Source organism: Periplaneta americana, chromosome 10 (assembly GCF_040183065.1).
Source record: "Periplaneta americana isolate PAMFEO1 chromosome 10, P.americana_PAMFEO1_priV1, whole genome shotgun sequence".
NCBI classification, from domain to species: Eukaryota; Metazoa; Arthropoda; class Insecta; order Blattodea; family Blattidae; genus Periplaneta; species Periplaneta americana.
The window spans coordinates 1550925-1623013 of NC_091126.1; the positions used below are offsets into that span (position 1 = coordinate 1550925).

A 72089-nucleotide genomic window follows, 5' to 3' on the forward strand; every position below is an offset into this window, starting at 1 on the left:
CTATTTGGTACATTTATTTCTACTTTTTGTTTTCTATTTGATAAGTACGATGTAAACCAACCCAACATCTCATCTTTAATACCATAAAACTTCAATTTTTTTTACTAATATACTATGGTCTACACAATCAAATGCTTTAGCCAAGTCACAAAAAATCCCACCTACATGTAGTTTCGAATTTAATGAATTTAGTATTTCATCCACCAAACTAAAAGCAGCATTCTCTGTCGATTTTTGTTTTCTAAATCCAAACTGTTCTAAAACTAATATATTGTTGGACTCCAGGTAATGATATAATCTATTATACATAACTTTCTCAAACACTTTTGAAAATGTTCTTAATAATGATATGGGTCTGTAATTAGCAATAGTACATTTATCTCCCTTTTTGTATATTGGTTTTACTATTGAATATTTGAGTCTTTCTGGAAAAATACCACATTGCATTGACAGATTGCATAGATAGCTTAACGGAGGGGATAATATTTCAGAACAAGCTTTCAGAACTTTACTTGGAATTTCATCATATCCAGAGGAATATTTTGTTTTTAGTTGTTTTATCACATGCATGATTTCTGCTGCGGTAGTGGGAATAAATCTGAGACCTAAAAACTCAGTGTTAAATGCATCAGTTAGGTAACCAAGTGCAGCATCTTCTGCACAATCTTGAATGTATAAGTTCTGAATAATATTTATATAGAAGTCGTTAAAATGATTTGCAATTGATTTTGGGTTATCTATTTTACTATCATTGATTTTAATGCATTTAATATTTTCACTCTTTGAATATCGATTAGTTTCATTTTTAATAATATCCCAAATAGTTTTAGTCTTATTATCTGAATTTTGTATTTTTTCATTCAGATACATTTTCTTTGCAGCTTTTATAACTTTTGTCAAAGTTTTACAGTAATTCTTGTAGTAATTAAGAACATGAGGATCATCACTATTCCTACTCATTAAATATAGATTCCTTTTTCTAGCACATGATATTTTAATTCCCTGAGTTATCCACATGTTTTAACTTTTACATTTTTTCACCACCTTGACTAGAAAACATTCATTGAAATAATTCGTAAATGTAGTGAAAAATGCATTAAATTTAGTATTAATATCAATGGTATCGGTACTATATACATTTTCCCAAGATTCATTTTGTAGACATGTATTTAAATGATGAAGAAATATAGCATTTATAATCCTTTTTTTATTTTTAGATTAACACTTTGGAATTTTTCACTCATATTGAAAACACTTAGAATTTGTGCATCGTGATCAGACAGGCCATTGACTAATGGTACTGTTGAATAGGAATTCAATCTACTTTTATCTATAAATATATTATCAATGGCAGTACTACTTCCAGCTTGTGTTCTGGTTGGAAAACTTACTGTGTGACTAAGATTATAAGTTTCAAGAAGTGAGTTTAATTTTCTTTTACGTGAGCTTTCTGATAGATAATCTATGTTTATGTCACCACAGATTACAAATTCGGTATGTGGTTTATAAAGACTTTTCAATAATGAATCTAAGTTAGTTGTAAATTTCTTATAATCTCCCATTGGCGCCCTATAAACACATAAGATAATTAAATTTGATATCTCATGACCAATTTGTATTCCACAGATTTCAATATCTTGTTCAAGACAAAAATCAGATATATCAATTTTACTAAATAATAGATCCTCTCTGATAAAAATACAGGCACCCCCTTTTTGGAAGACATGTCTACAGAAATGAGAACCTAATACATATCCATGTAAGGACAGTTGTAGTATTTCCTGTTGCTTCATATGATGTTCAGTTATACATAATATCTGAGGTTTATGCTTTTGAGTTGCTAAAGAAGTGATCAATTCATCAGTTTTTTTGTTTTAATCCCCTAATATTTTGATGAAAAATAGTGAAGTTACTGTGTTCATTACTAGAAACATCAGAGCACTTACAATTTAGTTGAACTTGTTTCAAACACCTTACTGGTGGGAGGTTTAGCCTAAAAAAGGAGAAGCCCTAGCATTAACTAACACAGGAATATTACAACTCTGCTTTTTAACATGGCTGCCTCTGATGCTGTTAGCAATAAGAACCGAAAGGTGCCTCTACCATTCAGATGCAGGCCATGTGACGTATATATCATACCTTCTTATAGGGCTTACATCTATCAAACCAATGTGTGATGCCCCAGGTCTCATCAGAGCCCGCTCAAGCCGCATATTCACACTCCGCACCCTCCTGCGAAGATACGGCTTGTCGTACCTGCTGAAAAGACTGAGAAATCCCACATTGGTATGGCAGCTCATCTCAATTATGTTGTTGACATCTTTCTCAATAGAATAGTTACAATCGTTATCAATACTATTACCTGGCCCACCCACTATAACTACATGATCCCTCTTAGAAATTCTGAACTCAATTTCATCATATCCTCAACAACATTCTTGAGAGGAGCATTAGGCTTACATACACTAGATACTTCAAACTCATCGCCCAGTTTCGACTTCAAAAGTGAGGAAATACCTCTTGCATGGCTGCTTCCTAAAATCAATACTTTACTCCTACAATCATTAACCTTATCCGTTTTCTGACTTACCTTTACTAGTGTCGATACAGGGTCTGAGTTCTCCTGATCAACATTCATTGCTTGAAGAGCACTGAATTTGTTGGTGAGTTTGATTGATGCAGCATCATCCGCAGAGAAACGTCTACTCCTAGATTTGGAATTCTTCGGTTTCATCCAAGTGTGAGATCTCTCTTTATTCGAAACACTAATGCTATCCTTCAAAGCTCTCAATTTATTAATATCACACTTTGCCTCATCTAATTCCAATTCTAGGGCTCTGATTCTCTCCAGTTGATCGCGCATCTTTCTATCATATATACAATCACTACATTCCCAACTACCTTTGTCAACAAAATTATCAGGATCTATATCTATACATTTCCAATGAAAACAGAAATTACAATTATTACATACCAATCCTTTCACTACAATCCTTCTACAACTACGACAGTTTCCAGACAGAGCAGCCATAGCACACATTATGTATATACTGTACCTTATTTACAAATTCAATTTCACTCACTTTTCAATTTAATGTACTTACGTATATTAGTTTTAGGTTATTTCTACCCTTTAGTATCACCACACTATAATATTTCAATAGGCCAACACTACACTTTATCACTTCACTATACCACACTTTTCGACGTTGAAACTACACGACACGTCACTGCACTTATATTTCGGTCTAGATGAAACTTCACTATTTATGTTTTAAATTATTTCTACTGTGAAGTATCACCACACTACAATATTTCAATGGACCAACACTACACTTTATCACTTCACTATCCGGTACAACACTTGTCGACGTTAATCTACACGATACGTCACTTCACTGCACTTATATTTCAGTCTTGATGCAACTTCTATCTCGTTGGGTTAGAGTTATCCTTCTTCCGAAAGATCCAGGAAGGTGAGTTTATAGAATTTAATATATATTTTATGAAAATAATATATATACCTTATGTATTTCATATTTCAATAGTGGAAGGAAGGTGTAAATTTTTTCAAAAGAACACGATATCGAAACTAGAATACATTTTATCGTCTGCTAGGGAAAGTCTCTGTGATGAGGCGATAGTAGCGATCCTGGTGGTGAGCAACTATCTATGGATGCATATTTCAACTCTCTATGTTTGCATATTTAATAAGTATTAAGCTTCGTGACTGTATATAGTAGACTTTTTTATGTTTAATATTGGTCGACCAGCAAACTTGCTATACAGACCACTGGTATGGAATATCACATGCAGAATATCATGCTGAGGTTGGCTCTAAAAGCTCCTCTAATTAATTTTGTGAATTATGTGAATAAAAATATGATGATTTTCTGTGTTAAATTTATGAAGAGTCGTCAGTATCTCTAAGAAGGGTGTCTTGAGGGAGTTCCCTTTTAAGTCGAGATGGCTGACAAGATCTTGCTCCAATGTTGTATGTCAGAGCTCCAGGAACACTAGGAAGTTTGTTGAAGAAAGATTTTGACATTGAATGGATATACAGTAGCGTGCAAATTAATCCGAACAACGTAATTACTTATGCAAAAGCACTCAAACGGGATAAAAAAAGGATCTAAGACATACCTCAGTATAATCTTTGTGGCCTCCCTTGTTCCTAATAACAGCTCTGAGACGATTTGGCATGGATTCCACTAATTTCCCACAAATATTCTTCATTTCTTCGCGAAACCATACACCAATGAGGGCAGAAATCATCTTCTCCTTTGTAGAACAATTCATTTTTTGCATTCTTCTTTTACAAATTTACCACAAGTTCTCAATGGGGTTGATGTCGGGTGAGTTGCCTGGCCAGGGGAGTACCTGAACATTCTTCTTGTTGAAGAATTCTGTAGTTTTTCGAGACGTATGGCTTGGTGCCAAGTCTTGTTGGAACACACCTCTGCCATCCGGAAATGATTTTTGCAGCTGGGGTACGATTCTGGTTTCCAATAAGTGAATATATTTGTCAGAATTCATCATTCCCTTGATAGGTATTAATGCTCCAGGCCCTTCATGTGTAAAACAACCCCAAAACATTACTTTAGGGGGGTATTTGGGTGCTTGTTGGAGATGAGCTGCTGTAACTTTTCCGGATCCTTTCCGTACGTAAGAAACACGGTGGCCGTGGACCTCGAAATGAGACTCATCGGAAAAAAGTACATTCTTCCAGTCATTCACTGTCCAGTGTTGATGTAATTTTGCCCACATTAAGCGTTTTTTGCACCTAACAGGGGTTAGCAGTTGCTTCTTAATAGGCTTACGATCCATTCGTCCAGCTTCCAAAAGCCTACGCCGCACTGTTGTGACGTGAATATTCGCCCCAGTGGTAGCCATTAAATCGCGGGTTAAGTCGACAGCAGTTAGTCTAGGATTTAATTTACTTTTCCTGACAATTAAACGATCATCTGCAGGTGAAGTCTTCCTTTTCCGGCCACAGTTTCCTTTTTTCTGGGGTGTGATGGATCCAGTCTCCCTGTATCGTTTTATGATCGAATTAACAGTAGCCAAACCGATGTGACATTCTGCAGCAATTTGCCTCTGTGTCATAGAAGAATGCTCTGCTAATGTTGTAATTTTAGACTGTTTTCGTGGAGTTGTATCCATTTGTGAAGACGACAGATTGCAGTATTAAGTCTTCAACACAACTGAAATGCTTATAAGTACAAAACGACAGGCAAAATGTCACATATTATTAAAACAAATAATGACAGACCTTCAACAATGGAATTACACGTACTACAGATGTCAATTAGAGCGGTATGAGCAGCTGTGAGGCCAACAATGACAGAAAATGTAAAAATATGTCGTGTTGGGATTAATTTGCACGCTACTGTACTGTTCTAGTGGAAGAATTCCCAATTCTTGATGCAGTTGTTGATTTCTTACAAACCAGGGGGCATGTGTTGCAGTATGCAGGAACTTGTTCTGGAGAACTTGTAGGCGATGCATGTGAGTCTTATTTGCAGTCCCCCACACTGGCGCTGCATAAGTTAAAAGAGGTCGTACAAGCGAGGGTATATAGTAGTCTGGTACAGACTCAGAAATAAGTTTGTTGCACAGATATTTTATAAGTCCCAGAAAAGAGGCGTCTATTAACAAATGACTGAAGGACGCCAAAATCCTCGGTTGCTCAAAGAGGATTTGACATCCATAAAGAAGACTAAGAAGAAGTCATCGATGTTTGTCCAGCAGAGTTGTATTTATCTATCGATATTCTGCTTACTAAACTTCAAGATGGCGTCATAACTTAGGGCTTGTTTACGTTGCAATGTACATTCGCTTTCAGTTACGCCCATTTCTATGCTAAATGTTTGTTATATTTCTTTTATTTAGAAACAGATTATATTGCTTTCAATCGCATTAATTTTTATTAATGGGTAATTTGCAATGTCTAAAGTAAGTGATAAGGAATTTGATACGCAATGTCGGTTGTGCACATCAACGGAAGAAGGTCACATACAAATATTTGGTCCGGAGGGAGAATGCCGAAATTTGGCTAGTAAAATTAAAGAATGTCTTCCAGTCTCAGTGAGTATGCATATAAGTTTAATTGCATTTTTACTTTTCTGTAACATTTGAAACATGAACACAATGTTTTGACTTAGGGGACACTTAGTTATGCTTGCCATACTTTGGGCGCCAGGACTACTGAATGAAAACTCTTGAAATTCCGTAACGGCATTCCTTTCTGAAAATTAATACATAATATAGGTAGTTTATCGTTTTTTTTGTTTTACTTTTGAAGTTTACATTGAAGCGTGGTACAGGCTTTCACGGCGAATGCGTTAGAAGTTGTATTTTGAGTAATTATTCGACCGTGTTGTGGAACCTAACATCTCCAACGTTTCGTAACTGGATAGAAGTTCCACTATGAGGGCAAATAGGTACTAAAAGAGGAAAACTGGTCGAGATTCTTGAAATGTCAGTTCTTCAGAGGTTATATATAGGCTATTATTAGATTTATAATTGGAAAGTTCCATATGTCCCGAAAGTTTACTGCTGTTTTGGTTATGTAGGCTAATGAGTTTGTACTTGTATATTTTAATTTATTACGTGAAATTGTAACACGTATCATAGTTAAATGTTAACATTTGTTTAAGGTTAGAATTTTCGTGTTTATGAACGTCAACCATACACAATAGTTAGTCGATTGTTTGAGGCTTTTAAAACGTTCGGAGTTTTTAAATAATAAACATACACATGTTTTAATATGTGATAGAACAAGACATGGGGGAATACTTCTGTAAAATCTTATACGATAGGCTAATTGAATAGCCGCTTAGAACAAGGTTGTAACCAGCATATACGAAATTCTTAAAAAAAAAAATGAAAAAAAAAACACATTGTACAGTACATTGATTTTATTTTAAGAGTAAACAATCAGACATACGAGTACAAGCATTACACATAGCGCATCATTAACAACTATTATTCACGAAAAAGCCAACTTATGACGAATGAGTGTTACAACCTTGTTCTGGGCGGCTATTCAATTGTAGACCTATTTTCATGATAATAAATAAAATATATACTGTTGTCTAACATCCATACAAATTGTATTCGTCCACATCTTTAACTAAGTAGGCTAGTAGGTAGTTATGTCTTCGACATTTTAATTAGGATTTTATTTTTTCATTTTTAGATAGTAAATGCGTGAGGAGATTGTTACCATTTATCACAACATTCATACTTCAAGCCATATCGCGTTAGGGAAAAAATTATTCCACTCCTGATGTTGGTGCATCATATGGTTTTTTTTTTATTAACATTAGGTCTATATAGACACCTGGTAATCAATTTATTGTAGAGGGTAATAGATTATGATTATAGTGAAGTTACTGTGATGTAGGCTAATCATTAGAGCATTTATATAAGTACATTGAAGTTGTCCGTATTTAACATGTAACTGGGTAGAAAGCATTTAAGGCATTGAAATCCTTGGATAATACTCCAGAGTTGTGTGACTCATGTGATTTTAATGTAACGTTCACTGAATTATAATTTTTCGCTACTGCAGTGCTCAAGGGAGAGATTTCTAAATTTCCGTAGAAATGCAGATGATGCAGAACTAGGGTTACCAGATTACAGAAGTAAAAAAAGAGTACATTTTGCAATAACTGGAGAGAACATGCCCAGATATATTATATTAGTAATTCTTCTTCTTCTTCTTCTTCTTCTTCTTCTTCTTGTAGTTCTTATTATTATTATTACTATTATTATTATTATTATTATTATTATTATTATTATTATTATTATTATTATTATTATTATAAGTGTCAGGTGAAGAACTCATTACTACAATAGCCAAGCTGGCCATAATTATTTTAAGTGCCAACTTTCTACAATTAATCTTACCTTACGAATTACTTGTATTTTGATGAACTTCTTATCTCCTTAAGAAGCTCGGTGTCCTCCAAGCAGTGTGCAACTTAAGTCTCTGAAAGCAACTGGGAGCAACATAAGTCTTTGAAATTGAATGGGGTCAACAAGAAATTTTTTACTGAATCCACTGACAGTCTATTTCTTTCTTTTGTCCATTGTGTTTCCATTAAGCTAAAAATCCTTTCGACATTGGCATTGTGTGCAGGTATAGCATAAAAAACTCGCATATCTTGATAAATTCAGAGCAATTTGACATTTGACTAACACTGAAATAGCTCACCCACTTTTTATGAGAATGCTTCACCGAATTCTTTATCACTTTCCTTTGTTGCCAAGAAATTTTTCAGATTTGCAAGTTGATCAAATAGAAGGGACTCCTCAATACCGACTCCTTTTTCCTGCATTAATTGTATACACTTCTCAATACCAATCCACTGTGGAATTTTATGGAGTTCTATCCACTGAAAAGTATGGAACTGGTGGACATTTTGAGTCTACATCCTAAGATACTGTAAACAGCTCTCATATACATATAATAATTATATAACCTCTGCAGTTGAGAGCGTCGTTAAATAAAACATAACATATAATAATCTTTTTCTTAAAGCTAAGCACTGATGCTCATTTTGCTCACTATCTTTAATATGCTGCTTTACTTTCAATGGCAAAAATTCGGCCTCCTTTCTTTCTATTAATGTTCTTTCCACTGAGGTGAGAATCGGCATTATTTCACTATCAAGTTATTTTCACGTTCCATGGCTTGAATTTCATTATGGAATACAAACGTTAATGAATGCAGGAACCAGAGGTAAGATTCATTTAAAGGGTTTTCATAAAACTGTTTAAGGACAACTGGAGGGTGTTTTTGGGATAGAAAATAGAATTTTAAGGCTGGGAACCTCGCTACAACTGGACAACTGGAGGGTGTTTTGGGATAGAAAATAGAATTTTAAGGCTGGGAACATCTCTAGTAGTCTGTTGATAGCAGGAACTAGGAAATCCACCGAGTCTTTGAATGGTAAAGAAGTTGTTTGTACTCTAAGTCAACAAAAGACGAGAATTCCTTAAGTTCTTCTGTTCAGATATTGTACATTGAAAAGAATTCCAATATCAATTGGGCAATCGTCTGCACCATGCTGTACACAGTTGTTTAAGGTATGGGGAGGACATCCTATTCCTAATATTGTTTTCTAAAGAGAATTTTGAAAATGACGAAAAACATTATTAGTGCCCTTTTTGTTAAGGCCCCCAAAATTACTATTGCAGTTATCACCAGTAAAGACTATGCATTTATTAGACAATTGTACGTTTTGTAAGGTATTAATTATAACTTTAGGAACTGTGTCAGATTTTCCATGTGGAATAGATGTGACATCTAACAGTTTATGTGACTTACCTGTTTTCACATATTTTTGTAGCTCCATGGTTGGAAGTGTCAGTTGCAATACCAAGATAATTTATTTTCTGACTATTGCCCTCATGTGTTAGCATTTCCAAGGAATGAGGGCCAACACATTATTCACTATAGCTCTGTTTTTGTTTTTGCTGAAAAAATGTGAGTGGCTGCTGAGGAATCACTAAAAATTTGCTTAAATCTCGCTGAACAATCACATGGCTTGTAGCTTTGAAGGTGGGGCACTATATGGAAAGTGAATGCAGCCTCTTATTTTCTTCTTTTACAAAGTATTTGTCTACTGTTTTAGAGGAATGAGCACTACTTATTGATTTTTTTATGTTTATCTGAAGACAGATATTGATTCAAATCTGTACGACCCTTATTTGCTATCGATACCAGTACCACACAATTACATACTTCACAAAGCATTTCATAATCTAATTTTGTCTTTCTACACACAGGAAATTCCTTCTGTAAATCTGCATTAAATTTACATTTTCGTCGTGACATTTTGTCTGCAGTCTGATTCAAATTAATTAATACAAGGAAATAAAAAGTATCCCAATAAAAATAACAATTGTCCTACACCTGTTCAAGAGAGCTAAAGATTATATGCGGTATTATACCAACACTGCCACTGCACACAGAATGATACTGCAGTCACCGTGTGCAACATATCCACATTCTTCTTCAGAAACGTGAACAGTGTTGCCAACTCTAGTGACGTGGAAGGTGTAATATTGTGCTCACCCCTCACGACCTTTCAAAACTCACATACAAAAGTGTAGGCCTACTTACTAAAAGAAACAGGGAATACAAAAGTACATACTCATGTCTGGTGACATTATGCCTGCTCTCTGTTCTCTTAATTGGAATATTTACTAGAGAATGATAGACATGAAATAGGCCTATAGTCTTTATTTGAAATAAATAAAACTCATAATGGCGCTGAAGTCTTAGAGTGATAAGAAAATTTTCTTTGTGTTTTGCTGTATTATGTAGACTATATATTGACAAATTAGGCAGTTACTAATTGTCGATGGGAAAACGTTTATATAAAAGAAATTAGCGTAATGAAAAAGTACAGCATTATTTCTAGCGTTATTTGCGATTTTTTAAAATCCAACAGTTTCCACTCATTTGTAAATATATTTGCCATGCATGCATGAACCACTTAAGTTAAAGGTTTTAAATGAAAAGAGAGGGATTAGCCTTGTAATGGGTAGTCGCACTAATGTACTTTTAGTACTATTAAATAGAGAAATGCTAGAAATGATTACTTATTGGTCTAAGTATTTTGTATAAGCTTGTATAAAAATTAATTATATATGTCTGCTTAGATTACAGATTACAAACGAAGTTAAATATTATTTATTATTTTTCTTATTATTATTATTATTATTATTATTATTATTACTATTTTTTTTAATTATAGATCTACTTTTGTATATCCAGAGAATGATAGTTCATCTTATTTGTGTGCATATTAATTGAATTTAGATATTTCATTTGAAAGATAATCTGAGAAAATAACTGTAATAATATTTACAACTTTCTAAAAGAACTGTATTGCGGAAAACTTCTTTATAATGAGAAAAAATGTGTCACAAGGAGGAAAGGTTCAGAACAGAATGAACAAAATTTTTCTGTACCCATACCTTCTACTGAACTGATGAATAATTTTTATACTTGTAAGTTGAATTAATCTAATTACTGTATTTATTTATTTATTTCATCAATATTGGTTCATGTCATGGCGGATTAGATGTGTTCCAGTTCCTAATCCGCCATCACACACTATACAAACATTACAAGAATTAATACATATTGAACCTATAAGTATCCTGTGTACACCATAATAATAATAATAATAATAATAATAATAATAATAATAATAATAATAATAATCTAATAATAAGTATAGCTCTTGTGTTTAAAACTCTTACTTTAGCTTTTTCACTTCTATTCTGAATCTCTTAAAAATTATTCTGTTAACTTCATTGACTGCTTTTCGTAGTTTCCTATTGTTTATAATTCATTTCCATTAGAGCTTTGACTTTCTCTTCCAATCTAATTTTAACTCTAAAAGAAATTTTCCTAATTTATGTAGATTACTGGCGTTTAGGGGACCATTCATTTTTAATAAGCTACTATAGCGTTTATTTGTAGAAATTTTTTATCCAACCGACCGTTTCTCAAATCATTCGTTACCTGACACTTCAATGCAATATGCATTGCGTCTTCCGCTAGTCCACATGAAGTACATTTGTCCTTCTCTACGTTCCCTCTCTTATTCTTGAGCCTCCAGATACCTAATCTCCGCCATGCCATTCCTGTTCTCTCTTCCCTTGAATTTAGTCTAATATATTCTTCCTGTTCCCAAAACTGTTTAAGCTCCCTATAGTATTTTAGTGATCCTAGGTCTTTAATATTACTAAAAATATATTGTCTCGAAATTTCGTTTGCCCTCTCTTTTACTATTCTTCCAATACTTTTCGTGCTTATAGACCCTAGTTCTCTCCATAGCCAATTTAGACCTAATATGTGTATTTTTCGTTCCAACTCTTTCAGCCAATTCTATTTCCAATTAGCGGCTTCCATATAAAAGGTACATGTTTTCATAATTGCTGGATCATTCCTAAACAGAATATTACCTAAATATTTGATTTTTCTTTCTAGAATAATTCCAAGACTCGAATCGGTTCCCATCTCTAGTAACGCTGCCAGGTTAGAAGCATTCTCCGGTATTCCTAGAAATTTTTTACACATTTTGGCTCTAACTTTATGGATGTTTCTGCTGGATAACCTACTACCCCAGATCTCTATATTGTACAATATTTTTTATTCAACTGTAATTACTATATAGGCTGTAGGATATGGTATTGTGTATTTTTGTACATAACTTTCGTCTTAAAGTTACAGTGCTGATGTAAGATCTATGGAATACATACATTAAATGAAAGAATACTGAAATAATCTTGAAATATTGGGTATATGGATGATATATGCAGGCTACATGAATATGAAATAAAATACAGTACATGTGGCTTGTTTATATTTTAATTTAACTTTTAATGTTTGTTAGTTACTACAAATCAGACTTGCACTCTTCTCAAGTGTATTAATGAGATTAATAAGAAGAATGAGATGAAATTTGATTTTATTTTGAATTACAGTAATTTGGGGTAACTTTGTACCACTTCTATCATATTTTTATACTTACATAAAATAGTCTGTATTGAAATTGATGTTTAAAAAGAAATTATTTAAGAAAACAACTTATTTTATGGGTTGAGACATAATAAACATAAAAAATTATATATTTTAAATAGTTGAAATTTGACATTTAATTGTGGTACGAAGTTACACGACTAATTGGGAAAGCTTTGTGCCACGCATTATGTGTTTTCATATTAAATTATTATTATTATTATTATTATTATTCCCATCACGTATTAAGTGTGGTGGCTTGTTGCGGTCACACTCATCGTTTCAGCAGATGGCCCAAAGATCTTGTTTCTAAAGGGCGGTAGTTTTAGTGCTTGGCGTGGTATCCTTGTTCCAGACATTCTGAGTATGCTTGATTTCCATTTCTGTCTATAATTTTGAATTTTCTCTAAAATTGGGTCAATATTTAATTCTTTCAAAATGTCCTAATTTTTCTTCTTGTCTAATCTAGTATAGCCAGCAGTTCTTCTTAAAAACTTAATTTCATTGGCAGTGATTCGGTGTTCATCACATTTACGTACATCAGAACAGGGCTCGTCAATTATTTATATTCTGTAATTCTTGTAAGTTTTTGGAGAAGAGAAGGTTTGAAAATGTTATTAATGGTATTCATTGCATAGTTAAAGTAATTCAGTTTTATAGAAATATCCTTCTCTTCATAGCTCAAATGATAACCTAAATATTTAAAACATGAGACCTGTTCTACAGGTTTATTATAAAGGCAAATTTTGCTGCGAAGATGATTTTTTCTGATGAATTCCATTACTTTAGTTTTATTAATTGAAATATCCATCCTGTATTCCTCAGAAATGAGTTGTAATTGGAAAACAGAACATTGGAGGCCATCTTCAGGATCTGCTAATAATATTACATCATCTGCAAATAGTAATATATCTAACTTTAAATTTCTATTGATGTTCAAATTGCCATGTTTTGTTCTTTTTCAGTTTCTTGTCATATGATCCATATATATAGTAAATAGTAATGGGAATAGGCTACAACCTTGATTGATTGATTGATTGATTGATTGCCACTCAGTTTGTTGTATCCAGAACATACTGAAGTATATTACTTTTATATATGCTATTAAATTCAATTCTCTATATTCCCCATCAAATTCAAGATAACTTTTGACCATACAATAAGAAAATGCATTAAGTTTTATTTCATATGAAGTCGTAAAAAAGTTTTTGAAAATATAAAACATTTACCATAACAATAAAATATACTAGCACTACAAAGGAAAATGTGAACAATTTTTATTTGTATATTACCCACATATATGTTTGATATAAGTTATTTTCGCTAAACTGGAGAATTAGCTATGGTAACTTTCAACTGTGCCATTACGGTTATGACCAAATGGAACAAAATACACAGTATCGTCAACATAAGGGCAGTCATTGTTCTGTAGTGTCATTAGAAGGAGAATTTTTTTTTTTCGTTCTGAACATTACTGACAGATAGCACGACTTTTAGCGACAAGGTTAGGTAGGGTTTGATGAGGAGATGCATATGTTAGTCTAAATTAGACACAGACAGTGGTAAGGCTTATTAATATTTTGAAAAAGGCCTACATTCTCGTTAGGATTATTCATTCATTTAGTGTTCAGGTCTTTCACTGAAAATCCTGTTTCCTCCAATATTTTCTATTCTCTGCCTTCCTCTTCGTTTCTTCGTATGATCCATATATCTTAATGTCGTCTATCATCTGATATCTTCTTCTACCCCGAACTCTTCTCCCGTTCACCATTCCTTCCAGTGCATTCTTCAGTAGGCAGTTTCTTCTCAGGCAGTGACCCAACCAATTCCTTTTCCTCTTCCTGATCAGTTTAAGCTTCACTCTTTCGTCACACACTCTTTCATTTCTTATTCTGTCTGCTCACTTCACATGTTCCATTCTCCTCCATGTCCACATTTCAAATGCTTCTATTCACTTCTCTTCACTTTGTAGTGATGTCCATGTTTCTGCACCATACAATGCCACACTCCATACAAAGCACTTCACTAGTCTCTTCCTTAGTTCTTTTTCCAGAGATCTGCAGAAAATGCTCCATTTTCTATTAAAAGCTTCCTTGGCCATTGCTATCCTCCTTTTGACTTCCTGGCAGCAGTTCATGTTACTGGTTATAGTATATTCCAAATATTTGAAACTGTCCACTTGCTCTACTGCCTCATTTAAAATTCGAAAGTTTATCTTGTGTGTTTTTCTTCCTATGACTATGCTCTGCGTCTTACTTGAATTTATCTTCATCCCATACTGCTCACAGCTGTCATTTAGCTCCAGTAGCATGTCCTTTAGTATCATTTCCTCTTCTACTAACAACACCTTATCATCAGCAAATCTTATGCACTTTATTCTTCTTCCTCCTACTATCACTCCTCCCATGTTCTGAAAACAGTTCTTTTTAAATCCTCCAAGTAGATGTTGAACAGGGTAGGTGATAAAGGACATCCTTGACGGACTCATCTCCCAATTTCACTTTCTTCTGATATTTGCATTTGGTTTATGAACAAAGCTACAGAAAACTCTTGAAATCATTGTTGCGGCTGCCGTGCTACATAACCTGGCTGTGTAGCACTGTGAACTTTATCTTGAAGGAGATATACCAAATGATGACATACCAGTTGATCCACCAGCAGATGATGACATGACAGGGAACAGATGGCGTCAGCTGATAATCGATAACCATTTCACAAGATAGAGTTACATGGTTAGGTCAAGATAACTGACTCACAACTAAAAAAAAAAAAAAACACAGCACTTTATCGAATATTTATAGTATCATACATATTTATCAGACACTTATTAACTTGTGGTTGACTAATTCTTTGTATGCCATTCAGATAGTTCATAGCCTTTCTTTAAATTTTTTTTTTCAATTAAATAAATTTCCAATAACGCCTTCCTTTCTTCTAAGTCCAACACCCGCTGCTGTTTAGCGTGAATTTTCCTCATCATTTCATCTGCCTCGTCCACTTCCTGGCTCCTCCTTTTATTGGACTTTACTCTGGAAATTCACAAAACATGGACTAAGTACAGAGATAAAAAAAGACTAATTTTTCCTGTTATGAAATACTATGCATTCAGTAGACACAACACAATTCACTACTGCTGATTGTTGCTTACCGTGGAGTTTGAGGTGAAGGATTCACGCCTGCGGTGTAAACACAGCACGGGAACATCCAATGTGAGTGTTTCCTCCATAGAAATCTGTTTTCGCAGGGAACAAATAAAACGCATGTCATGCCATAACTTATATATATTTTTTTTTACTTTTATAAGACACCAAGAATATAGGATTGTTTATAGTATACATTTCACTTACCGGTATCTCCTCAGCATATCCTCCCTCATCGTCGTAGGGGTTTTCTAGTGGTTCGGCTGAATCACCCAATACCGCTATGACGTTTTCTTCTACAATGGTAATCAGGCTTCCTGGAGGTCCACCTCCTGTTCCTTTGCTGATGTTTCTTTTCTTGTCCAGGCTGCATTTCGCTTGCAGCTTTAATCGATGCCACAGGCCTGTGAATATGTCAGACGTAATTTAGCACACACCTGTTCGCTTAACAGCCAATTTTTCGCGTTTAACGTTTATTTCTCACGTTTCAGTATTTCACATTGAAAGGTCTAACTGTTATTCTTGTAAATAAAATAGCAAAATTACTTTTAACTACCCATTAACGTATTGTATCACATGGCGGGTTCTGAGGAAAACTGCTGTTAAAAACATCTGTTATTTTCCGCCACGCCGCCTTGTTCTTCACTGTTGTAGGACTTATTTTCTCCAACATCGTAACTTATTATGTCCGATAACACGATCTTTTCTTCCTTTGAAAAGTTCAAAACACGTTTCGCCATTATGCCTGTTGTGAATCAGCTGATTTCCATTTGCTGCCCATGTTAATAAAACATTTCCATTGGCTCCACCATTGTTGATTGGCAAAGAATCTAAATGCAAGATACTGTACACATCTCCTTTCCAGCTAAAACAGTAACTAAAATGGTGTCTTACTAAACACCGGCTGAACATTGTTTAAGCAACGGAAATTCGTATGTAACTTAGACGTTGTTTAGTTAAACAGTGTCTAAGACTTAAAATCGGTCATCATTTCTGCAATCAGCCCTATGTTCTTTTCCACTTCAACTGTTTCACATTGTCTAATGTAGAGCGAAATGCTACTCTGCTTAAAATATGCCAACCATCCATTAGTGTACTGAAATTCCTTTATTCCCATTTGCCTTTTCGATAATTATCGCATCAGACACTGTTCCATGATTTGCAGCAACCTGATTTAGTCACAAAGTCAGAGCATCCTCACAGGTCTAAGGTCTAGCAGAAGAATGTTCTTAATTTAAGCCACTTTTCTTTTTCGTTCACAATGTTACCTATACATCTTCGACTAACAGTCTTTCTCCACAGCAGTGAAAAGTGGGATGCGATAACCTGCTGATTGACCTTTGGAAACTGTTCACTGTGTTTACAAACATCACGTTTCTCTTGAAGAGATACGACTGCTCTCTTCATTTTAATTTCCAGTGGCACTGCACTTACTGTCTAATAACTGAATAGTAAGAGTAGAATTTGTCTGAAGATATCTGACCCTTTCACACTCATTTTGCCATCTTTATTTTAAATCTTTACTATTCGAGACTGTGAGGTGGGAGAAGAGACAAGTCTGAGCACCTACCCTTGATAGCCACCATTGCCAGTTCTATAGCAATTCCAGGGAATCTCACTAGGCACATTTTCTATCATTTACATGACATATATGGCACAGTAACGAGGTTCCTCATATATTTAGCATACAAGCTTATCTGTTTGCACAATGTGAGGGGGTGGACTAATTGCTTATTAATAAATTATGATCTACAGAGTCCATTGCTTTAGTTAAATCATTAGAATTCGTCTATCCCGCACTGAGTATGGGCACTCACTCCAGAATCTGTGGTGAAACAAAAAATGGCAGAAATTAAAATTCTTATTGTAACAATAATATAAGTCACAGCAGAATGCTAATGTTACGAACCAATGTAACTTGTGTGACATGCCCAATGACGCAGCTTTTCCTTGCTATGGACATGAGGGTGGCGAATTTGCATATAAAATTAGCCATGCCACATAGCCCTCCTCAGTGATATCTTGGCATCGAGAGAAGCTATGGACGTGTGCGACCATTCGTTCTGATTTGTAATTACGAGTTCTGCAATATTAAAGTGATAACTGATAACACACCGTGACTGAACATAGTAAAAATTGTTTTCTTGTGAACTGGGACTAATTTTGTAATGTTGGTTCCTACGAAGGGAAAATATATTGCATGCCCTTCATTAATCACTTTTCTTATCATAGACTCATGCTCTCCATTTGTAAACCGAAACAAAAATAAAACAAATCAACACAATTGTAGTTTCATTTCCAAAAGGGGTTGACGTATAATACATGCTGTTGTGTCCCTGATATGGCGCAGAATTGTTTCTGCAAGATATAATACCGAATTTAAAGAATTCATTGTTTTCATCCACCAACCTAAAAGCTAAATTCTCTATTGATTTTTGTTTTCTAAATCCAAACTGCTCTAGCTCTGGTATATAGTTGGAATCCAAATAAGGATATATTCTGTTATACAGAACTTTCTCAAGGAATTTTATGTTCCATAGTTTTAATAACTATTTATTTTACCATACTTTATTAATGTTAGTTGTAAGATTACCAAAGGAACGAAATACATGGCAACAGCTACATAATAACACCAAACACTGATTAGAGTAATGTACACATCCAGAAACTAGCCTATTATGTATATTCAAGGTTTTTGTAACTAAGTTGTAGTCGTATATGTACCAATATTAACCCTAGGATGCATGAGCTACTTTTCCTACACATTTACATAACATGGGTCCATTGGACCCGTATGCTATTTAATGCGGAATTACACATAAAATTGAATAATATTAATCTATTATTTAATTTAATTTGAATTTAGGAGTTTTAATTGTGGAAAATAATATAAAATTTTATAACTAAGTAACATATGAATATACAAACATATATTATATTCATTTATTTCTACAAGAATATAATGTAGGTTCCTAAACTTTTTTTTTTTGTGGGCAAAGGAAATAATATAGTTTTATAACTAAGTAGCGAGTGAAAATAATTTCTTATTGCAACATAAGACATATATTTATTTATATAAGATAATAATATAATGTATCCACGAGATAGAAGAAGAAGAAGAAACAGTAAGGAATAACCATACAGGTACAGATATATCTTATCAGTCTTTACACTTACTACACGACTGTACTATTGTAAAGTAAATCCGTGGCGCTATAGCCCATGAAGTGCCAAGACCGGCCAGCCGGCTGCCGTCCTCACGTTCACATGGCAAAGCAGAGGTCGACGATCATGCAAACAGAATGGAGGTATCGTGTGGTTAGCACAATGATCCTCACAGCATAACCGGATTTTCGCTACCTTTCGTTGCTCCCCAAGTGCATCACGATGCTGGATGGGCACCGATCCCATACACAGGCCGAAATTTTATGCGAAAATTTCTTCCCCCATGAGGATTGAAACCAGCGTGCATTCCGTAACGCGAGTCCTAGGCAGGATGCCTTAGACCACGACGCCACGGCGACTGTACTATGGTCCTGACAAACATTATTTGTACACATAGCAGATAGATTTGGTATTTCTATCTGTCACTGTAGGACATAGGAAACATCTCCTGTTCTTGTTTTGATGGTTGCCACCACTGTTACTGCTACTTTGCACACTACTACCTAGGTTAGTGATGAACTTTTCCATGTCCACATAAATCGACTTACGCAGACAGGATTGAACGATCTTCTAATTATGTATGGTTGGACCATTTTCATTGACATCTCTTTGATGAATAGTCTTCTCTTGTGTAAAAGTCCTTTTATGGTACATGGGGTGCTGGGTACAATACAGAATGAATGCAATTACGTCCAAAATGTTACACCAAAGCTCCATGGGCCAGCGTTTGGTTTGCATTTTACAAGTATAATTGTGCACTTTCTGATCCATTACATCAGCACCACCCTTAGTGCGACTGTAGAATTTTACATTCTCAGGTTTATTTTTGGGTGATGTTCGTGAACAGCATTATCATAGTATCTAGCAGAATAGCGCATTTGTTTTTCTTTGGGCAAAACTAACTATTGTCATGTCCTTGTGAAATATAAATACAATTTTGTTCACTGGTCGGTTTTGCATTGGATTTCATTTCTTTTGGAATGTCACTCCTGTTTTGTCTAATTGATCTCACTTATTGTCACTTTCTTCTCCAATATATATTGCGCCAAAGGTACCCTTATAAAATAATTGTCCATGGTGATATTTCGGACTGTACCAAGTTCAGAGCGATTTAGAAACTTCACAATATTGAGAGCCAAATCCTTCTGTGGCGGTTCTCTGGTTTTTTCCCCCCTGTATACACAATCCCGTGAATGGCATAACCAGTTTCTGCTTCACACATCCACATTATTTTGATCTCGTATTTCGCTGGCTTCTTTTGCATATATTGTACAAAACTACAACGGCCTCTAAACGAAACCAGCTGTTCATCTATTGTGACATTTGGTTGTGGGACCATTACTTTTCTGCACTGTTCCGTAAATATTTGCCACACATAAGAAATAAGAACAAGTTTATCTGTTTGTAATCTAACCTTCCGTGTTCTCATACCATCGAAACTTAAAAATCTTCTCATACTTCAAAATGATTCACAGACATTGTAGCTCTATATCAGTGGTCGTCAGCACTCGCTGAAATGAGTAAAGGGTAAGCGGAGCAACGTTTTGTGCCCCGTCATGTAGCAGGAAGAGGTAGAGAGCATACCCGAGAGCAGCTGTGAATACACCATAGTGCAGTGTCCCCTCCGCAGGTAAGAAACGCTAGCCCGAGGGTGCAGTATTCTGATGACTGCTGCTCTATATAATGGATTGAAAAATTTACCAAGAAAATGTTCTTTTATTGGAATATCCCAAGATTTGTCTGATCTCATGTGCAACAAAATTCCAAAAAAGCAACAATTACATCTATTGATATTTCTTACCATTTTTGCTTCTAAGATGGTATATCTCACAGTTTCATCCAAAATACTCTGTGAGATAAATAAATCACAGGCACCTCTGAGAGTAGCAGTTCCTATGCTCCTTGAAGGACCTGATACAAATCGTACAGTGTTGTGGACAGGAGGTTTACTCTGAGCAGGAGTTTCTGTCCTCCATGTCATCCTACTGATGTGTTTTGTCGACCTGGTGTGAAATAGGCATCCAGTTTTCATCTTCATACTCACACCACCACTATCCAGTTCTGCAGAAGAAACGTCATCTTCATCCGGAGTATTGTCATCATTTGCTGGAGATATATATTCCTCATCATCGTTGAAATTTCAATTTCCAAGTGCTGCAATCTTGCCAATAAATGAAAATATGCTCTTGTAGTTCATAGGATTCTGTTTAGATGGCAGACGACAATAATTCTTACGGTAATAAAATAATTTAATGCAACGGGTCTATTGGACCCATGTTATGTAAAAGTGTAGTATATATGAACACGAATAAAAAACATATATAAAATAGATGAATAAAATACCAAATGTGCTACAGGTGTATGAAGGAAGTAACAAGAGTAGCATACCTAGTGGGCAGAGTAACAATGTGAATTAGTTATTTATATAATAATTATTAAATATTCCGCCGGGTCCAATGGACCCATGTTATGCATCCTAGGGTTAAATACCTTGGTCATTTTATATTTTGTGTCATATTAGGCAATATCCAATGTTTTGTTCCCAGCATAATACATGAAGGATTATTTTTGCATTTCAGATAGAGAGAGAAGATGCCTTGCCCAAAAGTGTATGTAAAAATTGCATACATAAGCTGGAAGAGTATCACACGTTCCGAGGAGCATGCGTCCAAGCAGAATTAGCCTTAGAATCAAGCCTGAAGGACCAACAACCTTCAGCATTCCCTTTAGAACCAGAGGTAAATATTTGAACAACAGGCACCTGTTTTATCTTTCTGTCTCTAAAATAAGAAGCTGGTTTTTAAATTGTTTTGGTGTGCTATATGTTTCTTCCTGCATCAAATATGGACATCCGTTCTCGTATCTAAGATGAAACAAAGAATGTTAGAAATTCAAATACTTACTGTAACAAGACTAAGAAACACAGCCGAATGCTAACATTATTAGTAGTTATACCATGAACCACTGTAACTTCTGTTACCAAGCCCAAGATGCTGCTTACCTTCACTACGGGCATTGGAGTGCCAAAGTTCTGTATAAAATTAGGTGTGTCAAATGGTCTCTCTGTCATTGAGGGCAGCTACAGACCTGTGTGACCACTCATTTGATTTGCAATCGCTGGTTCTACAACATTAAAGTGATGATAAAAACCTACGATACACTTTGAGTGAACTGTAGCGAAAAATTTGTGAGCTGAGACTAATTTTGGAATGTCGCTTCATATGAAGAGAAAATATATTGCATGCCCTTCATTAATTACTTTTCTTGTCATAGACCCATGCTCACCTTTTGTAAACCGAAACAAAAATAAAACCTTCAAACCAACACAATATATTTTAATTCCCGAAAAGTGGGTGACGTATTTTATATGCTGATGTATCACTGATATAGCACAGAATTTTTTTGTTTATTGTATTCCTTGGATCTTGTGTCAGATTGTAGCTTTGAGATGTGGGTCAAGTTGGAGGAAAAGTTATACAAAAATATACAGTACTATAGATAGTAAATAGATAAATTCAATTTACAAATATACACAAACCATCATAAACATAGAAACAGCAATACAAAACACACAAAGTCAACATCACGAATACATAAGACAAGACATAATAAGAAACATAAACAAAATAAACAAACCCACAACATACACACAAGAACACAAAACAATAAACACCTTGCAAACAAAACAACCAGAACATAACCTAACTTTCATCAAAGCAGATAAAGGAAATTGCACAGTAATCCTACACAAACAAGACCTACACAACAAAATAGAAACATATTTCAAGAAAAACAACATCAAAGAACTCAAAAACGACCCCACCACACAATACCACAACATAGTAAAAAACACAATAAACAAAAATAAACACATAATTCCAAACAACATGAAACAACTAAAACCAATCAAACCAGAAGCACCTAAACTAAACGCACTTCCGAAAATACATAAAGAAAATATACCCATCAGGCCATTAGTCAATCATCGAAATGCACAACACACAAACTAGCCACATACATGGACAAAACCATAAGGAACAACATACAATTCGAAAAAACAACAATAAAAACAACATAGACATAGTGAATAAAATAAAAGACAAACATATCCCACACAGTACAACATTAGCAACTTTCGACATAACTAACCTATACACACAAATACCCATAAAATATACACTACAGATACTAGAACAGCTGCTCAAAAACAACAACACATCACAAGAACACATTAAAGAAATCATCCACACCACAGACATCATAACAAAACAAAACTACGTCACATACAATAACAAATATTACACACAAACCGAAGGCCTACCCATGGGCTCACCCATTTCCAGCATACTAGCAGAAATATTCTTACACCACATAGAACAGACATACATACTAAACAAAGACAACAACAAACACGCAGACAACATCATATATTGGCACAGATACATAGATGACATACTAATACTATACAAAGGAAACAAAAGACAGATCAAAACCTACATCAACACATAAACAAAATACACCCAAAGCTACACTACACATTAGAAATTGAAAACAACAAATCCATAAATTTTCTAGACATCACAATAACAAAAGTAGACAACAAACACACATTCAAAGTATACAGAAAACCCACAACAACAACACATCCAATCACCCCACACAATACAAACAAGCTCATTGATTCTAGTTCACGTTAACACTTTGTTAAAAACATAAAATTGTTTAGTCACACGTTAAACATTTTAACACTTTTTAACGTGTGACTAAACATTTTATGTTTTTAACAAACAAGCTGCATTCCGAACAATGGTACACAGACTACTCAACATACCAATGAACCAATAGGATTACAACGAAAAGCTAAACACAATCAAATACATAGCACAAGAAAACGGATACAACCCTAACATAATAGACAACATAATACGTAAGACAAAACATAATCACAAAAAACATATACAACACAAACACAAGAACACAAAAAATACATCACACTAACATACAAAAACAAAAACACAAACAAAATTGCAACCTCATTCAAGAAATTAAATTACAACATCGCATACAGAACGAATAACACTCTACTAAAACATCTCAACACACAAACAACACAAACAAATACAACCACACAGGCATATACAAACTCAAATGTAACACCTGCAGCAACTTCTACATAGGACAGACAGGCAGATCGTTTCAAACACGTTACAAAGAACACATCACAGCCATAACAAAATTACAAAACACCTCCACATATGCAGAACACATCACAAATGCTAACCACACCCACAGAAACATCAACACAGATGTAGAAATACTATACATCCAACCAAAAAGCCAGAAACTAAACACACTAGAACAATATGGAATATACAGACACACGAAAACACACCCCAACGAAATTCTCAACACACACTCTTTGACTCTACACTATACCACATGAACGCACCCTCACAGGAAACAACAAGAGGTGCCAAGACCAACAACGACCAGTTCTGAGGATGATCCATAAATAGATCGAAACATGTAAACGAGGTACATTGAAGTTTAACACAGGAAAGTCTCATCATACATATTCCGAAGTGATACAGTGTTAAAAGTTGTGTAACCAAGATGTATAATATGAGTTGAGTAGAAGCCGTGATGACATATAACAGATTGATCATCAGCCTAATGCACTTTCAAGAAAACAACTCGTATCAATTTCTGTATGTTGCCATCTAGAGACTGCAAAAGAAGTCACGTTATAACCCTGAAGCTGGCATGGAGTAATAGTTTGCAGCTTTTCTTCCATGTAGCGATTACTGAAAGTTTATTGTTCAGTGGCGAAGCATAGCAGCCATTTGCAGTTTTTAACATGGGAATAGTCAATTATATGTGATCAGGGTCAGTAGGTATGAGTAATTCTTTTTTTAACCTTTTCTCTTGGCCCTTCAGAGCTTTAAGAAAATTAGGCATCTCATTGGAGACCACAATTCATGAAGCGTGAACTTTTTTTTAAATAACAGCTGAGTACTAAGAGTGAGTAGTTGGAGATCTGATGGTGTCTTGTATTGAAATTATGAATGTTTTTGATCAGTATTAAATGTCAGAGTCATTCCACAGTAACTCACGTTACATTCATATACAAGGTTACATTCAGATACATTTGTGAACTTGCTAGGTATACTAAAACAAAAAAAAAAAAAATAAACAAAACTTTTTACATAAGTTTTTTGGCTTATTTTTTGCTTTTAGAAACATTCTTCATGATAGTAACCAGTAATCGGGAATATAATTAATTATTTGAGGGGTCTAAAGCAAAGGGCTATAAGTGCAATTTTCAAAATATTTGAGTTAGGCACAAAAAAGTGAATCTACGTAAAGATTAATTTTTTTGGTCCTACAGAATACGTCTGTTATGGTAACAATTAATATTAGAGGAGAAAAATTTGCTCCGGCGCCGAGGATGAAACCCGAGTCCTTGGTTCTACGTACCAAGCACTCTAACCATTGAGTTATGCTGAAGTTCAATCCACAGCACCAGATCGAATCCCCTTCCTCCAGTGTTTTTCCCTTTGTGATCTGACTCCAAGTTCGACATGTATATTGACATTTTTATATTAAGTTAACTGTCATTATACAAGGAGTGCACTCAGTTGAGTAACTTGGTGGCCAGGATTCGACAGTAATATGCACTGTTGCTTGAAGAATCTATGTAAAGTTTAATTTTTTTGGTCCTACAGAATATGTCTGTTATGGTAACAATTAATATTAGAGGAGAAAAATTCGCTCTGGACCGGATATCGAACCCAGGTCCTTGGTTCTATGTACCAAGTGCTCTAACCATTGAGCTATGCCGAAGTTCAATCCACAGCGCCGGATCAAACATACATGTCGAACTTGGAGTTAGGCCACAAAGGGAAAAACACTGGAGGAGAAGGATTCGATCCAGAGACAGAATGCAGCAGTGCCGACATCCACTCCTTCATAGTTTCCTTGCACATTGTTCACTTTATTTCGTTTTCTTTCCTTTTAGTTTTTATCGCCATTGTACGGCCAATGACTCTAGTCAAGTGCCACTGCATTGAATAAAAAAAAAAAACGTCCAATCCACTTCCTACGTTATTTTTGGTCCAGATCATGATGAGTTCTTAAGGCGTAATGTGCTAGGCATCCATCATGCTTGTACCACATAACTCCTAAATAACAATTTTTTCACTAATTTTATATTTTCACCATTCACTATAAATCTCACTAATTCTATTTTTCTTCTCGTTTTTATTTTAAGGGTCACTTAGTTAAATTAAAACATACTTTTTCTTCTGGAATCGACACTGAAATATAATTAATTTTTTGTTAATATATATGAAATATTCATTTATCATTATCCAGAAACATTTTGTCAGTAGGTAGAATTTCACTGGAATTTTACTTGAAGCAAGTAAGGAGATAGGTTTGAAAGTCAACCCTGAAAAAAAAAGTACCAGTATATGATTATGTCTCGTGACCAGAACATAGTACGAAATGGAAGTATAAAAATTGGAAATTTGTTCTTTGAAAAGATGGAAAAATTCAAATACTTGGAGCAACAATAACAAATATAAATGACACTCGAGAGGAAATTAAATGCAGAATAAATATGGAAAATGCCTGTTATTATTCGGTTGAGAAGCTTTTATCATTCAGTTCTCAAAAAATCTGAAAGTTAGAACTTATAAAACAGTTATATTACCAGTTGTTCTCTATGGTTGTGAAACTTGGACTCTCACTTTGAGAGACCAACAGAGGTTAAGGGTGTCGAGAATAAGGTGCTTAGGAAAATATTTGGGAGAATGGAGAAAGTTACACGCATTTCATTCTTCACCTAACATAATTAGGAATTAATATTTGAGGAGAAAAATTCGCTCTGGCGCGGGGATCGAACCCGGGTCCTTTGTTCTACGTACCAAGCGCTCTGACCACTGAGCTACACCGAATTAAATCCACGGCACCGGATCGAACCTTCCTCCTTCAGTGTTTCCCTTTGTGGCCTGACTCCAAGTTAGGCATATATGTTGTCGTATATCGCTGGCTAAATGTTACAAGGGTGTATGTAGTAATATTTCTGATATAGACATAGAACCTCGTAATATTGAGTCAGCGATATGTCTAGTGTCAACTGCCATTATACAAGATGCGCACTCAGTTAAGTGACTTATTTGGCCAGGATTCCCCGGCACGGGAGCGAATTTTTCTCCTCAAATATTAATTGTCAACATTACAGAGATTATTCTGTAGGACAAATTAATAAATCCATAATAATTAGGAATGTTAAATCGAGATGTTTGAGATGGGCAGTCACTGACATGAGAAAAAGTGCTGAAAAATTCTGCAGGTTACAGTTAGGATACAAAAGCAGGTATATTATACTATACTTCGGGTCTCTGCACATGCATATTGTATCATTATGTATAGTATACTATACTCTCAGGACTCAGGAAAATATAAAAAAAAATACCTGTGATTGAGGTTGTGGCTGATATGTAGGCTTGTATCTATTATCAGGCAGTACGTCTCACTTGATGGTACCGTATGTGTCAGAGGAAGAACAACTGTTTGTATACATCTGAAGTTTGATTAGTGTAATACGTTACTATCAGCGATGTATACAATGGGGAAGGAAAGGAACTGGCCACCCTACTCCATTATCTCCTGCCCTAGTTGCCTCAGGCCTTGTGGGGCCCAGACCTGTCTTTGGACAGTTGACTAAACAACAACATAGGGTAAACATAGGTAATTTCGTGATAATTTCATGAAAATTAATTTACAATGCAAATGTGTAAATATTTCCTTATTCCGATTTTTCCATTTAAGAGTCAATAATTTGCTGTACAAATCTGGGGACACAAAAGATTGAATACGTTATTAAACAATTGCCAAAAACCACTTTTATAACTTAAGTTAGTAGGTTGGTTATTTCGTGATAATCTTGGTAATTTTGTGGTATTACATTGATAATTTCGTGAGAGGTAGGAGAATTGTGGAAAAATTCATAAGTCAATTGAAATTATCATTTATTGTTACAAGACTTCAAACCTAGTAATTCCGCCTAATATTCATAGCAAGAAAATATAGAAATACATATCAACACATAATAATAATGAAATCACAATAAAATTGAAATTGAAAAGGGAACTTCTTTGCTCTGAAAGAGTGAATACTTTTATTACGGTACTTTACTATATATGAATCTGGGATTGCAGAAACAGCAACTGTCATGTATACTAAATTTTTCAGTAGACACAAAAAACGGTATTACTGGTGGTAGACCACATCAGTGGTTATTGTACTGGCTTCTTCAGACAGAAGCCTAATAAATATGTCGTTTTATATCAAATTTATTGGAATCTAATGAATTGTTATTGAAATAAATCACTATATATTAGCTTGACATTGCTGTTTCTGCAAGGAATCAAAATTGTAGTATAATAATTTCAGTTCAACTAAAGTTTATTTGTCAAATTAGGGATATAATATATGCATAGGCCTACTGTGTGCTTAATACATAAGTTCAGCACATAAATGAACTTACTTTTCCACAATGTTATCAACAATAGGCCACTGAAGAATATTATTGTACAATTCTTGATATTCATGTGGTATGTAACACATTACTTTGCATATATCATCAAGCTTCTCTCTTTGAATTGGCACAATTTTGTCTGGATATGTCAGTGAAGAATGTAATATGGTATTCTCCTTTGTACTTACAAGCAAACATTCTCATGGGGGCAGATAAAAAAGTTAATCTTTTTTCTTCCATCATTTTAATGATGTCAAAAGAAGTGCTTACACAATTTTTGGTCACTTGAGGGTCGTTTACAGAAAGAGAACAAAATTTCATGGAAAGTTTCATTGGAACAGACATAGCAATTGTTGAGAAATTTGTCATTCCGTGGAATGAATTTTTGCATCTTTGTGTCGTAGATGCCTGCCGCCTGGAATCAGAACCAATGTGTGACAGCCATCTGCACCTCTCTGTCGATCCCATGGTACGACAAATGTCTCAATTCCAGTGGGGAATATATTGAAAAACAGCTCAACAATTGCTATGTCTGTTCCAATAAATTTTTCCTATGAAATTGTGTTTTCTTTCTCTAAACGGCTCCAGGAAAACTTATTTTTTACGGCCATCTTAATTGCGCTCAAGTGCTAAAATTTGTATAAGCACTTGTTTTGACATTATTAACGTGGTGGAAGAAAGAAAAAACTTTTTTTTTTTTTATCTGCCCTATGAGAATGTTTGCTTATTAGTTTGAAGGTATCCTTGACTAAACTGTTGATAAAATCACAAGCAACAACAATACCAGGTTCGTTCACTTCATAACAAATATGTTTGAAAATGGTGGGCTGGAAGACTTTCATTTGTCCTCTTGACACGCCACGCCTCAAGGATTCAATAGACAGGATTTTTTTTTAAGCACGTCAGCCACCATTGTTTAAAGTTTAGCATATCACCAGAGACTAGAGTCTACTAACGTCATTATAAAATAACTTTGCTTACTGGAATTCACAATAAGCTCAACATATTGCATTAGTGAATAAAGTCGATCTTGCCTCCACAAACTTAGCTTCTTACTTACAAATGGCTTTTAAGGAACCCGCAGGTTCATTGGTGCCCTCACATAAGCCCGCCATCAGTCCCTATCCTTTTGAAGATTAATCCACTCTCTATCATATCACACGTCCCTCAAATCCATTTTAATATTATCCTCCCATCTATGTCTCGGCCTCTCCAAAGGCTTTTTTTTTTACTCTCCGGTCTCTCAACTAACACTCTATATGCATTTCTGGATTCGTCCATAAAAAACTATCATTCGGGAGGAAAGAACGCCTTCTTTGAGAGAAGTGTTGATTAATATTTTGTCACCAGCCCTAAAAATCGCAATATTGTATGGTTACTGTTTTGTCCGGGACACTCGCTGTGGTGACAGACTAAAGCACAGCGAAATAGCACATGTCTTAGACATGAGTTGTTTCTGCTCGCTTCCAGGATTTCAAAGGATGGCTACACTGACATGTGGTTTCTGCATGGAATGATAGTCCTATATCAACAGTCCATGAAAGTCGTATAAACTCATTTTGCCACAAATAGTGATATGTGCTGTTTCTGCAATCCCTGATTCATATTATGAGAGTCACTCCAGAAGTAATGCACAACATTTATTTAAAAATAACATTTTTGTCCTACAGCTTTGCTATTTATTTTTTTCACAGAATGTAGATACATCCTTTAGGAACAAGATGTCACTTTTCCACATAATCTCCATCCCTTTTAACTGCCTTATGCCACCTTAGAACAAGGGCCTGTATACCTGCATGGAAAGTTGGACCAACATGTCTGAGCCACTCTTTAGCAGCATGCACGAGGGAGTCATCATCTTCAAATTCGTTCTGCGAAGGGATTCCTTCAGTTTACCTAAGAGATGGTAATCGCATGGTGCCAGATTAGGATTGTAAGGCGGATAGTTCAGTGTTGTCCATCCACGTTTTCTGATCTGGTCTGTGATTTTGTGACTGGCATGTGGCCATTTGTTGTCGTGCAATAGCAGAACATCCTGCTTCTCCCGATATGGTCGAACATGACTCAGTCAAGCTTGAAGTTTCTTGAGCGTTGCCACATACGTGTCAGAATTAATTGTGGTTCCTTGTGGCATGACGTCCACAAGCAAGAGTCCTTCTGAATCGAAAAAGACAGTAGCCATAACTTTTTCTGCTGAAGACGGCGTTTTGAATTTCTTTTTCTTTGGTGAATTTGCATGAATTTGTCTGGCTCTTTGTCTTTGGTTCAAAATGTTGGACCCATGTTTCATCTCCTTTCACAATTCTTGCAAGAAAGTCATCTCCACCATTCTTATACTGGTCCAAAAGTTTGCTGAACACTGTTTTTCGAGTTTCTTTGTGAACTTTCGTTAACATCCTCGGAACCCACTTGGCACAAAGCTTTTTTAACCCCAACTGTTTCAATAATCTGCACACACTTGCTTCTCCTATTCCAACTTGGAATGACAATTCTTTCACTGTTACGCGTTTCTCAGACACAACCATGTCGTTAACTAGCTGCACATTGCCAGGACTTCGTGCAGTGCAGTGCAGGGTCTGCCGCTGCTAGGAGTATCCCTAATATTGGCGTGCCCTCTTTCACCAGATAATCTGCTTGCGCACGGACTAACCGCACTACAAACGACAACTGCATCTCCATAAACCTTTTTCTATATCTTGTGAATGTTTCCCCTTGTCTCGTTCTCACAGCACAGGAAGTCGATAACAGCATGTTGCTTCTGACGAATGTCAAGTACAGCAGCAATCTTGAAGGAGTCTATCATGGCGCCACTCACGAGAATGAGTTAAATTAAATTTGAATACAAACGGGAAGGATGTATCTATGACCTGCATAAATTGCAGAGGTGTAGAATAAAAAATAAATTTAAAAAATGTTGTGCATCACTTTTGGAGTGACCTTTATATAATGGCAATGAAAAACTCTCTATCTCCATCAGAGTCACTCTGGCATTCATCACACATGAAAACTTTATCTTGTTTGTCGTATGTGCTTTGACATTTAGCGTGATACCAAATCAAACAAGCTACACTGAACCTATTGCGCCCCCTTTTCTTTTTTATCACATCTTATCTTCAGATTTCTAAAATTCCTATTGTAACACAATTTTTAAAATATTATAAAATGTAACGCTTAATGCTCAACAAAATGTCGCCTCAAAGAGCTAAGATTTCTATCAGTAAAGTTAAGCCTATATGACGACTGCAGATGTATCTAAAATTCCAAAAATATTTCCTAAAACTTCATTAACATATTATAATAAATTATTGTACAAAATACCATATGCTTACCTTTAGTAATAAGCCTGTAATGCAATTATAAACATCCAGAAAATTTGTACGCCTGAGAAGTACGCTAACTTGCTCTCTCAAAACACAAAAGCTCACTGAAGCAGCTACAATAGTCACACAAAGCGTAGCTGTATGTTTCTGGAAACCAGACAACATATGCAATCCCTTGGCGGAAATTTGAATCTCATAAGATCATTGGTTAGTTCACGAAAGAGCCAGGAAAAAATATCACGAAATAACTACTGTCACGAAATTACCAAGGTTTACTCTATAGAAAAATGTCAAGGGTATATTTGGATAATTAATTTCTTGATTATATTGAATTATTAGTATATATGTCGTATATTTGAATTATATTTTTTCTTTCTCTGAAACTGGATTCATTGGAGAGATATAAATTATATGAGACAATTGGTTGTCATTGCAGGAACTACATTGCACATAGCAGTGCTTATTTAATATCTAAGTATATTCTTATAGTATAACTGATGGTATGAAAATGTAAGGGCAAACCAAAAGACCAAGTGTGGTTGTGTTCCATAACTGCAAGTTTAGCAGCCAGTATGCCTTTTGAGTTTCGTCTTTTCTCTTGTTTTTTAGTGTTGCTTGCAAGAAGTGGAACCTGCAAGTAGCTCTGTTAGGCCTGCTCATCCAGTGGAGTCTCAAAATATATCCGTGAATTCCAGGACATCAGAGAATGTGTATAATGTGGGAAACAGTGCACTCAATATTTTTCCTAGACCCAATTCGCCTACAATGAAGAAATTAATGCAACGTCAAGGTGAGGAATAAGTTCTGAAGATGTGCTGATTGTGAAGGAACAGGCTTAAGAAGGGGGAAAATGAACAACTGATGGAGTGAGGGCGAGAGCATTGATTGTAGATTTGTACTGAAATTCTTAAGTGATTTGTGTTACAGGTGTCTTACTTGATACGTGTCTGTTAGTATTTGTATCTTTCAATTTGTTGAGTTCTTTTTTGAAAATTTATATTACCAGCATATTAAAATGTACTTACAATTCAGTTGAATCATAACCTATGGGACTCTGTTGAGACATTGACATCCTTTACTTTCATGATATTTCATCAATTGAAGCTATCTTCGAAATTAATTATGACCTTTCTTAATCAAAAAGGACTTGGTGATCTTGTAATCACGCCTGTAATCCCCAAGACATCCAACAATCTGGTGGCACCCACTACTAGCAATAAACCATCACACCATTGGTCCCGCGTTGGTCATCCAACATTGGAAGACTATGTTTTAATGAAGGAAGATACCTTTACAGTGGACAGCACCTACTTTGACAACAACAGGTAACATTCTGAGGTTTGTTATATGATAAATGAGCATTTTCGTCATAATTTCACTGTTTTATTAATAACCTCTTTTGGAGCTAGAGAAATTCATTTCTAGTGTTGGAAAGTTATGTAACATTTCCTTTCCTGTTCATAAGAATAATCTGACTCTGGGAACTGTATGCATATTCGTATTATCGAGGTATTCATTCTTTCTATTCTCATCAAGAATATTATTTCACACACTGAACTATTGAGTCTCAGGTGTGTAAGTGACATATCGAAACTAAACAACACTATCATGATAAAGTGAAAATACAGAGATTCAAACTAGGACCTTCATGCATATTAAATTACTATAATATAGGTGTGTAAATGTCACATTTTTATATTGCACGAGTCAGTAAGGAGACCAAACTCATGATTATTGTTCCATCATCTTGGTACACAGTTGGGAATTTGCCAAGGTATAACGTCATTCAGTTACAAATCAGTGGGCAATATTGTGCATATATCTGGTAACATTTATAACAATGACTCTACATTAATATACTTATATGTATGTATACTACCCTTCATATTTTACTTTAATCAACATATCTGCTGCTAATTTTAATGTTTTAGGACAACATCAAGATTGGTAGCAAGTGGTCAGATAGAGTTTCATGCCAATCACAGTACTGTCAGTCCTACAGAGCAAGATAAAGACATATTAGTGGCACAACGACGAAAGCGTGAAGTGCTTCCACCAATGTGGGATGTATATGAAAAAGTGGCTCTTTCGCCTGGAAAGGAAAACTCAAACCAAAATGGGACTGGCAAGATGGTCTACACAGTTACACACAGGCGATACATCATCTCTAAAGGTGCTTTTCCTTGCTCTCTTTGTAAGAGATGCTTCAGGATCAATCAAGGTGAGAAAATAGAAAATATTTATATCCTGCCCTCCGTAGAGTAGTTTATTTGTAGAGTGCACCAGTAACCTGAAACTGCATCGTTATGTGGGATGTTAACTTTCTTAGCTTTCATTTCAGTACCCCTGATCCCTCACTCCCCTCCACCCTCAGTATTTATTTTCAAAATGCTGTTCGTCTATTTGCATGCAGTTTGACTGGCAAACTATTCAACATATTTTGTTTATTTTAATTATTGAAAAATTGACGTACTTCTTGAAATGTAATGTTACGTTGTTCAACCCTCCTGTAATAGGATTACTCCACTGATGATTTTTAAATAATATTTTCATTTTTTCTCCATATTTATTTTTGAAATTCCATGTATTTAGTAAGTAATTCGTGTTACCCCCCCCCCCCTCGGTAGTCTGTGTCATGAAAATTCCAGGATATGAAATACAATTTGTAGCTGAATTTTCAATATTTTTTAGCTTGTCTGCTTCCAAATTATTTTATTTTCCCATATCCACATCATTATTCATATTGTTACTTATATTATCATGAGTGTCATGACCTTTGCTGCCATTATTTTTATTTTTAATTCTGTGTTATTTTGTTACAAATAGTTATTATTATAACCTTTTCCCGAGATATTCATTGTAGTATAGGTGGTGTTCATATATTTGAATTTCAGCAAAAAACTTCAATTTATTTTCTTAGGAGCCACCGGCATAGGTCAGTCGGTTGAGGCGCTTGCCTACCAATCCGAAGTTGCGCTCAGACATGGGTTCGATTCCCGCTTGGGCCTGATTACCTGGTTGGGTTTTTCCGAGGTTTTCCCCAGCCTTAAGGCAAATGTCAGGTAATCTATGGCGAATCCTCATCCTCGTTTTGTCAAATACCATCTCCCTATCACCAATCCCATCAATGCTAAATAACCGAGGAGTTGATACAGCAACGTTAAATAAGCAAATAAAAAATTTCTTAGATTTATATTTTTATTTATTTTTAGAATTTTAACTATGTTTTAAGGATTTTTTTTTTATTATAAACGTCTTGGATATGTTCTTGTATTTGGATATTTAAATTTCAACAAATACGGTAACCAAAATGATTTACAATTTATTGTATAATACTGTGATTTTCATTGCATGTAGATGTCTTTTCCACCCTGTCACAATTATAATATAGCGTTGAGGAATTTTCCTTGAAATGGAAGATAGACACATTTAATGTTACTCATAGTTTCACCAGTAGCATATCTGAAGTTTATTAAATTTGGTAAGGCCTACACGTTTTTAACAAAATGCAATGAGACTTTTGAATCACACTGTATTTTTAAAAATGGAATATTATTTTACATTTTCACATTTTGCATAGGTCCACAGTTAATAATATAAGCATTGTTAATATTCCAAGTGTTTAACAAAGATTGGTACCATGATTTTGATGGGGGTAATTGTATTACCGCCCTTGGTAGTAGTAAGTTGCAAAAAACCTTGGTAGCATAAGGGTTAAAAATAAAACAAAATGATATTTATTGTAATTTGGCATAAGAAATGACAAAACAGATAGGCTCTGTGTTCCCAAAAATCGTAGTAGAGCTTTGGAGGTAGAAAAATGAACGTGAATTACTTAGCACAAATTAATATTAAATTAGCTGTCTGAGGAAAGTCAAAAGTAGCATAGACACCACTAATGTATCTTTTGTACATTTACAGCATGACTAACTTGGTAAAGTAGTTTCGATCCCGCATAGGAGGGTCACTCCAAAACAAATGCACAACTTTTCTTTTTTAATTAAATTTTTATTCTACGCCTTTTCGATTTATGGATTTCATAGAAGCATCCTTCCCTTTTATATTCAAATTTAATTCAGTCTATTCCCATGAGTGGCACCATCATAGCACTACTTCAAGTTGACTGCTGCAATTGACATTCATCAAAAGCAATGTGCTGTTATAGAGTTCCTGTGGTTAGAGATGCAGCTAGTTAGTCGAGGAAGCAGACATTCTCCTTGTAGTGGCAGACCTCACACTGCAGTGTGTTAACTTCATTTTGGCCGACAAACACGTAACAGTGAAAGAATTGTCACTCTAAGTTGGAATGAGAGAAGCAAGTGTATGCAGGTTTGTGTCATATGGGTTCCGAGGATGTTGACAGAAGCCCACAAAAACAATGTACATCGAACTTTTGGAACAGTACAAGAATGGTGGAGATGACTTCCTTGCAATAATTGTGACAGGATATGAAACATGGCTGCAACATTTTGAACCAGAGAAAGAGACAAACAGTGGAATGGCATCATGTGAACTCACCCACGAAGAAATTCAAAACTCCGCCTTTGGCAGGAAAAGATTTGGCTACTGTGTTTCTCTATTCAGAAGGACTCTTGCTTGTGGACATCATTCCACACGGAACCACCATTAATTCTGAAATGTGTGTGGCAACTCTAAAAAATTTGAAGCTCGACTGAGTTGTGTTTGACCACTTCAGTAGAAGCAGAATATTTTGCTGTTGCAACATGACAACGCCCGGCCATATGTCAGTCACTAAATCACTGACGAGATCGGAAAACATGGATGAATAACATTGAAAAAACTGCCTTACAGCTCTGATCTTGTACCATGTGATTAGCATCTCTTTGGTAAACTGAATGAATTCCTTCGTGGAACAAGATTTGAACATGATGACTCCCTTGTAAATGATGCTAAACAGTGGCTCAAACATGGTGATCTGTACTTTTACCCTGCAGGTATACGGGCTCTGGTTCCACGGTGGCATACTCGTCATGAAAGTCATGAAAAAGTAATGAAACTGAACAGGTGGTTCATGAAAGTAATGAAATTGAGTGTGTGGTCATGAATTTTTTTTGGGTCAGCACCTCAGTGAAGACAAGTTAAACTCTGGTGAGTAGATATTGATTTATTTATTGATAGTTTTACCATATTTTTATGCCATACTGTACTGTAATTGTCTCCAATGATGAAAAATACAATACTTTGACTGAAACTGAAACTGAGGAGACTTGAAACTGAATTTGTGGTTGTGTTCGATGTTCCATGCTAAGTGGTGAAGAGTGAAACCACAGATAATTTTTTTCTGATCGCACACTAATTGACCACATGCATTGTACTTAATTAAAACTGAGTTGGGTTTCTATGTGTATATTCTTTTACAGGCCTGGTGCTAATATCCATATTTTTAGTTTCAGATACTGAGAACTGAAGTGTTCAAGATATCTAGGGAGTGCAGTTTCAACGAAAACTGGCTACATCATGATGACTTAGGCCATCCAAACATGGTTCAGCTAATTAATAACACGAGTTGGTCAACTGTTGTGAAACTCAACTAGTCGAAGCTGTATTCTGCACACACAGCAAATGAAGTTGGCACTTTAGTACGGCAGTTATGTGCAATCTGCTGAAAAAGGAGTTTTATCTAGTGTAGTGAAAACCAGAACACTTTTACATAGCGTAGAATGTAGAACCGACTCTAGTGAGGAAGAAGACATACTAAGTTATCAACATCGTAGACTGCGAAGGAGAGTAAGGAAGAGGTTTAGGGTTCATCCTTATATAGAAAGACAGACGCCGAGTTTATTGCATTCTATGGAATGTCAAAAGAATCGTACATTGAATCAGTACATAAAAGACTCAAATTACAAATTCTATCATTCTCTCATACTTTTGGCATGCTTGTTCACATTGATTGAACCAAGTTACGCTAGAAGAAATAGTGATGGAGGCATTTTTCGTTCTTCTGCATGCAGACATATGATAACACAATTCCTTACCCTCCAAGTTAAAGTACCATGAAAAAGAGTCCGTTTCCTGCTTTTTTTTCCCCATTAACAGGCTAATTAATGAAACCATATTCGAGAAGAACCATAGAAAATGTGAAAAGTACCTTCAACTATAGATTGAGCAGGAGAAGGAAAACTATCAAATGTGCATTTGAAGTTGCAGCTGAAAAGTTTCAAATTTTTAATGGACCAGAATGATGCTGAGCACCAAGAAAAGTCAATGATATTGTAAAAGTTGTTTGTATTCTTCATAACTACGTCCACAGATAAGAAGGGATTGACTACATACCGATACAACTGTAACAATGTCCTGATATGGGTAACAACTCAGCAACACTGCAAAATAACGCAATTATTACCAACTACTAGTGCAAAACATTACAATAAATGCTGTTCCTCCAGCAGAATTATTTAGCAAATTACGATATTTTTCATTCATTCATAGTGTTCTGCCCAAGGGGAGGTCTTTCACTGCAAACCCAGCTTTCTTCAATCTGTCCTATTTTCTGCCTTCCTCTTTCTCTCCAGATATGATCCATATATCTTAATGTCGTCTATTATCTGATATCTTTTTCTGCCCCCGAACTCTCCTCCCATTCACCATTCCTTCAGTAGGCAGTTTCTTCTCAGCCTGACCCAGCCAATTCCTTTTCCTCTTCCTGATCAATTTCAGCATCATTCTTTCTTCACCCACTCTTTCCAACACAGCTTCGTTTCTTATTCTGTCTGTCCCTTTCACATGCTTCATTCTTCTCCATATCCACATTTGCTTCTAGTCGTTTCTCTTCACTTCGTCATAATGTCCAAGTTTCTGCCTCATAATGGCACACTCCACAGTAAGCACTTCACTAGTATCTTTCTTAGTTCTTTCTCCAGAGGTCTGCAGAAGATGCTCCTTTTTCTATTAAAACTTCCTTTGCTATTGCTATCCTCCTTTTAACTTCCTGGCAGCAGCTCATGTTACTGCTTATAGTACACCCCAAGTGTTTGAAGCTGTACACTTGTTGTTCCACTTCCTCATTTGGAATTCGAAAATTTACCTTCTTTATTTTTCTTCCTATGGCCATGGTCTTCGTCTTGTTTGCATTTATCTTCATCCCATACTGCTCACAGTTGTCATTTAGCTCCAGTAGCATGTCCTTTAGTATCATTTCCTCTTCTACTAACAACACCTTATCATCAGCAAATCTTATGCACTTTATTCTCAACCTTCTGCACAAACATTACTGGGTTTTCCAAGTTTCGTATATAAAATGGATTGGAAATATTGAAGTCACGAAAAGAGCAGTTGAACTTATACCACGTTTGAAGAATTACGTTGCTGAAGTACACAAGAGATTACCAGAAACTAGTGACTTTGAAAATATTAAACATCATTTAGAAGACAGCCTCCTTTGTGCAACATTTCAGTTTTTTATATCATTATCAATTGAACTTGAGTTTATAATCAAGTATCAGTTAAATGATTCTCTTTTCCCTTTTTGTACAAACACTTGTTCAGTTTAATGTACATTGGCTCACAAAAATTTTTGTCCTATGAAATAATATGGAAGTGAACTTTGTGAGATATTATGTTGGCAATATGCCTACATACCCCACTCCGCATGTCGTCCTGGGAAGAGAGGTATTTGAACTCTGAGTTGCAGATATATACCTAGCTAATTGAAGCAAAGAAACCTTTTAGAGCATTAACGGTATATGTAACCGACAGAAATAAAATATTGAGTATTTTGCACCAAAATGTTTAAAACATGTTTATTTCTCTTGAGTATTATATAATATTCCTGGAAATTTTTTCATCTTCCCTGCATGTTGGATCATAAACATAGAATAGATTGCATCGGGTTTTGACAAGAATATTATGAATATCCATGGGAAAATGTAATATTTTCAGATTAAAAGATTTTCTCAAACACCAGTCATGGGCCTATTCAGGTATCTCGTCTATTGGGTCCACAAGGTTCCAGCTAGAATTATGTAACATCAACACAATGCAGAGGACGTATTTCTGCCGCTGTTTGGGGATGGATTTCCAGGCTATGAGGAGGAACTCTGTGTAAAATTGAAGAGAATTTGACTTCCCAGCAATATATCCACATACTGAAAAATACTGTGTACTACCTAGCATGCGCATGTTGCAACCTGATATAATTATATTTTTTAAACAGGACAGTTCCTCCATCTACATATCTTTATTGTAGCAGATATGGTTCCAATATCATGTTTGGTGTTGAAAGCACAGACATTTGCTATTTCTGTATGCTTTGCTTACTTTATAGTTCGTCACATCCACATTTTCATTTCATTACTATATGAGAGTAATATGCAAATCTTTCTTTTATGTGTGCGAAATATAAATTAAACTGCTATATCCTAGGGATATAATTGACAATCAAGTTTTAAATTATATACATACCCACAAAAATTTGTCTTAATAAAATTATTTACCCGATTTTTTAGAATATTAATCTATTGATTGTTAGTGCCATCTTCAATCAGTGTAATTTTATTAACGTAGGGTTATTACCATGACAACAGCCAAAGAAAAATAATCTATAGGCGCATTATAACGCAAAGAACCGTGGCGTGAGGAGGAGCTACAAAATGCCGTGTTTATTAAATTTATCTATATCACTAGACCACTAAGTAAACATATTTTCTTTAAGTTTACTGAGTAGTTTGGTTCAACCTTTCTGTTGTGAGAGGGGTGGTTTGTTACCTGCGGGGAGACTAACTGCCACCTACGCTACTATCCTACAGTGAGTACAAATACCAACTTAAGAACGAGCCGGTGTACAGCATTGCTTCTCGATTCATCAAGAAAAATTTTATGGAAATGGCTACAAATTCTAGCAAATTACTTGCTATTGATGTTACCAAACCATGTAATCGTAAAACAAGACAGTGTGTAGATATTGGATTTGGTGCCACTGCTGCTAGCAAGAACTGCAGGAAAAGGGTATTCTTATTTTCAGAAATGAGTGCACAGGTATTTTGCAAAGTCTGTATCTAAAAATTGCAGAGAAGAGTCCTTCGAAATTAAAGATTGTAAAACCTTTGAAATTAAAGATTGTAAAAGGTGTCTCATTTTTTATCGCCTGAAGTAATACTGAGTTCCATTTTGAGAATTTCTCGAGTGTCAATTAATTGCAAGAATTTGTCCCAAAAAACAAGATTTCATCAACAGCTGATGTTGTGAAAAGGGAATATTTGAAATTTTGTGAATATTCTGGAAAACAATTGAAACAGTTCAGTCCTAAGGAGGACAAACTTGATCACTTCCTGATGAATTTACTACAAAGTGCGAACCATGACTTTACAGAAGCTGCTATGCATGTTTCATGGAAATGCTGCAGTAGAAAGAGGCTTTTCTGTTAACAAAGAATTTCAATTGAAAACTTGGAACAGAAAGAAGTGTTTACAGTGCAATACAATCGTTAGGTGGTTTACTTAATAGTGAGAAAGAACTGAATGTGGACCTCATAAAATCAGTGATACTAGCTGTGTAAAATGTTTCATCAGAAAGAGTACAAGCCTTAAATAATAAGAAATCTGATGAAGATGTGGTGGCCAATCATAAAAGGAGAACAGTTCAAGAAATAAAAGAACTCAAAGATAAGGAAATAAAGCTTATAGAAAAAGGCAAAAGAAGAAGCTGAAGTTTTAGATATTGAGATTTCCAGTTTGGCTAAGATACTTAAGAACTGATTGTGAGTCTTTTACAGTGAAATTTAACATTATTCATAAATTGTGTACTTTCATAATTTTTATATTGCTTTAATGCAAGTTGTAAGTTTTATAGCATTATCATGTATCTTAATAGATGTAATGACAAATATATTTAAAAATTTTCACATCACATTCTAGATGAGTTGAATGTTTTTATTTCTTTAAACCCATAGAATTTGGTGCAAGTCATACATAATTGCATTATTCATGTTAACGAGCAATTTTAGTGACATAATTACATTCAGCTTTCATCTCAACTGGCTTTGAGGTAGGGGTTCATTAAAAAAAAACCTTTGTCATTGTGCCATGCACATTGCTGAGAGGTCATGAATTTGATGCATTGGAAATCAGGAGACACTCTGGTAAGGCAATTGAAAGGGATGTGGATTATGTAGAAAAGTGACATTTTGTTGCTGAAGTATGTATCTATATTCTGTAAAAAAAAAAAAAAAAAAATGGCAAAATTATAGGATAAAAATTGAATTAAAAGAAATGTTGTGCATACAAATCATTGGCCATATATTTGCATTGATTTGTAAAAATGTGTAACAAACAAATAGTTAAAGAGAGTTTGTGTTTTTTCTGTTTCTTACAGTATTTACAAGGCAGATTATAAGGATATAGAATGTTTCTAGTACATAATGTCAAATAAATATTGTAGAATAATAATTTAGTGTATTTCAGATGAAAAGAATGTTATAAACAGCAGGCGACTTTTAAATACAGATGGCCCATGTAAAGTTCAGAATTCAACAAAATTCACATGTGTTTATTACTTACTTACAAATGGCTTTTAAGGAACCCGAAGGTTCATTGCCGCCCTCACATAAGCCCGCCATCGGTCCCTATCCTGTGCAAGATTAAAGGCCCATTCACAATGAAAATTAAACATGAACATAACGTAAGCATAAAACCTTGTGTCCATGTTATTTAATGAAAGCATTCACAATGAATTACATAAGCATAAACTTAATCTTAATCATAAGACGTTAACATGAAAGTTTGCAAACTCCAAACTTTCATGCTTATGTTAATGCGATTTGGAAACAGTACACAAGCGGAAAGCGTGTTTTCACTTTTTGTTCAACATCTCATGGGCTTTGCCTACAAGCAATATTTTGATCTATTGGCCGTGATGATAGCTAGGCGCGCAACATGGAATCATATGACGAAAAGTTGATTATTTTATACCAAGAAAACCCTTGTCTATACGACAAGAAACATAAAACATACAAAGATATTACATTAAAAGAGAATGTATGGAAAAAAATAGCACAGGAAATGAATTCTGAAGGTAGGTATTAGTTAAATCATTTTATAGCTAACATTATTTTATAGTTCAAAGTATTGGTGTTTCAAAATATATTAATATGTGAATGTGGTTATAAAAGTTCCCCTGTTGTATTCTTCTCTGATTCAATGGATGAATCCACCATCGTTTTTTACATCTCTGTTTCTTTGATTTCAAGTATTGAAAGCCATATACTGATGCCATTGTATATAGTAGAAACGTAAATTGAATAGCTACATCGTCAGTCATTGTGCAATTCTCCATTTTTATGTAATAGATTCTGTAGTTATGTTGATTCGGTATATTTGTTTCCACACACGTGTTATGTTTACGTTATGTTTAATTTTCATTGTGAATGGGCCTTGGCTACTTAAGTTTGTGGCATATGTTTATGTGCTTATGTTAATGTTTACGTTATGTTTAATTTTCATTGTGAATGGGCCTTTATCCAGTCTCTATCATCATATCCCACCTCCCTCAAATCCATTTTAATATTATTCTCCCACCTAGGTCTCGGCCTCCCCAAAGGTCTTTTTCCCTCCGGTCTCCCAACTAACACTCTGTATGCATTTCTGGATTCGCCCATACGTGCTACATGTCCTGCCCATCTCAAACGTCTGGATTTAATGTTCCTAATTATGTCGGGTGAAGAATACAATGCGTGCAGTTCTGCGTTGCGTAACTTTCTCCATTCTCCTGTAACTTCATCCTGCTTAGCCCCAAATATTTTCCTAAGCACCTTATTCTCAAACACCCTTAACCTATGTTCCTCTCTCAGAGTGAGAGTCCAAGTTTCACAACCATACAGAACAACCGGTAATATAACTGTTTTATAAATTCTAACTTTCAGATTTTTTGACAGCAGACTAGATGATAAAAGCTTCTCAACCAAATAATAACACGCATTTCCCATATTTATTCTGCGTTTAATTTCCTCCCGAGTGTCATTTATATTTGTTACTGTTGCTCCAAGATATTTGAATTTTTCCACCCCTTCGAAGGATAAGTCTCCAATTTTTATATTTCCATTTCGTACAATATTCTGGCCATGAGACATAATCATATACTTTGTCTTTTCGGGATTTACTTCCAAACCGATCTCTTTACTTGCTTCCAGTAAAATTCCCGTGTTTTCTCTAATCGTTTGTGGATTTTCTCCTAACATATTCACGTCATCCGCATAGACAAGAAGCTGATGTAACCCGTTCAATTCCAAACCCTGCCTGTTATCCTGAACTTTCCTAATGGCATATTCTAAAGCGAAGTTAAAAAGTAAAGGTGATAGTGCATCTCCCTGCTTTAGCCCGCAGTGAATTGGAAAAGCATCAGATAGAAACTGACCTATACGGACTCTGCTGTATGTTTCACTGAGACACATTTTGATTAATCGAACTAGTTTCTTGGGAATACCAAATTCAATAAGAATGTCATATAATACTTCCCTCTTAACAGAGTCATATGCCTTTTTGAAATCTATGAATAACTGATGTACTGTACCCTTATACTCCCATTTTTTCTCCATTGTCTGTCGAATACAAAAAATCTGATCAATAGTCGATCTATTACGCCTAAAACCGCACTGATGATCCCCAATAATTTCATCTACGTACGGAGCTAATCACATGTGTTTATTATTGTAACTAATTGAATTTGATTTGTTACCATATCCAAATCTTTGCACTTTATTTCCCAATGCTTAAATAAGTAATTTCTCTTCTAGGCTTTGAACGAGAAGGTTCAGAATCCAGGGATGTATATGAAGGAGATGAGAATTCAGTTGATCTCTCTAATAGTAAGTCATCAGACTACGATGAACATACTGCCAGCACTACTAATAATTCTCACTTGAATATGAAGTTTTTTAGTTGTCATATATGTTGCAAAGTTTTTCCAAGGCGCAGTTCACTAAAACGCCATCAACGCACTCACATGGATCGGAAGCTATTTTCTTGTCCATTATGCCAAAAGGGTTTCAACCGAAAGGAGCACTTATCACGCCACATGATTTCACATTCTGGTGGAAGACCTTACAACTGTGACATCTGCTATAAACCTTTCACACGTAAAGAACATCTCTCCAGACATCGACTTTGTCACCTTAATGCCTTACGGTACTCCCTTGGAGATAGTAGCAGCACTCTTGAAGTTTCCATCCAAAATAACAGTGCTGAGGCACCTGTTACAGAGACTTCTGATAACCACAGTCCCTCTTCAAATGTCCCGCCTGTTCAGGATGATGACTCTTCCTCCAATATGTCTAGGCCTTTTGTGTGTGATTTGTGTGGTCAGGGATTTGCCAGAAAGGAGCATCTATTGCGGCATCAATTACGAACCCATCGTACAACTCCAGAAATTCGAGACGAGCTTAAACCTTATAACTGTAATGTCTGCTCTAAAAACTTCACTCGAAAAGAACATCTTGTTCGTCACCAAAAGATACACATGAGAGAATTTTTGTTTGGGTCGGCTAGAGGGGTGATTCCTGGTACTGATGTGTCGGTATCACCAGTATTAACGAATCGTGCAACATCAAGTGGAGGTACGGTGATGAAAACTGAGCCGCTTGAAGGACTTGTTGCCCATCCTAATTTACCAGGACTTAGTATATCCACCATTCCTAGCAAGGTCGATGTAGATGAGATGAAGATGGAGCCCGTTGAAGTGGAGGCAATGACGAATGGTCAGGATGATGAGATATCCCTGCAGTCTTCCTTGCAGGATGGTCCGTCAACATCGGCAGAAGGTGATGGTAGTGGTGAGGTAATAAGTAAACCTCACCGTTGTCAGTTCTGTCCTGACAAAACATTCACACGACGTAGTCATTTAGTGAGGCATTTTAAGAGATTCCATTCTGACAAACCCTTGAGTCTAGTACTATCATATAGACGCAGAGCTTCTTCACAGGAGAAGCAGGAGTTTGAAAGGTACATGCTTAACAATGGGCAGTACTGGTGCATAATTTGTGGAAAGACATTTGGACGTCGGTACCACCTAATTCGTCACATGAAACTTCATGGTCCTAATGAAATTGCACGTCCTTTCCATTGCTCAGCATGCAATAACTCTTTCAGTCGTCACGAATACTTTCAGACTCATAAATGTAAAAGTAGCAATGAAGAATTGAGTACAAAGCCGAGTGACGAAGGTGTTCCTAGTGCAGAAGTTTCAGAGGAACCAAAGGAAGTGGTAAAGAAAATGCCTGCAAAGCGTGATAAGAGGAAAAGGAGCAAGTGTAATTATGAATGTGTAACGTGTGGTAAGGGTTTCTCTAAGAAAAAACTTCTTAACAGACATTCTGAGTCACACGTGGACCTGAATGAGGATAACAGTCAACATCTCTATGATTGAGAGGAAGGTTTTCGGTTATTCCGTGTTATGGGATTCAACATCCTGTACACATGGAATATCCGAGTCTTCTTCTGAATTTCTACCATTGAGACTTTGTGTGTCTGCAGCCTTGGTCCAATTTCAATTTTTTCGTACCTCTCAGTAATTTTAGTCTTAAATATCTTAAGTGTTAAATTAATTTTTCTTCCTGGGTTAAACATCTCAGAATTTATTTGGAACATGTTTGAATGAATGACACGCAGACTACAGAGCCATTATCTTAATTGTACAAGTAGTTGCTGGAATCTGGTGCATATGTTGAAATTGTTAAACATTCCATCTCTACTATTGCACTAAATATTTTTTAGTTATTTATTTGTTGAGGTAGTATTTAGTTTTGTTTCTTCTCTACTTATTTTCATTGTTACATGAAATTGGATGTAGAGGAGATAAGTGATAATTTTAATTAACCAACACCAAATTTCTTCTTGTATAATGAAGTGTATTTGTTAATATTGGAAACTATTTTTAACACAAAGTTTATTTGAATACCAGAAGGTTAGTGCCTGTCATGCAATTGCTGAGTATTTTATCACCAAATTAATGAAAATTAAACTACATGAAGGAGAGAAATTGCTTCGAAGCATATTTAGTACTTTATGATGAAATTTTAAGGCATTTATTTCAGTCAGCTCTTCATAGAATGAGCACATGTTCTTAGCATTTTCTGCTCTTTCTGTATGTATTGCATTGCAGAGTTGGTGTGATGCTGGAGAACTGAAATGTATTTATTTATTTATAATGTTAATATATATCGACATTCGAGCTGTCCTCTTAATTTTGGTACATATGAGACAGGTGTTGCAATGTTCCATGACAGACGAAAGAAACTTTGGTGTATAGTAGTAACATCAGTAATGTAGATATGATACGAAATTTAAGCAATTTGATTTTAAAATGCTAAATATGTATAGTATGTTACATTATTCACTCTAATATAGGTGTAACTGATTCAATATTGTCCTACAATGTTCTCTTTTCAACTTAATTATCTATAAAACAGTTGTAACAAAGTGATCATAACACCTACTAGTCACAGCAGTAGTATAAGTAGCTAATGGAAATGAGAAGGTATGTTCTGTACATACTTTGACGTAGATGAATGCCATTTCATTCTAGTGTTAATTAATATAGTTATGGAATCTGTGACAAATGGGTTAATTGAAGCATTATTAAAATAAGATTTTTCATTGGAATGCATTTTATTCTCACATGTATGTCTTATCAGAAGATACTGTTGATACTGACATTATTCAGTATTTGTGCTGAAATAATTTTATCTCCATTTTTTACTTGTGGGTTTAATGACTGCCAACAAACTGATCCATTACATCAAAATCTTGATATGATAATAGATTATGCTGTAGTGAAATTGCTTGTAAAAACAAATGAACTTTGAAGTTGACAACTTTACTTATTTCTAAGATAACATCTAGCCTACTTATTTTGATAAGTACTGAGGACGTTTCGAATCAGTAAGGGTCTTTTAAATATAAATATAGTTATATATATGGTAGTGTATGCAAAATTGTATCTTACTCTGATTTGGGACCAGATATCAATCTTGAATGCACAGAAGGTCAGTTCACTAAGTGTGAACTATTACATAGTATCAAATAACCACACATCCTGTATATTCGTGCACTTTTGTGGAATTTTGCAGTGTACCATAAAGAATGAGTTCCTAATTCGAGATTTTTGTAAAAACCCTTCTCTCATTGTTCATCACCAGTCCTGCATTACACTGTCTACATTATTAACAGGAACACTGAAAATTTGGAAATCTTGTGTTACTTTTCTCATCAAACTTTGTAGTTTTTTTTTTTTTATGATGGTGAATAATTTTGTTATGAGAACATTTGTAAAAATATTTTAACATTGATCAAGACCCAACGTTTCTTTCATCTGTCTCTGTAGTTATATATTTGCATTTGTTAACACTGTGCATATACTTCTATAAAATTAAATATTTTAAAGTGTAAGTTTCTATAATGATTGTAATTATTGTAATTTTGTGCAACTGGAACAATTTTTGTTGACAGATCTATAAAATGGGTTGTAGATTTGTGTTTGGGCAGGTGTAACGGGACTCTAGTCTTATGTTAAATACATACTGTACATTTTATTTTGTCTTCTAGATTTAAAATGTTTATTTCGTTAAGTATAATAGCAGTAGCCTTAAAATTAATCTAAATTCTGGTCATTGTGAACTGATGATAATGCAGTTCGTATTAGTGTCTTGACTCTGAATGAAATACTAGTCAAGTCATAGAATTCAACCTCGGCACTTTCATGAGAAAGAAGTGCGAAGAAAAAATGACAACACATGGCTTATTATTTACATATTCATAAAAAAGCACTTTGTATTTGTTTAATTGTGGTATATTGTAATGAATTCAGAATTGCTCAAAACAGAAAACACGTTAATAAATGGTCAAAATAGAATGCTGGTGTTAGTGTAGCTTTACACACACACACACACACACACACACACACACACACACACACACACACACTATATACATATATTGTTTTGTTTTAATAAAGTAGCTCTAAGTTCTATTTAGAACTGTATGGCTGAAATGGAGTTTAGGATAAATACTATAACAGCAAGAACTTATGTCATGTAAACAGGAAACACAGACTTACTTCAGAAATTCTGTGGTATTATTACAATATTTATGTTTTTAAAATTTCATTTCTTAGGAACACATTCTAATTGATGAACTTTACAGTCTTTTGTATTAAGTTACTCAGTAACTGTAAAGATGCTGTGTTACAATGAAATGACTTAAATTCACTTAATTCGTAATTTTTTGTCAATAATTCTTCACTATTGCTCAAGGTAACCTGTGGTTAACATACAGAGTGAAAGAAGCTTATTTGAATTATACCTGTTGCTGGAAATGCTGTGCTCTGGTATGCAGGCAAACATTTTCTATAGTTCTCCTTTCTTCCTCCTTTTTCTTTCACAGATAATTACATGTATATGGTCAGCCATATTTCCAAATGTTCTGTGTCTTTTAAACAAGTTTGAATTCGTTGATACACTTAAACATGAGGGGTAATTCGAAAAAAACAGGGAATGTCTATTTTTAACAATTTGATGGTGTCTGGCACATTCTATCTGTGGCAAGTGGGACTATAGAACTGTCCAGTCACAAAGAATTTAAAAGTAGAAATATCCATATAAAGTAATGTTAAACATTTGGTGCGTTGGTTAAAAGCCAGGGTTGTTATAATTATTAATAATGCTGTTCTGTAATATTACTTAACCCATTTAGACCCAGAATATGATTATAAAATTTCAAATGGTCTTAATACATACATACATACATACATACATACATACATACATACATACATACATACATACATACATACATACATACATACATACATACATTTTATTGTTTAGGTTATATTAGGGCAGAAAAACAGAAAAATTCCAAATTTCACATATGAGTGGAACGGAAAAGACTGTCCAATGTTTAGGACATTGGGACCATATGTTATAATATATTTCGAGTTGTAATAATATTTTTCAGCATAACATCACACATTGAAATCGCATACATAATGCGTATATAATTTAATTATTTGAAGAAAAAACATATTTTATCATATTATAAAAATATTGATAATAGAGTACAACAGTACCAAATCCCTAGTAAAAAAAAAAAAGACTGGACTTTCTCAAATTTTACTTTCACACTTTTTAGTGACACAGTTTATATGGTTCAAAACACTTAATACAGAGACCTCTTTTACATTTTATACAAATTATAGTGGTTTCCCCTTGTGGCATCATTCACAGCGTAGCTGTTTTCCAGAGGGATTCTTTCCAATCATATGTCCTAATTTGTCATATCTAACATCCTGAAAGCATTTCTTCTTCGATTGTGGGCCAATCCTAGGTCTTGGTGTCATATAGCTTCATAAAAAATATGTAGCAAGCTTGGAAGATCAGAAAACTCTCACAACAAATTAATTCTAGAAATTTTATTACAAATAGCAAATTTTACAAAATAATACTTACTCTCTGCAGAACATCAGCAAATCATGGGTTCCAAGTTCAGCAAACTACAGCTTCCAGCAAGCCATGTTCATTGTATCCAACCAATTAGGGAATCAAAGAGATCCACTCCATTTTTGTGTTCATTGTATGATTTTATGCAGGCAGGGATTGGAATACTGATTTTAGAACCCTTCGATCAGCATTGCACCTCACCTTCTGTATCGAGAGATTAAAAATTTGTAAGTACAGTAACTACGTTGTTGTTGTTCTAACATACAGCTGTAACCCCATTGGTTTTGTCGAAAATTTTATCTGAAGCTCCTCTTTCTTTTTCTACTGAAGATTCCAGAGGGCATATTGCTATACGGTTCTCTCTTACAGTACCGGTGTGTTTCATTTGTGCAGCCAGAAGAAATGATGTGAAAAAATTGTCCATGTTGATGGCATGATGTTCTGGTTAGTCAGTTACTGAAAAGAGGGACTCTGATATCCTCGTGGAGAGTGGGGATGTATTTTTCTCTTTTTGGCCTTGATAAGGTATACTCTGGAATGAGTACCCATCATGATTGCAGAGCATTCAAGATTTGTAACTAAATTTCACTGGCTTTCCTCTCATGTACCTTTTCAGAGAATTTCGTCCAAAATATTTAATCTTTCATCAACATACAATTTATCACAAAAAAAAAAAACTTGAAATTTCATAAGTGTCTTATTAGCCAACCATAAAGTTGTCGAACTGTGATATCTGTCATTGTGTACAATTTTATTATTGTCATTGAAGTGAATGTGTCTTTTGTCTTGAAACATGTTACGGGACATACATTGTGAAACAATTTCGATGTTGCAGTCTGGAGCTCTGTCCCACTCGAGGCAAATGGTGATGCTCACTGAAGATGAGAATCCAAATGAACTTCGGTAGCTCTCCTCTGATGAAAGACTATTAATAATCATTTTCCTGTTTGATCTACAGCAAAGTTTCTTCTAGAATATGATCTACGATATCTACTGTCATATATATGAATAAGTCTGGGATACTTTTGTTTACGAAATGTTCAAACATATTTTGTTTTATAATATTAGGTATAGATTCTGGTGTCATAGATTATTTTGGACAGCTATCTTTTATTTTTTCCCATTTGGGTAGTTGTATGTTCTGATTCAATTCACATAATTGCCGAACAAGATAGGAAGTCATCACTTGTCTGAATTTCTTCAGATGTTGAATAATTTGATTATTTCCGTCATATTCTGATTCGGGTCCTATCAGTTCTATAGTTCCTGAAATATCATCCATTCTACCACTATGCTGTTCAGGAATGTCAATTAGATCATCATCAATATCTTCATTATCAGATGACGCATCAGGAAGTGAGGGAATTGTAATGAGTGAAAAACGGTCTTCACAATCAAGACAGACATGTTGAAAGTCTCATTCAGTCAATGTTTCCATATAAACAATAGCTTCCTCTGGAGTCGAGCATTCCCGCTTTATTTTCCGTTTCAATTCCAGGAAAAAGTAAAAAAAAAAGTGTTTGGTTACATAAAACCCACCCGAAAGAAAGCAAGAAAAAAAAAAACAGAAAATATCTCATTTAGTCCCAATGTCCTATAAATATGACAGCATAAAATAACGTCACTTCTCATGGCTGTAGGCCCGTTCATAATTTCAGAATAAATATAAATGGTATAATTAACACCTGCGGAGTTATAATACATGGTGAACTATTTATATCCTCACGCAGAAAAAGACAAAATAAATAATTATCTACATTCACCTGCAGACATGATGCAGTTATATGCAGCTGTCTTCTACACTGGAACTAATAATGGCGGGAAATAAATTAATAACAATATTGTTGATAGGGTGTGTTCATTTAAAGATTTAAGAAGTTATTGAATGTTAATTTTGGAAAATTGAAGAAAGAACACTGCACTCTAGGGCTAGCGTCTCTTACCTGCAGACAAGACACTGCCCTAGCGTGCATTCGTGGCTGCTGGCAGGTATTCTGTCTCTCTATCCCTTGTGCATGCTAGAGCATATTTCCTTACCCTCCATGCACTCTATCCATTTCAGCGAGTGCTGACGACCACTGGCCTAAGGTATTATCATTAAAGTACCGTTTTTGCATCCTATAAATATGACAATGAGTCTAAATGGGTAACCTTCACATCATGTCCCCTTCAGATACAGAAAACAGTGAGTGTACAGATTTGATGTCAGCATTTCCAGAATTCTTTAACAAAATTTTAAACTATAAACTATAAAATATTTACAAATATTTTGTCCAGTTCTAGATTTATATTTTCAAGTTTGATGGTGAGGACAATATCTTTGTAATACTAGTGAAATTGCGTAATAAACTGGATCTCCAAAAGCGTGTGTGTGTGTGTGTGTGTGTGTGTGTGTGCGTGCGTGCGTGCGTGCGTGCGTGCGTGCATGCGCGGGCGTGCGTGTGTGCGCGTGTGCACGCGGGTGCATGCGTCAGTCAAATACTTTTGACTTTTCCATTTATGAACGTGGAAAAGAGGCTATAGTGGGTTGTTATAGTTCAGTAGATTTTGTAAGGGAAATTATATGTGCTGTAATTTATTGCTAAAATTATGTATAAATATTACTTCTGTTGATTGAACTTTTGAGTGCCTCTCCTTGAGAGTTCTGTGAGGTGGTCCACTTTTCCCTCTTGTTATTAGCTCACTGTCTGGAGTTCTGTGAGGTGGTCCACTATTCCCTCTTGATATTAGCTCACGCTCAGGAGTTCTGTGAGGTGGTCCACTATTCCCTCTTGTTATTAGCTCACTCTCAGGAGTTCTGTGAGGTGGTCCACTATTCCCTCTTGTTATTAGCTCACTCTCAGGAGTTCTGTGAGGTGGTCCACTATTCCCTCTTGTTATTAGCTCACTCTCTGGAGTTCTGTGAGCTGGTCCACTATTCCCTCTTGTTATTAGCTCACTCTCTGGAGTTCTGTGAGGTGGTCCACTATTCCCTCTTGTTATTAGCTCACTCTCTGGAGTTCTGTGAGGTGGTCCACTATTCCCTCTTTTTATTAGCTCACTCTCTGGAGTTCTGTGAGGTGGTCCACTTTTCCCTCTTGTTATTAGCTCACTCTCAGGAGTTCTGTGAGGTGGTCCACTATTCCCTCTTGTTATTAGCTCACTCTCTGGAGTTCTGTGAGGTGGTCCACTATTCCCTCTTGTTATTAGCTCACTCTCTGGAGTTCTGTGAGGTGGTCCACTATTCCCTCTTGTTATTAGCTCACTCTCTGGAGTTCTGTGAGGTGGTTCACTATTCCCTCTTGTTATTAGCTCACTCTCTGGAGTTCTGTGAGGTGGTCCACTATTCTCTCTTGTTATTAGCTCACTCTCTGGAGTTCTGTAAGGTGGTCCACTATTCCCTCTTGTTATTAGCTCACTCTCTGGAGTTCTGTGAGGTGGTTCACTATTCCCTCTTGTTATTAGCTCACTCTCTGGAGTTCTGTGAGGTGGTCCACTATTCCCTCTTGTTATTAACTCACTCTCTGGAGTTCTGTGAGGTGGTCCACTATTCCCTCTTGTTATTAACTCACTCTCTGGAGTTCTGTGAGGTGGTCCACTTTTCCCTCTTATTAGCTCACTCTCTGGAGTTCTGTGAGGTGGTCCACTATTCCCTCTTGTTATTAACTCACTCTCTGGAGTTCTGTGAGGTGGTCCACTTTTCCCTCTTATTAGCTCACTCTCTGGAGTTCTGTGAGGTGGTCCACTTTTCCCTCTTGTTATTAGGTCACTCTCTGGAGTTCTGTGAGGTGGTCCACTTTTCCCTCTTGTTATTAGCTCACTCTCAGGAGTTCTGTGAGGTGGTCCACTATTCCCTCTTGTTATTAGCTCGCTCTCAGGAGTTCTGTGAGGTGGTCCACTATTCCCTCTTGTTATTAGCTCACTCTGGAGTTCTGTGAGGTGGTCCACTATTCCCTCTTGTTATTAGCTCACTCTCAGGAGTTCTGTGAGGTGGTCCACTATTCCCTCTTGTTATTAACTCACTCTCTGGAGTTCTGTGAGGTGGTCCACTTTTCCCTCTTGTTATTAGCTCACTCTCAGGAGTTCTGTGAGGTGGTCCACTTTTCCCTCTTGTTATTAGCTCACTCTCAGGAGTTCTGTGAGGTGGTCCACTTTTCCCTCTTGTTATTAGCTCACTCTCTGGAGTTCTGTGAGGTGGTCCACTTTTCCCTCTTGTTATTAGGTCACTCTCAGGAGTTCTGTGAGGTGGTCCACTATTCCCTCTTGTTATTAGCTCTCTCTCAGGAGTTCTGTGAGGTGGTCCACTTTTCCCTCTTATTAGCTCACTCTCTGGAGTTCTGTGAGGTGGTCCACTTTTCCCTCTTGTTATTAGGTCACTCTCTGGAGTTCTGTGAGGTGGTCCACTTTTCCCTCTTGTTATTAGCTCACTCTCAGGAGTTCTGTGAGGTGGTCCACTATTCCCTCTTGTTATTAACTCACTCTCTGGAGTTCTGTGAGGTGGTCCACTTTTCCCTCTTGTTATTAGCTCACTCTCAGGAGTTCTGTGAGGTGGTCCACTTTTCCCTCTTGTTATTAGCTCACTCTCTGGAGTTCTGTGAGGTGGTCCACTTTTCCCTCTTGTTATTAGCTCACTCTCAGGAGTTCTGTGAGGTGGTCCACTATTCCCTCTTGTTATTAGCTCTCTCTCAGGTTAATTTATGCGGTGTTATAATTTAATTAGCATTTGGGTTTTCAAGAATTAGTCTGAATGATGTTGTAGTCCTTTGGTTTTTACTACAGGAGTAAAGTCAATTTTATTTCTTCTATAACTAATTTTGATACTTCTGTATCGAAATCATCTGTTTTTAGTGTTCTTTTCGTAGGGAGATGACCTGATAGCATCTCAAAAAATTATTATGCTGTGTCAAGATCATTAAATTGTGATTCAGTAAGTCCCTGTGTTATTATTCTTTCTCTACGTCATTTATTGTAAGTAGCATTGTTCCATTGAAACAAACAGTTGTCATCTCAGTTTTACTGAATGATATCTTATTCCTATAATTAGTAATAGGCCTATTTCTAAAAAAAACTGTTTATTTAATTCTCACTTTTGCTATTGCAGTTTAGCCTCCAAATTTCTCTTAATATAGCTCAGTTTCTTGAGGATTTTCTGATCACCAAACATTTCTTTACAATTTTCATAGCCAGAAAGAGGAAGCCAGGTTTCATCTGTGTCCAATTGTCTTCATTATGATTTGTGAATATTTAAGCTGTTTTCAGTAACAAAGACTCTTCACTGTCTATAAATGTAAACTTATACATGAAACAGTTTGTACATATGCATCCATTTTTTTTAACAATCTAATGCACGATAAACCAGGAGATGGTAGTGTGGTGCACACATTTTTTTGTTGATTTGGAAGGTCTCTTGAGAATATTGAGCATCCTATCTGAAATATCTTAACTGTTAAAACAGACCATTGTGAACAGACATTATCATGATGTAGTACATTTTAATTAGGCAACTTTCACCAGATCCTGTGTTTACGGGTATTTTATTACGGGTTTATTGGTTTAAAAACATCATTAATTTCATAAAGAAATACAATTAGCTTATAAAAAGGATTTTGACTGAGTGGAGCATAAAACACTTAAAAAAATTCTTGCCCAAGAAACACCTAGCCACCTGTGTAGCTCAGATGATAGAGCATTTGCCTGCTGATAAGGAGTTGCGCTCAGGCACAGGTTCGATTCCCGCTTGGGCTGATTGCCTAGTTGGGTTTTTTCCGATGTTTTCCCAACTGTAAGGCAAATGTCAGGTAATCTATGGCGAATTCTGGGCCTCATTTCACCAAATACCATCTCGTTGCAAGTTGCGACGCTGAACAACCCAGTAGTTGATATAGTGTCATTAAATAAGCAAGTAAAATAAATAAAATGAAACACCTAATGAAATAATACATGTAGTTCTTAATTTGTACAAAAATAATTTTATTGTAATTCCATCTGAAACAAAGGTATCAGAATGTAGAGATCTAAATAGTAGGGTGCGACAGACTGCCCATTATCACCTTTACTCTTGATCATTTATATCACCAGTATGAGATATTAAATATTTGTTACGATATTCAGTGCAACTCAGTATGATAGCAATAAATATCAACTGAGAAAACAAACGTCATGGCATCCGATGGGAAAAATACAATCTGGAGTAAGAGATGTGTTTTAGATCAGGTGAATTCTTTTAATTATCTGGGATGTAACCTGTTCTACTTAAAGAACAAGATATCCAACATTTTAATCGAGTTCTCACGTTTCAGGACAAAGTACGAATAGCAATACTCACGGAAGTGAACAGCTGGCTGTATATTATTGGATCATAAAAAACCAGGATGTTCTACAAATACTTAAAATTACTCCAATGACTGACTGCTTTATGCAGTGTATGTACAAGTAGAATAGAAAGTACAGGTCAAGGATATTACACAATTTGTTCATTATGATGTTAGGGAAGACTATGCAGGAGATTGGGTCACTGTGAATAGTTACCATCTCAAAGAAACTCATTACATTTCTTTCACACTGAGAACCACTGCCACCATAGTATGTTTGCATTCTCAGCTCTGCTACTCTTCCCTTTATTTTCAACACGTATGCGAGTATCGACATAAAATGGAAGTGGACTGCATCACAGATAAAATTCTTTCGTTATTTTCTCATTCTTAATAGTATTAGAAACGTGTTGATAAAGTGGGAAAGATATTTAGAGAGGAATGATATTTCAACTGGTATTAAAAGATTTGTATGAATGATCAATTCTTTATTCTTTAGACCTTATTTGTGTTCATTGCAATATTTCAATAATTTAGGCGAAATCTGTTTTGTGAAGCAGTTTAATGGTACAGTAGAATACCTCTTAACCAGCACCAAAGGAATGGACTAGTTACAGATACGAGATTTTGCCAGATAATTGAATAAATACCAGTATATACAAAAAGAAAGTTCGTATTTCATGATGCCAAATTTTGAAACTGCAGCCATGTGAAGCTTATTTCTCTATCACTTGCTCATAACTGAATAAACATAAAAGCTGTGTCGATTTTCCTCATTACAACACATCACACAACCCAAATAATACACTAATTCTAGGTACGAATATTCACTAAAAATTAAAGTTCATGCGAACTTCCTAATGTGGCAACACTGACGGATCGAACATAACTAAATAAACATAAAAACGATATGCATTTTCCTCATTACAACACATTACACAACACAAATAATACACTAATTCTAAGTTCGAATATTCACTAAAAATTAAAGTTCGTGCGAACTTCCTAATGTGACAACACTGACAGCCCGAACATAACTAAATAAACATAAAAACTGTGAGGATTTTCCTTATTAAAACACATCACACAACACAAATACAAGTAATACACTAATTTTAGGTTAGAATATTCACTGAAAACGGAAGTTCATTCGAACTTCCTAATGTGGCAAAACTGACAGCCTAGACTGTGGCAGTGTAACAGATTTAAACTTTTTTTTTTTTTAGTCCAACCAAAAGTGCCATTGTTTTGGTATTGCTGGTTATTTGGGTGCCGGTTACGCGGGATTTTACTGTATAATTCAGTTATTTTCGAATTGCCACCCACATATGATCTGTCAACAACTAACGTTTGGAAATTAATTTTTATGTGTATGCTTAATTCATACTTTTAATTTAAATTTCGTTATTATACATCTTGGTTATACACTTTTAATACACTAAATCACTTAGGAATATGGTTATAATAACTTTCCTGTGTTAAAATGAAAGGACCTCACTAGTTCTGAAGATGGCTCGGCTCATACAAAGTCAAAACTAGTCAACTAGGCAATTTAGGACTTAGTTTTAATTTCAACACATGAAAGTTGTTATTGTAAAACCATATACTTAAGTTGAATTTCTTGCAGTGAATATTTGTATTCATTAGAGTTGTGTCGAAGAGCTTGATGTCTGTGGTTAGATGGAGCAGCCAAAAAAGTACTGCACAAATTTTTCTCCTCAGAGAAATTATTGATATGTTTACATTCTAGTTCCCTTCCCAGTCTACACAACACATCATAATAGTGTGTTAAGGCTCATTCACAATGAAAATTAAACATAACTTAAGCGTTAACGTTACAGTAAAATCAAGAAGTCATACCATCATTCACGATGGGAACATAAACATAACAGCAAACATACTTGGTAACCATGGAAACATAACGATGACGCCATTTCCCCATATTCTTTCGTATACTTCAGCGCTCCATGATTGTGTTCTGTTTGCAAGTCACGTAAGCATAAGCATGAAATTCATAGTTTGCAGACTTTCATGTTAACATCTTATGGTAATGTTTATATTACAGTTATGTTTAATTTTCATTGTGAATGAGCCTTAAGCCAGACTGCGAGTTGTCGCAGTGTTATTTAGCTCCAGTAATGGAAGTGTTGCCTTCTATTTTCTGTGAAGGCACAGTATTGTTTGGATGAGTGTTTTTCATTGACAGCAGATAGCAAAACTAAATACTGAAAGCACTCGCAAAACTAACATTGACTCTTCTCTCTTCTAAGCATGACATTGTTGATAACACCACTCTAGCAATTGTTCATGAAATTGAATGGTCAGAACTTGTACAGTATGCAAAAATAATTTTGTATTTTATGCATAAAATAGAAATTAAATTCAAAATATTATTATTATTGTTATTATTATTATTATTATTATTATTATTATTATTATTATTATTATTATTGTTAATATTACAGTGGTTGACAAGGTTTTTGTAACATGGATGAAAATAGGCATTTTAAGTCAATTTCCATGTGCCATTAACGAATATGAGTGTGAAAATGTTCCATGACCCTTAATTTTTTTAATCATGAAAATGTATTAAATAGAGGAAAACTTGTTTTAAAAAAATGTGAGTTACTGCTTATTGGAGTTCTTAAAGAGTTTATTTTAATCTCTTTTGCATACAGTTTTACATCTTTTCATTCTTGAAGATCTGGAAGGAGATCTGAGTCATAACTTTATGCCTTGTATGTGAGCTTGCTAAAAGGTCCATTTTATTGCATCATCACTCTAGGCACCAGATCGATAGGAAATTACTAAGAGAGTAGTATTTCAGGGAGAAGAATTGATATTTTAGTTTCAGTTTAGATTTGGTTTTGCATGTTATATGTGCTTTTAAGTGAGTATCGAGTTTTTTTTTTTTTTTTTTTTTTTTTCTTGTAATGGAGAAATCCTGCTGCACATGTGTAATTTTGCCAAACAGAGTCTCTGTTATATATTGTGCACAGTTGACAGTAAAAAGACAGTGTCGATTAAAAAAAAAAAAAAAAAAAAAGCAAAAGAAGCTTATTACAAGTATTTTGAATGTCGAGCAGGTGATGAAGAGAAACCGTGGGCCCCTCATATGCTGCATAACGTGTTATTCTACCCTTATTCAGTGAATGAATGGTGACAATAATCGAACTATGCCTTTCGCGATTCCGATGGTGTGGCATGAACCAACCAGCCATGCTGAAGACTGTTATTTCTAACAAAAATTGGGGGCCACTGAAAAAGAACAAAATCTAATGATGTATATCCTAATGTTTCATCTGGTACCACGTAGACCTGAGCTCCCCATCCTTAGTCTGCCTTCACAATTAGAAGAATTCTCTCCACAGGAAGAAAGATAGATAAATCATTTCAATCATGTACATCCTTTGATCCTAAGAGTGGTAAAGGTTTTCCTTACCTCAGAAGGTAGTTTCCAAAGCTAAGTGACGGGAAAGTGAAAGAGGGAATATTTTATTGACCCTCAAATGAGAAAACTCCTGCTAGATGAAGACTTTCAGCTCTAAGGAACTAGCAGCTTGAACAGCAATTAATGGTTTTCTTGGCAATAATAAAGCTGAAAATTATCAACAATTAGTGCAAGAACTGTTACTAAAATACATTTCCTCCAATTTCACCTCGATTTTGTCCCCCAAAACTTGGGAGCTGCGAGCGACAAACAAGGAGAAAAAGTCCCATCAGGATAGTCAAAAAATGGAGCAGAGGAAGTGACACGGTCCACAAGAGGAAAAAGTAATTGCAAATGTTCCACTTTATACAAGATAAAAAATAATATATGTTGTATACTTTATTTTAATGGCAAACAGGTCTACAATAGTGTTTCTTTAGACAATACGGTTCTTTGTAGTCATTTAAAATAATTTATAGAATTAAATTAAAGCTTAAAGAGTTATTAAAAAACTAGCGATTTTTATTACATAAAATGGGAACTCATGGCCACTTCTTCGATATCATCAATTTAGAGCTTGTTACCTTTCTTTAAAATTAGTTTATTCTCTTACTTATATTGCTTAGTAAAACAAGTACAATAATGCTAATATCAGTATTACATATAGAATAAATGGAATTGTGTGTTTTTTGGGCGAAATCTGCTGCACCTCTGCAACACAAAAACGTTACGTGTTACGAAATTTTTACTGTCATTTTCGTCTTTAGAAGAGTCAGTTTACTAAAGATGGCTTGATTTTGTCCATGTTACAGACAAAAAATTGAAATTTATCGACTAGTGTTATTGGTTGTTAAATGTTGTGTGTGTGTGTCCCGTGCCGTGGCGTCATGGTCTAACGCATCCTGCTTAGGACTCACGGAATGCACGCTGGTTCGAGTCCACGTGGGAGAAGAAATTTTCTCATGAAATTTCGGCCAGTGTATGGGACCGGTGTCCACCCAGCATTGTGATGCACTTGGGGAGTTACGATAGGTAGCGAAATTCGGTTGCGAATGCCAGCTATAACGGCTGGGGGATCATCGTGCTAACCACATGATACTTCCATTCTGCTTGGATGATCGTCCACCTCTGCTTCGGCATGTGGACGTGAGGCCAGCAGCCGGCTGGTCGGTCTAGGCTCTTCATGAGCTGTAGCACCACGGATTATTATTATTATTATTATTATTATTATATATATATATATATATATATATATATATATATATATATATATATATATAGTATTACATTATAATATCGTCAGCTTTCAAGCACATAAAGTCAGAAATATTATTTCTGAGAAAAAGGCATATGTACATAATGTATGTGTATCAACTTAGAATCGAGAAATGAAATACACAAAAAGAGAAACAGTTTAGTAAAAATAACATTTTGAGGATTCAATTTTGTGAAGAGCTTTAAAACGCCTTTTTCTCAGAAGTAATGTTTTTGACTTAATCTGTTTTGCTTGTTAACTGACGGTATGTTGAAAATGCAAGTTGAAGGAATACAATTATAAATTGATCACATTCTGTTATCTATGCTGAGCAGGAAAGAAAAATACAACACACTACAAAAGTATAAGAAATATTCGGTTATTTAATGAAGCTGTATCAAGTACTAGGTTATCTAGAATTAATGGAGTTGGAGATAGCAAGATGGTATTTTGACCAGAAGAAGCCGAGGATTTGCCATGTGAGTACATGACTGGCTTCTGATTTTTAGTTTAATGGAGATGATAATACATTAGAGGATGGTTTGTGTGATCCTGACCTAGGCCTGCACTCTTCTACGACTTACTGGTGTTTTCTCTCAATGAAATGGATTTTCGAGATGTTTCTTTCAGTTTTAAAAGCAGATTTGAACAGTAAACATGCTGTTAAGTCATAAAGTTGCTGAAGGAATTGTTGTGTATTTGGAAGATGCATGCATTGTATTGCTTCCATTATTTCCATAACTGCAAGAAGTAACAGCTAAACTGGGATCTACTCAAAGATACCAGGATCAGGCCCAAGAAGAGCACCCTCTACTAGAGACCACCACACTACTGCCATTGAAGCTCGAAATCGACGTCATCATATTTTAGGGGTCAATATCAACGAGGAAACTGTCCAAAGATGATTAGAAAAAGCCAATATTGTATCCAGAAGATCTGCCACGGGTCCAGAAATCACCTAACAGCATTGCACAGTTCGACTGCATTATGCAAGAGAACTTCATGTCTGGACAATGCAAATATTGTCCACCGATGAGTCGTGATTTTGCATTCAGTCACCAGATGGCAGAGAAATAGTGTGGAAGTGGAATGGGGAGAGGTATTTCCTCTGTTGCATTTCATGGAGTGGATGGAAATAAGCCTGATGGCGAGGAGAGAGCTGATCTTAGTGGAGACTGGGACCATTACAGCACATCGGTAGGTGGAGAACATGTGCCTTTTGCTCCGTTTGTTGTTGATGGTTTCATCTTAATGCACGACAGCAGACCCCACATATGGCCCAATATGTGCAGCAGTATCTTGATGATGTGGAGATCTATGTTATGGAATGGCTTGTTTTAGAAAACTAGATTTGAGTCTCTCCAAACATCTGCTTCACAAACTGGAAAGAAATGATTGCCAGCATTTTCCAGACACTCTATAGGACCTGCAGGAGGTCTTCCAAGAAGAATTACTGGAGCTGATTCCTCAGGAGGAAATTCAGCATTAATAAGGAGTGTGCCTGAAAAGTTGGAAGCAGTTATAAAATGCAAGAGGTGGTAACATGTGCTTCTGTGTCAGTGAAATAATGCTGCAAACCAAACAGTAAGCATTAACCCTTAGAAGCTGGAAGACTTATACCACTATTGCACGCAAATGCCTAACTCTTAACCAGGGGTTCGTATACCTGCATAAACGAGTAAATTCGTGTTTGTTCGTTAGCTGAGCAGTTTAGGGCACACAAGATATGTCCGGCCAGCATATCGGGCCTAAGATCGCTGATTTGCATTCTGGGCACTGCGGTCAATTGAGGATGGGGAGGGCTCATGTAAAGCAATCGGTCAAGTGCAATGTCCTTAATGTTATATAAAAATAAAGGCTATCAACGTATTTTATATATAACATACAATTTATAACATATTGTATCTCGGCATGACTACTGGCCACTATAATTGATGCACGGCTCCTAAGGGTTAATGAGCTTACTATAACCAGTGGATGATAAATATCGATAATGTGTTGTTTGTGCCAGTTCCACACAATTTTATTGGACTGTTAAATAGTTTTATATTAAAAATGTTACGAAAGTTTAAAAGCTTAATTTCAGGCCATGGAATAATAAGTAACACAATAAAATTCACAGCGACTTGAATTAAATCGTATTTTTTTTAATTTGAAGTGTCTTTTTCTCTCTAAATGTGTCTTTCGTTATTTTATTCTGTAACTGCAATTTTGCCTTAGAACTTTTACTTGTAATTTAGATGTTTCCAATAAAATGAGGTTACAAATATTATACTATTATGTCTTGGTATTTCGTGATGGAATTGAGTAGTTCCATGCAATCTACTCCTAAAATATGAGAAAGTTCTCTCTCACTTTTGAAAATTAAGAACAATTGACAACAGTGGTAACAGAATTATTATTAACAACGAAAATTCTGCCAGAAAATGCAAAAGCATTAAGATGCAGATATGTGACGTTAGAAGAAAGGTTTGTTTGTCTTTGCTGAAAAATATATAGTTTTTACACAGGAAGACCACAATAGAAAGTGGCAGAACTGAGAATAATAATAATAATAATAATAATAATAATGATTATAAGTTTGCATCTCATATAATCCATTATTGAATATCTGCTACTTTCAGCATATTTCTGAGTATGAGAAGTGCTAGCTTATCTTTCATTCTTAGAAAATTTCCATTATTCCTTATCCACTCGTTACCTTTGCTGTGATCAGTATTTTCTTGACTTTTCTGTTGTTTGTGCGAATAAAAATTAAGATTGAAAATCATTGACAAATCAACTCATCAGAAATATTGCATAGTAGTACTGATGTGCCAGATTGTCAGCTGCTTGACTTACTAAGGAACAGAATAGTTAAGGGAACTGGGTAGTGATGCTTGTGCGATTATAAAATTTCAGTACAAAAGTTTAGTTCAATATTTCTAGGCTTTTAGTGCTCAGATTAAAATAACAATTTTCATGCCTATACAATCAATCATTCTGAATTCAGTGATATAAGAGACAACTAATTAGTTTCGTATCCAAGTGCAAAAGAAAGGCCCTAACTGATAACCTGTTTTCCCACTTTGCTAAATGTACCGCATTCTTCAGGTGCACACTACTTGCTACAATTTTCACTCATATACCTTGTAATTTTTTTAATTATCTAGTAATGTATACTGTAAATTCTAAAGCAAAATTTGATTCAATATTTCACCCCTAGTGAAATAGAAAAATATTGAACTTTGTTTAACCTTTTTTTTGCAATTTTTTTTCAATGCATATATTTTTTTCCTCGTGTTATGTGTGTGGTATTCTTAAACCGTAGGTCTGCTAAGTAGAACACAGGCTGCAAAAAACATTATAAAAATGTTATGTAAATTGATTAAGTAGTTTCAGAGAAAAATGCACTTAAGTTTGAAAAATGTCCACTTATGGAAAACTGCATTTAAAAAAAAAAGGATGTATGAATTACATGTACCGTCAAATTTCAAGAGGCTATTTAAAGGGCTTATCTGCAGAACTAGCCCCCCCCCCCTACAATATTTATATTGTTTTGAAGAGCAAGTTTTGTACTTTTTTTAAAACACAAATAAAAAATCGGATTTTTGAACCCTAATCACTACCTGGTTCCTTTAAAGTAAGGCATTCAAGTTGGATTATGACAATACAAATGGAAAATTATTTTGTAGAGAAACATGTTACGAATTTGAAGGATCATATTCATATCATTTGTGTCAAAAATCAATTCATTGTTTAAAGGTACTGCTTATAAAAAATGGTTGATTCAACACCAGTATGGTTGAATTCACTGCTAAGGAATACATTTATTTAATTCACTTGGCACTGTAATTATGGCAATAGACTACTGGAAGTTGAAGACAATATTCCTTTTTATTCAGTCAGCTATATGGCAAATGTTTCCTAAAAGGATGTTTTGTGAGAGTTGATAACTGCATATCTCCCGGAATAAGGTTGTAACCAGCAGAAAATCGTTCTTCAGAAAACTACAAAATTAAATTCATTGTCATATTTTCATTAATGATACTTGTTACACAAGGCCTATAAGTAAGTTTACTTATTGTCTTTGAAAATTTTCATTTTACTGTTTTCAGAAAAACAAAGTAATAGGTAAAATTTGCAGAATAAGGTTGTATCCCTAGGTTTGGAACAAAGTTGTAATCCGAGAAAATACTTATTTCATTGTAAAATTTATGTACTGAAATGAAGTCACAGGAAGTTTTATTAAATGTATTTAGTCCATTGCTATGGAGTAATGGTTATCATGCTTGACCGTGAAATGAGTAAGCCTGGATTCATAGCCTGGTTGAGGCTTGTTCCAGGGCTTTCCCTCAACCCATTAAAGGTAAATTCTGGGTGTTTTCGGTTCTGGATCATGGACTTAAATTTCGATGGCATTATCACCTTCATCTCATTCACACACTAGACAACTTTAGAGGTTGATAAAGCGTTGTAAAATAACCAATCAAAAAAGTCCGTTTTATCAACTTTAGGATACAGAAGGAAAAAAAACAAATTTGAGAAATGTCTTTCTTTCATAGCTGGTGAAATTACAATCATATTTATTCTATTTTTGGTACCAGTATAGTGGAACCATAGTATACCTTGAAAATTATAAGGAGTGAACAGAGTTAAGTGAGATTTACCATAGTATACCCCTAATATATGATCATATTCTTTTGAAAAAAATGTGTTAAACCCGAAATTAATTGAATACCCTCCACCCCCACCCCCCAGAATTGGGATATATGGTGCATGGTTTCCCTATGTACTTAGACCCTTATTCTGGGGGGATTTAGTTGTCCCAGAAATTATCAGAGTATACCTTCAGATTGTTCTCAAAATTGACAAATTTGGACTTGTCATACATTACCTCTGAGTCATGGTGTAGGCAAGGTTTCTGTGAATGTTTCCTGTCTTGGAAGTGAGTTTGTGTATGTTTAATAGCATCTTTTCACAGTGTTTTTTTTATCTTGTACGGAGGACGGACCTGAAGGCTTGCACTGCAGCCTGAGGCTTATTGTGCTTACCACTCCTATTCTGTGACTGATTGGGTCACGCTCTTGTACAAGTACAGCAAGCTGCTCCGTGAACTGAATCCGGGCTATGGTATGGATGATGATGATATGTGAATTATGATGACGAAATGAGTCCGAGGTCCAACACTAAAAGTTATCCAGCAATTCTGCTTCGATTGGTTGAGGGAAAACCCCGGAAAAACCCCCAACCAGGATTCGAACCCGGGCCCATTTCACGGTCAGATGTGCTGACCATTACTGCACAGCAGTGGACTTTCCACGGTGTTAGGTGTTGCATATGGGCGAGGTTTGTTTCTCCTTCTTGTCATCTAATTCTACACCAGTTTTGAACATTTCATATAGTTTCTGAAGTATACAAAGTGTTACTTGGTACACATCACACAGATTTTTTTTTGGCAAAATTAGTATATGTCTATTCTTGGCATCACAAATACTTAATGTGCAAGAAATGGCTTCCTCTACTTCCCTGCGATTCATGCATCTTTGCCCCAGCAGTAGGGATTGCTGTATGTAAGTTTATGAAGTTTCAACTTGCCATTGTATGATAGCTTCAAGAGCAGTGACGGATTAGATTCTGCAGATATATTAGGACTCTTATTATATTTAACATTATGTGGCCATATGAACGGCTCAAAATTTGTGTTTACTGTTACAACCTTGTTCTATTCACCTCACCGCAATGTAGGGTTTTCCGGATTCCCATAGTGTTTTTCTTTTATGATCAGACCATTCTGTAATACGTATCTTCCTCTTTCTCCCTTTATTAATGCTACTCTCTACCATCTTGTATTTCGTTCAAATGTTATTCCATTTAACAGCAGTGATCAGATTGCGGTAAACAGGGAGAATGAAGAATATAGCAGTAGTGAGTGAGAAAACGCAGGATACAATCTTATTGAACTGTAATGGATCGATAATGAAAGAAAGAAATTGGAATTGATTTAAATGCTATTTTAGAAGTATGTGGAATAGTAAAATGTACAAGATACGACTGATAAATTGCAGAAATGTTTACCAAATTGTTATTCCGATCTTTATTCTGTTTACAGTGATATGTGGAACATTGTCACTCTATTGATGTGTTTGTTAATGATTTCAGTTTGTATAGCAGGCTGTTAAAAACAATATTTGATAGACTGTGATATTTGTGATAAATTGTTGCATGTTAAATGTTATTATTTTTTTTTAATTTTCGAGTGATAATGCGTGGTGATAAGAAATAAGAAATGTGTATGTAAGAATTTGAATAACTCTTGAAATCTTGTAAATTTGTCATAGGTATTAACAAATTGTTTACCATTTTTAAATTGTTACCACCAATCCTGTGCATGTAATATATATATCCAGGGTGTTTTAGAATTCTACCGAAGAAATTTAAGGAGTTGTGGAGGTGTCCCAGGTAAGTATTTTGAGATAGGAAACTAGGAGTCCGAGGTTAAACTTCCAAGTAATGACGTGAAATATTTTTTGGGCCACTATGCTACTGATTGAACCTGCATGTAGCATAGCGATACATGTCTCTGTGGCACAATCAGTAAACTGTAGAGGATGAGATTAAAAGTTCAAACTTCAGCAGGTACTTTTTTTTTTACCTTGAGATATCTAGCTTTAAACTAGTGTTGTAACAATAAAAAGCCAACTCTAGTTATTTTGTAATATAAGTAATAATAACAATAATTGTTTAAAAGGGTGAAGAAGCAATGTTGTTTAAGAAATGCATATCCATTACTCTGGACAAGTCACAGTACATAAATAATTGTGTATACTGGTATTCTATTTAATATAAAATATCTTAACAAAATGAATAAATGAGATAAAGAAATTTCCTTTTCGTCTTCCTTAGTGGAGGAAGTAAGCATTATTCAAGAATTACTATAGAAATTATTCTTTCACTACTCACTATCAGTTGGAAAACAAGTTACAGGAATTGTTCAAAGTAACGACCTCCATCTTAAGTACAGTATTCTTCTACAGCAAAAAAAAAGTCCATTTTCTGAAGTTTATTAATTATTCTGTCTTTACTATTAGAAACTATGTACAACGAATTTCATACAACTTAAACATTAGAATGGGACAAAAATGCATGAAAATAATAATACAGAAGACAAAAAGTCATGCAATCATCACATCTGCAAGCAAACACAAGTGCATTTCTAACAAATACCTAACCGAGGTCCATAGGAGTCCAAATAATACTGACTTGATCTCAAGCGAACTGTATATAGTACACTCTTGCCGAAAGCGTAATAAATACTACAGTACATATTTGGGTGATTTGGGAAAGAAAGAATTCAAATATCTCGTCAATAAAATAAGAAGCATTGGGATTAAAGAAAAGTACCGTGCTCAGACTCGAACACACTATGTTTTGACTTGAGGTCTGACGCATTGTCCACTACACCAGAGCCTCCTGTCGATAATTCCATAAGGGTGAAACAAGCAGTGCAGAGACGTGCTGTCTAATTATTTGCTGGCAATTTTACAGATTCTATGAAGGCTAAATTTCGAAAATGCAGTTGATTATTCTTAACAGTTGGCGTCATGTAATCCGTAATAAGGTCCGAAACCATCGCATACCATTTCACATCTGTATTTCATTTTAATACTGGATTATGAGTATCAAATGTAAACAACTGGATAACTTGAGATATTTTTCGTCGGAGACTCTGGGTTCTTCATATCAAATTTCATGTCTACAGCCTCACTATAACCAGATAAATTTCTTTGGTTTTTTCTAAAACACCCTGTATATATATATATATATATTTTTTTTTTTCCATTGACTGTCAGTATTAAAAGCAAGTTATGCGTTTAATTGTTTTATGAACTTTGATTTCTACTAAATATTGACAGTGACTGCAATGGAAGTTTTTGTAGTGATTTATAATCTATGTTGATGTGCTCATGAACCATTGTAATTGGGAAATTCATTCTATACTTCTCAATCTGTTCTTCAAAATCTCTCATAATAATTGACATATTATTTTATGTTCTTGTGGGTTGTACTGTCCTAACGTATAAGGTTTTCTGCATTGGAATACTGGACATAAAAGAGGCTGTAAGTACCAATATCGTTGAATTTTTTTTTTTTTTTCAAAATAGAGTCTGTGTCCCTGGCTCTATCCAGTAGGGAAAGAGGGTAAGTTCCATTGTAATTTTATTTAGAATCTAGCTTCTCCCATAGATGTGCAAAACATATGGTGATATTACATTACTAGTTGTTTTCTAGGGTTTTTCTCTTTAGCACTTACAGCTCAATATTTCGTCCTTCAGTAGCCTAAACAAGTATGAGTCAATTTGGAAAATAGGAAAAAGGAATGTGTTGCGTTTTTCTCTATTGTATTCGAATTGGTAATATAACTTAAATCTTAAAAAGCAATATATTATGTTAGTGGCAGAATTGTATAATATGCATATGTACCTTTATTTTGTCCAGTGTAGTGAACTGTTCATTTAAGCAAATATTCTTTTATTCCTTGAAGAAGAGCTTCAGTCGAGTAGAAAATGGCAATTTAAATTTGATGTTAACAGTTCTCTGCAAAAAAAAAAAAAAAAAAAAAAAAAAGTCGTTAAATGGACAAGATTCTGAAGTTCTGAAATAACTTTAAATACAACATTTGTCTTGTCTGTCAAAACAAAGTTTCGCTGATAATAGAATGTGATCTACAAATGAAAAATAAATATTTTATTTTGTTGGAATTTTATTATCTCAACATTTTTAATGCATAATGAATTAAAATTTCTCAAAAATATCCTGCTACTTAGTTTTCATCCAGTTCACAGTTTCATGATTTAATTGTTATAGCTATTGTGTGCTTCCTTTTACAGAGTTTCTTTACTTAAATAGGCCTATACATCAGTGTCTAAAGTGGTATGTTACTTATAGGATTTATATAAAAAAAACTTTTATTGTATTTTTTACACCCAATTTGCATAATTTGTTTTCTTTTTATATAAAAAACTTGATCTTGGATTGTTGATGATCTGTTTTGTTTGTAATATTTTTACATACAAACTTTAGTTTTCAATAATATAAAAAAGTATGAATGTTTACTGATTTGTAATCCTTCTTATCCATGGTTTCTGTTATCTGGGGTTTACCTCCGCGAGTTTTTTTTTTTAATGTATTTTAGCGCCCGTAGTCTTAATGTGAGGAGTTTTATAGAAAATCTAGAATTCAGTCATACCCTGCACTATACTGTTATTTTATTTATTTACTTATTTATTTTAGGAAATGAATGTTAAAATGTATTTGGTCCTAACCTCTATGTATAAGATATTGGTTTTCATCAATTTTTAACTAGCCTATGAAATTCACAAGTTGGGCACTTTGAAAGAATCCCCAAATCTGGTTAATAAAATTATGTTCGAACAAGGGAGACGGTAAATGTGCAATGTGCATGTTAACAAGTGTAATAATGTACAACATATTTACACTGGCCAGCAAAAAAAATGGATCAATTAATTTTTTAAGAACTAGCTTATGCTGTATTTTTTTTCTACATTCTGACAAAGGTATATTATAAAATGAAGTAAACATGTATTCTATGCACTTCAATCCCGTCATCAAAATGCTTTTCTTTTGCAGTTTATTTTAATGTTCTAAAGTGTTAAAATTTATGCAGAATTTAAAGTAATGAATTCATTGAGCTATTGAGACAGTGTCTTACATTAACACATCATTATGTCACTGAAACTGTCACTGTGATCTTATGTCCTAGTATTGTGTGTTACCACCCTTAGTGGTGATGATGTCCTCCATTAGTCACGCCATGCTGACCACCATGTCCTGCAACATTTCCTGAGGGATGAGGTTCCACTTCTCGTACAATACTGCCCACATTTCATTCAGGATGTCGAAGTTGCGACGTCAGAAATTTTGGTTGAACATATCTCAATAGTATTTAAGTTTGGGCTGCAGGGTTGGTATCTTAATGTCACGAAGGTAGTCTGTCATGCAGCGAGCAGTATGGTGGCAGCCATTTTCATGCATAGTGATGAACTTTTCGCCAGCAAAGGAGATTACATGGTTTGTATCAGTGCACATTCAGAGTGCCTCCATCAATGAGAATGCTCTGTTTGGGCTCCAAATATGATATCATCCCATACGATGACAGAGCCCTTTCAAACAGCATTCTTTCAGAGAAGTTGCAAATCGAATATTGCTCCCTACACTTTCCACATACTCTCATTCTACCATCAGGTGACCAGAAGTAAAATCACTACTCATCTGTGAACAGCACCGTAGACCAGTGCTCCACAGTGATTTTTAATTGCACTGCCCAGTGCTGGGATTGAGCTATGGAGAAATTCCAGGTCTTCTTGAGGTCAAATTGGCTTCCCGAAGTCTTCTAACATTCCTCTCACTCCCATTGACCTTCCAGGATGATTTCTGGTCTGGACTGCAGTCGTGTGGAGATATCATAAGACATGGAGAATCAGAAACCTGTTATACTTATTCTGATCGTCTGTGGTAGGTACCCAATTCACAGAATCGCCCTATAGGGCATGCTGGATGCTTCCATAAGGTGCACTGATGGCATTAGCTACAAAACGAACGCTTCATCCATCTTCAACCATCACAACAGCTCTCTCAATGTCTTCTCGAATAAGAGACATTTTAACTTATCAAATTCAAAACAGAAACTGAAGAAAAATATTGACTTATGACAGGAAATGTGCCATACATTGATAATTTCTCAATAGTGACCACCGCACAATTGTAAAACATAAAGTGGTTTTGTTGCTGGTCTCTGTTGTAAAACCATAAAGCGCACAGCCTGGAGCTTAAGGGTAGAAGGTAGCTCATGGGGTGGCATTTTGTGATCTCTTAACAGCATATTAATCTCCAAAAATGTAAGTGATCCACTTTTTTTTTTGCTGGTCTGTGTATTATAATTTATTATTATTATTA

At 35.1% G+C, this 72089-nt stretch overlaps 1 protein-coding gene across 1 annotated transcript; it reads left to right on the forward strand.

Annotated features, from left to right (window-relative positions):
* Positions 1-5666: 5666 nt before the first annotated feature.
* On the forward strand, positions 5667-59503 carry LOC138707375 (zinc finger protein 271-like). The gene is made up of 6 exons (XM_069836694.1): positions 5667-6087; positions 21432-21590; positions 32326-32506; positions 32861-33041; positions 33648-33937; positions 44462-59503. Exons 1-6 carry the CDS (start codon positions 5947-5949, stop codon positions 46087-46089), a joined length of 2580 nt encoding a protein of 859 aa, XP_069692795.1. The 5' UTR covers positions 5667-5946; the 3' UTR covers positions 46090-59503.
* Positions 59504-72089: the final 12586 nt, after the last annotated feature.

What these genes read in the sequence shown, in the direction of transcription:
- LOC138707375 (XM_069836694.1), top strand. Translation starts at nt 5,947, where the DNA reads ATGTCTAAAGTAAGTGATAAGGAATTTGATACGCAATGTCGGTTGTGC. An exon ending in GAAATTAATGCAACGTCAAG is followed by an intron (nt 32,507 to 32,860) that starts GTGAGGAATAAG and finishes TTAATCAAAAAG; the next exon opens with GACTTGGTGATCTTGTAATC. An exon ending in ACCTACTTTGACAACAACAG is followed by an intron (nt 33,042 to 33,647) that starts GTAACATTCTGA and finishes TTAATGTTTTAG; the next exon opens with GACAACATCAAGATTGGTAG.